This window comes from Bos mutus, chromosome 9 (assembly GCF_027580195.1).
Source record: "Bos mutus isolate GX-2022 chromosome 9, NWIPB_WYAK_1.1, whole genome shotgun sequence".
NCBI classification, from domain to species: Eukaryota; Metazoa; Chordata; class Mammalia; order Artiodactyla; family Bovidae; genus Bos; species Bos mutus.
The window spans coordinates 51394584-51466672 of record NC_091625.1 but is presented as its reverse complement, the minus strand read 5'-3'; positions in this window follow the sequence as shown (position 1 = coordinate 51466672).

The window sequence follows — 72089 nt, the reverse complement described above, 5'->3', positions numbered from 1 at the left end:
ATATAGTATATATGTATGTATATTGAGTATACATGCACAAAAAAAGGTGTGTATGTGTATATTGTATAATACTCTGTATGTATAACCCTGGACATCATGTGGAATATTTTATTATAATTGTTTAAGTAAATTATAAACTATTATAACTTGGCTTAATGTGCTACAGAGGTTGAATTAAAAGTAAAATAATTATAGAACCCCTAATGAGTTCAAATTTGCTACAAATACCATAAGGAATTATGTCACCTTTAGTCTTTATCCTCGAGAGGTATATGTGACATAAAAGTCCCAGTATGGAAAGATTCCTAATTCATGACCACTTCTGAACCCTGCCTCTCTATCTTCCAACCTTGATCACGTTTTCCCGGTTCACCTCCTCAGTTTAACTTGAACAGGAAGCTTGGAAAGGGTGAGGAGAGTAAAACAGTGCTGGCTGACAGGCTCACTGTCACGCTATTCTGATGTTCAATTACTGCCAATTCAGGCTAAACTGATATCACATTTGCTAAGACTGGCAAAATGTTACACTTGGTGATAATGAACATACACTTTTCTTAATAAACCAACTTATCTTAATAATAAATATCTTCCCAGATTGAGGTCTAGTGTTCAAAAAGCAATTGGAGATGTCAGATTGGAGGAAGTGACTTTAATCCCTCAAACTCCCCACTCACGCACCTACACAGACATGCCTCTTAACCTTAAGGGAGTAAAGGCAGTCCTAGCTGAAATTCCTCTTCACTTCAGCAGCTAAGATCACATGGCAAGTTAGGACTGTTCTCAAAGAATTTCTACTCAATGGCGTGCTGATTAACAGTGAGCTCTTTGGAAAACAAAAACAAAAAAGCAGTCACTCAGACTTGTAATGTGAGTCAATTGCAAGCTACCAGTGCATCTTGGGAACAAATACAAAGCATCACACCATTTCATACTGTTTCCATCAGATATCACATATATATAACCTCAAGAGCACAAAGCATAGTAAAATGTAGTACAATAAGCAGTTATACCTTTGGGGTATTATCTTTCCTCTTGATATAATGTATTGATTTTTAAGTTTTCATACTTTTCTATCAGTTTTTCATGACTGTGTGTCATAAAAAGCTTGCAAAATCCTGAAAATTGAACTGGCCTTTTTGAGTTAGTGCAAAGCAGTCTCTCACACTCCATCCCTTCTCAGCACAAAATGCCACACAATTAGCTCCCTGGTTCATGAACTCCAATCCAGAGATATGCTTCATCAAATGGGAAAATATTTGTGCTGGCAGTAGGCAAAATAACTCCTTGTTGATCAGTTATCCCTAATACAGATGTGTAGTACTGTCTCCACCTATATTTTCCGTGGTACATTCTTTTTTTCCTGTCATCAAAGAAAGTCCATCTTCATTGGATCTTTATTTTCTTCAACTGCATGGGGGATACGGCCAGTGTCTGCATTCCTTTGTCTAAGAAGAGTGATTCTGCACTCACACATAAAGAAGGGGAGAAAGAGAGCTACTATACAATGGTGTGGAGTGCTATGAAATTTTACTGACACGAGTCTGGGAAGACTGCCTGATCTGTATTTGGAACAATGCTATTTTGTTTAATTTGATATATGTGTGGGCTTTTTATTCAAATAGAGTTGAACAGTTTGTTCCAGCAGGGAAAAAAAGGGCTGCTTGTTACAGAAAGGTTATTTATCGTTCACTATAACACTTGGTATGCTGAAGAAAATGGTGAGGATTCTCCTTTGGGGGATCTGTCTGTGCTGTCCTAGCCTCTGTACAAAGAGATAAAGCAAAAGTTGAAGGAATGCTCCTCAGAGGCTGACTCGGGGCACTGTTTTAGATGCCCTCAAATGATGGTGCTTCTCAGCCTTTAAAAATCTTCAGTGACCCATCCCATCACTCATTTTTGGTGCTAATTGGACATTTTAAAATATGAATTCCCACTGCTTCAAAAGATTCAATGCCAACATCTATTAACTGCTTCTGGGGAAGAGTAGGTGGAAGAAGGGCCAAAGAAATCTTAGCAGTGTAAGCACAACTGAACTTTGCTATCCCAGGCAATATTTTTATTTAACATTGCTCTAAAATACTTGTTTTTGCACTGAAATTGCAGCTTTTTTCTCTTGTTTATTTCCTTGATCTCAACACAACCACTGTCCACTTGAACTCAATTCAACTTTAATTCATGTATCATCAGTTTCAAGAGAAAGTCTACAGACGACCATACAAGTGAACCTCATCTTAGGAGATCAAAATATCCTAAGCACTCAGATGCTACCAAAGCTTCTCAAATAAGGAAAAGTGGAAAAAAAAATCCAATTATATGGAAAGAGTGGAACAGCATCTCATTTACTTTTCTATTCATTCAGAAAGAGTTACTCACTGTATACTATCTGGGGACATGCCTAAACACTAAAAAATAATCTTGCTTATTTAAAAATTTTGCATGAATCCTAATGGCAAATCCAAAGTAGAGCCAAATCAAATTTTTTCAAGTTTCCACTGGTTGTCCATGAAGCCTTGACTACTATCAGGTACCACTGATGAAATATCTTATTCTTGTTAGCCTTATACTTTTTGTCCTCCTCTTCCCCCAGCTGTTCCCAGTGACTCTGAAACATAATTTCTTATGAGCTGAAGGCTGGACGCAACACCATGTTTTTCTGCCTGTGCCACTGGGATCAGTGGCTTTCTTCTGGGTCCCCAGTAAACATGAGTCAGATGGAACCTCCTGTTCCTTTCCTCCAGGGGCTCATCCCCTCCTCCTCCTCCACTCAGACAGATATGACATGTGCAGGTTCAATCGCCATATCTGATGATATGTCATTCTTGCCATTAGAAAAGTCAACCTTAAAAAACAGAGAATCTCTTCATTGAGGTCTGAAGACCACAGAGTAACTTACCTGGGGAAGGGGAGAAGGCATTGAAATTGGAGTCCAGAGGATCGTTAGAACTGTAAATGCATACACAGTTTAAACAAATTATTTAGCATAGTTAAGCCAAAGTTGTTATTCAACAGAATAACAACAATTATAACAACTTATAATTATAACAATTACAAAAAATTATAATCCTAAATTACATGAGCAACACAGAATAACCCTAAATGTAACCCTCACAGCCATGCTGGTGTCTATTAAATCTCTCTCCCTGGCAAGCAGACTCTGAAAGCGCTTGTGGGAGAGGTTTCTGGCAGGAAGAGACATTTGAGCCAAGTTGTATGGATGGAGAAGAATGCGAGAAAACATCTGAGTGTAGTGAAAAGCATGAGAAAACTAGGGAGGATGAAGCCATTTTCTAGGAACGAGGTGAGGATTAGCCTGGCCAAAGCAGAGGGGCCATTTGTCACAATAAGTAATGAGGTACTGTTTATTGAGCAACTATCATGTGCTAAGCACAGTGGTTAGTACTGTCAATGCCTAGTTCTGCCTTAAGAATAACCTGGCAAGGCAAATGTTTAGGAGAAAACAGGATCCAATAATATATACACAGTGTCAGATTGGTGGGTTTAGAAGGGTCAGAGAATGGAGAGCTCTAAATGGAATTATGAGGAATTTGAATTTAATTTTATAGACAACTCTCAGAAACAGCTTTTAGGAGGCCATGAAACAAAGGAAGCAGAGAAAGCCTCTGATGCCCTAGCTAGGAAGTCTCTAAGGTGGACTGGGTTTGAGTGAAAAATGCCTAATTGTTGGTGTTGGCTGTAGAATGGGAAAGCAGGAGTGAATCTAAGAGGAACTTGTGGGAAGGCATTAAAACTACTTGATAACAGTATTTTAGGGTTCACAGAATAATAAACACAAAAGGATAGGAATAAAAGGCTTATCATGTGTACATGATGTGAAATGTATTTTATTCTAACCATTAAATGTACTGGAAGTCTGGCACATTAAGTGATTATATTGAATTTGACCACTGTCAAGTTAAATATCGTTTCTCTTCTAACATTATTACTATTTTCAGTTATCTGGCAACTACCAGCCCTCTGACCCCATTTCTTGATTCTTATATCCCTAGAACTTATAACAAATAGTAAGTAAGACCAGCAATTATGATCTGAAAATAAAGGAAACAAACTGAACAGACTAATTTGGCAAGAACCCTTGCTATACGGCTTTGAAAGCCTGTGGAGTCTTCGGGACCTCTTTGGCCAAGAGGAAGGCCATATGCCAGACAAATGAGACTCTGTTCCAACTGTAACTCACACAAGAGGTCTGAAAAAAAGCAGACCAAGGAAGCTGGTGAGAAAAATGGAGGGAACGGCAGGCAGGGAGCATAAAGCTAGGGAAAGTCAGGGCATATGGAACCTGAGAGGAGGGGAGTGCAGGTGAGGTGATGAAAGAGAGCTCTGGAATTCTTGGAGAGACACAGAGAATATGATCTTAAAAATGCTTCATTTCTATGTTCCATGGGAGAATGTAGAATGAGCACAGTAAGATGGTGATCTACAAACAGTGCTGAACCATGGGCTTAGCCATGGTGACAGCCAGGTGCCTTCATCTATGTATGACAATGTCTTTCATACAACAACTCTTATCGAAAGGTCTTACCAAGAAATCACATACATTCCAACCAGCAGTCACCCTTAAAATATCCTTAAAGAGTAAGTGAGTAACAGAGCGACAACTATTTATGGTAGATGTACTTACTTACATCACAGGTGTTCTTGTAGCTCCAGGTGTCACCAGAAGGATTCCAGGTTCTGTTCCTTCTGTTTCAGAGCTCTGTTCACCAAATGTGAGTGTATTTTTTACAGGAAACAAATAGGCCCTAGAAAGATCCAAAGATCATTTAGGTGGTGATTGTAACATTATTCAGATCCTTCATCCTCCATCTAGGCACGAGTACATGTTGTCTATAACATCTATGGATATATGGAAAAGATGTATAAAGTTGAGAAAAATTGCACAGAGTAAGAGAGGAAGCAATCCTGGATTACAGGGCCCAGAGATTTTCCATCACCTTCATCTTAATGACATTAACTATGAGAAACATCATCTTTAAAATATGTTTTTGTAAAGTTAAATATGTGGACGTTTCTACTGATAGTTCTGCAGGACAGAGTTGATTAAAGGAACTGATTAAAATGTTAACCCTTCTGATTGATTCAAGAGTTGATGACACTGTGTCTACACAAATGAGTTTGAAATCATGTGACTAGTCCAATCCATATATTGGGTAACAGGACCTATTTGCTGAGTTCAGAGTGGAAAGACTATTGGTTTACATGAATTATCCACACCACTGTAGGAATTATACACTCTTTGTGGACACGCTTTCCTGAGACCAGCAATTTTTTTCTTTTCTTCTTTCTCCCTCCCTCCCTTACTTTGTTGTTGTTGTTGTTGTTGTTTTTTCCCTTTCTTTTGCGCTCTCTCTCCCTCCCACATCCCATTGTCTTTATCCTCTCTCTCTGAGATGATGAGTGAAGTTACATGGAGATTATAACAAAAATGTCTCCCCACCTTTGCAATTGGGGTACAGCACCTATTTCATGGGCTTCCAGCTGGCTCAGTGGTAAAGAATCCACCTGCCAATGCAGGAGTCACAGGAGACATGGGTTTGATCCCTGGGTAGGGAAGAACCCCTGAAGAAGAAATGGAAACTCACTCCAGTGTTCTTGCTGGGATAATTCTATGGACAAAAGCAGAGCTCACCCCTTCAATGTGCTTAAATTTCACAATAACCAGCGCCATGCCCACATGCCACTGGGCCACTGCCTGCCAAAGGAAGTAATTGCCAGTCAGTTTCCCCATAAATAAATCTTCTAAAACAATGAGTCATGCATGTAAATATTGCCCTTGCTGGGCATATTTATTGCATGTTGATGTTGATTGTTTAAAAAGGGGTTATGGTTCAATAAATTGAACACCTGAGCTGAGCACTTGTAGGATGAAATTGAGAGATGGGCAGATCAATTTAGACTCACTTCTACTTTTTGATCTGTTTAATAGATTTTTAAAACGACACTTAGAGCCCCACAGAGGCAGTGACGCTTCACATCCTTCTAGCACATCCTCCCTCGGAGGCACCTCATGCTGGTCCTCCCAGCCTCCCTGCACTTGGACAAGCTGATGAGCCTATGAGCAGGAATTCTTAGAGAATGCTCTTGGCCTCCTGTTCTCTGCTGAACCGGGCTCATTTATTCAGCTGGTATTGCGAGTTTGGGGGCATGACAGTACATCTGACCCCTTTGGGGTAAAATTTGATCTGGCATTTCATTTCAAGGGCTCAGCCACCGGTCTGTCAAATCTTCATTTTGCGGGTGCCCACTAGAACTGCTGACGCTTGCCTCTAACTCCCTCGGCTTTCATCTTTCACTGGCAATAAACATGTCATCCTGCTGAGGTGAAACACAATCTGGAATTAAATTTACTGCATATAAAATATAGTGCCCTCTTTATTGGTTCAAATACTTGTCACTCATAATTTATTTGCCAGTGTATGGCCTTCATGCAGCGAGAACACGGCTATAAGTGGGGAGGGGGTTTCAGTGTTCATATTTGTTGGGATCTTTTTCACTTTTCATTCTTTGCCATCCTTGGTCCTCAAATCCCACTTACCCACTTGGGCTAATCTGTTTTCCATGAAGCACCTCCGATAAAACTGGGGCCCTTCACCCAAGTGTGGCAAGCATGCCACTGAAAATATTGACGTCGGGGTTTCTTGGCTGAGTCTCCACGTGTTTGCTGGGAGGTGATGAGCATGGCACCTGGTAACGCTCTTCAGCAGCAAAACCGAAATATAAAAGTGTGGGGTCGGGGTGGGGGGATGGTTGGAGGGGACTGAGGAGGGTGGAATTTGCCCTCGTCAGTTTCAGTCTCCCACTTGCCATGCCTTCTCTTCTGGCACTCAACTTTTTCATGATTTATTCCAAATACTGTCGATCAGCTTTAACTAATACAGTTCTTGTATGAAGCACCTCTCTAATCTCTTCAAACACAGATGTGGAAGCACGGCTTAGAGCATGGAGGCCAACAAAAGCCCTCTGCCTGTACCAGTGATTAGCTTTGATTGACACAGAACCCTTCTGCTTTCCTAGGCATCCTCTAACATCCATAAATGATTGTTTTAAAAATGAGACACACAGGCTATGGTGGGCAATGCCTTTAGTAAATTTGCAGTATAACTATATTAGCAGATTGCTCATAAACTCAAAAAAATTAGAAACTAGATATTGGGTTCTCCCTCCCCGTTGCTAATTCTTATTATCTCTTTTAGGTCTGTCTCCCTGCTTAAAAAAATAAAAGAAAAACATTGTAGTAAACAAATTTCTCCTAGAGAATTGTTGAAACATACATAGATGCCTGTTTCATCTTAACAGCTATTTTCAACACTAGATTTTAAAAATTTACAACCATAGACATGTTGGGATTTTTATTTTAAAATTATTTTTTTTTACTTTAAAATATTATTTTTAAACATTTTGAATTTAACCCTCATTTAGTTTTAAGGATCACCAGAAATGAGAAGATGTCAGTGACACAAATCCAGATTTCCATAGACTTCACAGATTACTTATTATTTATCAGTTGCAGTGAAAGATACTATGTTTTCACTTTTATTAATTCTGTCATCTCTTCTGCTTCTGGGTAGTGAGGCCTGGGAAACTTCCCAGCTTGCCCTGGTTGTTTGAGCCTATTTCCCACGGTGACAGTGGGGGATTCATTCTTGGAAGGCTGTTCTTTGCAGGTAGATAAAAGCACTCTGGGTTCTTCTGGTAATCCCCAACTGCCTCAAGGACAGCTCTGGAAACGTGCTAATTCTCCAGCCTGCCCCAGATCATCTCAGACCTCAAATGTCTGGATGTAAAGTTTCCAGTTTTAAAGATGTCATTTCTGCCTTCCTACCCACCAGAAAGCATAGACACTTTATGACTAACCATGGATGCAAACTGCCTCTCTCTGCCTGCTTTTTCTGAGCAGCAGCATAAGTGAAGAGAGAGATTTAGAATAGGAATTCTTGCTCCAACCAGCTATGAAATGCCTAATTTTATTTGCATCTGCACACATATGCAGTTAGATGTTTTATTCATTACTTACACACTTACTTCCAAAAGCAACTTGTGAAAAGCAAAAGAAAACTCATACTATCTTTTAGTTTTCATTTTAGGATTTCAAAATAGTCTGTTAAATTTAATATTGACTTCCAAATGTTTTCCAAAACATTTTTTAAATTAGTTATATACGAAGAAGCAGAATAAATATTAAAAGACTATGCTTACTTTAATGTTTTAGAAAGTATCTTACCTCCTAAATGGTTTAGGGTTCTAGCATAAGGGTGGAAATTTTATCTCATCCATGTTTTTTATCTCATCCATACTTTTAAGGTTGAGGAAACTTAGAACCAGAGAGTTTAAGTGATTTGCCCGGGACCAACCAATTAGTTCATGGAAGAGTAAATAATAAAATTTAGTGTTCATCTCTATTTTCTTTCCATTAAGAATTTTTTTAAATTCTGAAGGCTCAATTATTATTTCAAGAAATTCAATAGACATTGAGAGTACTGTGCTTAACAGAGGGCTTCTGCTGCCATACACCTGGCCCACAACAACCGTGTGTGTGTACTTCCATCACAGATGGACGGAATGGACTTAGAGAAAACGATCAGAATTCACACAAAGTCCAAGTGGCAAAGGCTTCCCTGGTGGCTCAGTCAGTAAGGAATCTGCCTGCAATACTGGAGACCCACATTCCATCCCTGGGTCAGGAAGATCCCCTGGAGAAAGAAATGGTAACCCAGTCCAGTATTCTTGCCTGGGAAATCCCATGGACAGAGGAGCCTGGCAGGCTAAAGTCCGCGGGGATGGACTTTAATAGTTGAATACAACTAGTAATAGTTGAATACAACTTAGTGACTAAACCACCACCACCACCACCACCACCAACAACTGGCAGAGCCTAGTTTAAACCAGGTCCACTGTCTCAGAATCTAGGCCTCTGTGAATGGTACAAGCCCCTGAAAAGGAAGGCTACACCCATCTCAAACAAGAGCAATGTGAAGATGAATTACACCAAGTGGAAATCTAATGTCTTCATTCACTCTTTGTCTGTCTCACTGATATGTCAGGGCTTCCCTATAGTTCTTTGCTTCATATTAACCATTTGCCCGAGTGTCTGTAGATTATTATTTGAATTTTCTAATGACCTATTTGACATCCTTGAGAGCAGCAACAGCACACACACAAAAAATGAAAACTATTTTTTCTACTACTATTTATAAAATTTCAAATGATTTAGAATGTCAGATTATCCCTTACTGTGAGATTGAGACCAATAAAATAATCAGGTATTCATAGCATTTGTCATAACTCTATTTTCAAATGATATTGCAAATGTTCACTTTTATTTTGGAGTACTTTTATTGTGTGTATTGAATTTTATTTCTTTTGCTTTTACTTACAGTTTTACTTTACAGTTTTATTGAAATGTACAATCTACCACATAAGCAACAATAAAATCAAATGTGAAAATATACACTTTCTTTGAGTTTTTGTTATGTGATTGTATTTGAGTATATTATTCCCAGTTGGCTATAATGAGAACTATCCTATATGTACAAGTCCAACTTCTATTTGAAACATAAAACATACTATAGTGTAAAATCTATTAAATGTGTTCTTTAAAAGGACTATTATTTTGTTTACTACTGTACATCAAGTACATTTATGTCCCCTAAATTTGGAAACACTTTAGACCAGAGTAAGAAGTAGCGATTTCAGAATGGCCAGGAGATGTGCGTTGGTTAAATGCATTTGTGTGAAAGGAACAGCCCAAGGAAGGCAAAAAGAGGGCAAAACCCAGCAAACTGATGACCAAACCCTAGGGAATCCTAGCATTTAAGGAACAGAAGGAGAAAGATGTTCAGTTCAATCACTCAGTCATGTCCAACTCTTTGTGACCCCATGAATTGCAGCATGCCAGGCCTCCCTGTCCATCACCAACTCCCAGAGTTCACCCAGACTCACGTCCATCGAGTCAGTGATGCCATCCAGCCATCTCATCCTCTGTCGTCCCCTTTTCCTCCTGCCTGCAATCCCTCCCAGCATCAGAGTCTTTTCCAATGAGTCAGCTCTTCACATGAGGTGGCCAAAGTACTGGAGCTTCAGCTTCAGCATCAGTCCTTCCAATGAACACCCAGGACTGATCTCCTTCAGAATGGACTGGTTAGATCTCCTTGCAGTCCATGATGAAAATGAAACCAAAGGCTTTAGTGGAAATTGAGGGAGGAGGGTGTTTTAGGTGAAGGGAAATGGCAATAGAAGCAAATGCAGCATTGAGGTTCAGCATGACAAGAAGTGATAATCCTAGAGAAGGAGAAATATTGCATGACATCCCTTATATGCAGAATCTAAAAAGAAGTGATACAAATAAACTAATTTACTAAATAGAAACAGACTCACAGGCTTAGAAAAGGAACTTATGGTTTCCAGGAAGGAAAGTTGGGGGGAAGGGATAGAGTTTGGGATCCACATGTCCATACTGCTATATTTAAAATGGATAACCAACAAGGACCTACTGTGTAGCACAGGGAACTCTACTCAATGTTATGTAGCACCCTGAATTGGGGGGCACAGTTTGGGGGAGAATGGATACATGTACACGTATGGCTGAGTCCTTTGTTACCACCTGAAACTATCACAATATTGTTAATCAGCTATACTCCAATGTAAAATCAGTTTTAATATATATACTTTTTTTTAAAAAGAACTGAGAGTTTTTTGATTTGGTGATATTGAAAGTCATCTTGAAAATATGAGAGACTCTCAGTGAAACTAAGAAGGCAGAATTTTATGTCAATGGGTTAGGGAATGAGTGAAAACTGAAGAAATGGAATGAATGTAGAGATTTCCTTGCTGGATAAATATGGCATAAATAAAATAAAGCTAGGATGGGATATGGGATCAAAGGTTTGACTATAAGTCTTCAAAAGTGTATTTTTTCAAAAAAATATTTCTGTAAATACTAAAATAATATATGTTAACAGCAGAAAGTTTGGAGGCTATTAAAAAGGGTTAACAATAGAATCAAAGTAATCTTGAATCCCATGACTAAGAGATTATTACAGTAAAGCTTCGACTTATTTTCTTCCAGGATTTGTTCTATATTATTATTATGAAGTTGATTTCATTCTACCTATACAGATCTGTATCCTTTTTCACTTATCCTCATATATGTCCATGACTGTTCTTGAAGGTTTTTTTTTTTTTTTGAAGGTTTAAATTTAGTGTATATTTTTAGTTTTAGTGGAAAGAAGCCTCTAGTGAGGGATCATTGACTATACAAGAAAAGAGATAAAGCACTGGATTAGTGTCCCAGAGGTGGTCAAAGTACAGAATTAGGGACATGGAAAGAATAAAGGAGTAAGAAATGTAGCAATATAGGTACATTATGTACCTGTGTGGAGGGTGGGAATCAGAGACTGAGTGAGTTTGTGTACTTTTTAATGGCTGAGAGTGAAAACACCTCTGTTTACCTAAGGCTGTTGACTGTGAACAAGTGAGCACATTGTCGGAACACAGGGCCAAGTCTGGGAACAGTCACATGAGCAACTGTGGTGGTGGCGTTCCCTCCAGCTGCTCTCAGAAGACTGAGCAGAAGAGACTGAAGTACTGAAGAATCCTGCTTGACATACAAGCAGAATGATGAAGATGTAAAATATCAAAAGTTCTAAAAATAAATGATCAACAAAGATTTCAGGATACTTAGAGAAGCAATGGAAAGAAAATGGAGAACCCAAAGTCTGGGAAATGTCTACGATGTTGAAGAAGCCTTGCAGCGGGTATAGGAGATAAAGAATGAGGATTGCACTCAGAGTGAGATACTTGAGTGAAAGCTCTCAAATGAGAAATCAAAGTGGGTGGTAACAAGATCCAGGTATGACCATGTGGGTGGATTGCTCAAGAAAAAAGATCAAAAGATATTATAATACTGCACCAAGAGTGAGCCCTCATGTAAGCTATGAACTTTGGGTCATAATGATGTGTCAGTGTAAGTTAATCAACTGCAACACATCTACCATTCTGATGAGGAACGTTGATAACTGGGGGAGGCTCTACATATTAGCACAAAGGGTATATGAGTAATCTCTGAATCTTCCTCTCAATTGTGCTAAGAACATGAAATTGCTCTAGAAGCTTTTTTTTTTTTTTTTTTAAGATACTGGACAGAGGGAAATAAATGTTCTAATTTCTAGATATCAGAAGCCCTAGCCTGGACACTGAAATCGCCTAGGTTGTTGGCAAATCATGGAAAATAACGGAAGACTGTGAGCGGGGCTTCCAGTGAATATGAAGTAGTGACTAGGCATGGTTAGATGATACTGAAAAGAAGGTGGCACAGTGAAATGGTATGAATCTCAGGGAAAAAACATTTTGTATGACCTGGAAGCTGTTTTGGGCCTTGGGTGAAAGTATACCCAACTGCCTGATCCCAATGGAAGACTTTAATTGAAGTTCCTAGATAGGCAATAACCTAGATAAAAACTAAGGTTTAATTCCAGCCAGATAAAACAAAGTATTGGATGGAAAAGTTAATGTTAAGGATCGTTTGCTTTCCATGGAACAGAGATTCTAGCGGAAAAGCAAAAAGAAGTAGAGGAAGAGGAGAGAAGAGAAGCTGAGTCTGGAGATAGAAAGCACAGAGGAAATGGGAATAATGATCACCAGAAGGGTTATATTTTGGGTGGTAACCAAAGACAATTGAGATGTTGAACATGGGGGATGGGAACGGCCTCCAGAACCCAATACATAACTGAGCTGATACATTAGACACACAGGAGCTTCCATTTCCCTTTCCCAGCCTATAGCAAGTCACCAATAAATGTTAAGTGAATGAATGAATGAATGAATCAAATTAATTTTAAAGTGATAATTAAACAGCTAAGTGAAGATTATATACCAGAGGATATGGGAAATGCAAAATAAGAGTCCAGAGGAGTGACTCTCTGGGAGGAGAGGAAATCTTGTTCTTTTAAGAGTAAACGATTGAACAAATGATTATTTTATCCAATAATTTTAATTTTTGTCCCTTTACTATAAGTTATTTCAAATGCATCAAGCTCTCTTTCCTTAAACAGTTTCAATATGTATGCTAGACTCAGCCTCACTCTTTCCCTTTTAGTTATGTTATCAAATAACTTTTCCTTCCCCTCCCCCATTTTTTGGGACTCTGATGAAACAGACCTGAAATTGAGCACAAGGAACAGGAATTATTTTGTGCATAAAATCAGCCTGATAATAGAGATGAGATAAACCAAATTTAGGGCATTCCCTACAAAAGATCGGATCAGTTTCATTTTGTAACATCTTTGTAACAGATGTACCATCTCAGAAGGGTTGTTTTCTTTATGTACTCTGTGCAGCAATGGGAAAAAATGGCTCTTTATACAACTGTTAGATTTGAAAAAAAAAAAATCTGTTTGTTTATAATTAAAGTCTAGTGTAAAAAGATGTTGAAGTTTGAAAAGAATGCTTTTCCCAAAACTTTTCTGTTTAATTTGAACAGCAGTCTAGCATAATTTTGTGTCTTTTTCCACTATCTTGTTCTTTCTTATGTATGTGTTGAAACTCTCCATCCGTCTTTATAAGGAACAATTTTCCCTCTCTCTCTTTTTTTTCCAAGCAGCTCTCTATCAGCATGTTCACCCTCACATTCAAGCCTCTTAACCTGGATAGAGTATGTTTGACTCTAGGAACAAGTGCCAGTCCCAGATGATATGTCTTTCTCAGTGACTAGCCATACTATTTAATTAAAGATGATGCATTCAAACAGGGTTTAATATGCAGAAGATACCAAGTGAACACCAAAATTACAAGCTTTCCAATCTTCAAGTTTACCAATATTCCAAGAAAGAGTTGAGCTATTTGAAAGCATCTTCACTGTATTTGCAGCCAGTATACAGTAGATGGTACTAGACAGTTTATACTTAGGAGCATTTTCATCTATAAAGAATAAAACAATGTGTAGTCCATGTGTAGACTGTTCAAATGACAGACCATAAGCGTCCTTTTGCAGCCCTTTTAATATCTGTTGTCAGGCTCTTCTGAAAGACTTCTAATAGGGTCTTGGCAAGATGCCACAGGCAAGCACTTCCACTGCAGCTGATTCATAGATGCCTTTGGGGTTGCATTACAAATCCAGTAACCCCTGAGGTTTGGTGGGAAGGTCTGCCAAGGTTCAGCTGGGATTGCCTATTAGCCCGCTGAACTCCCCTGAGCCCTAGAGACTCAGGAGTGAATTTCATCCAAGCAACACAGGGAGGAGAGATGCAATATTATTGTCTTTGCTGTACAGGTAGCTTATATGCACTCCATCCCAGCAAGGATTTTTGAGGAAAGAAAGCATCATGATCATTTCTTTCTTCCTGTTGATGTAGTCCAGAAAGCTACAATTTCTAATTTTAGTGATAAATCCAATGATTAAAAGAAGCAACATATTTATGATGTGAATATATACATATATATTTATGCATGTGTGCTCAGTCACTCAGCCGTGTCCAATTCTTTTGCAACCGCATGGACTGCAGCCCACCAGGCCCCTCTGTCCGTGGCATTTCCCAGGCAAGAATACATTGCCAAGCCCTCCTCCGGGGATATTTCTGACCCAGGGATCGAACCCTCATCTCCTGTGGCTCCTGCATTGGCAGGTGGATTATTTACCATTGTGCCACCTGGGAAGCCCTGAAAAAAATATATATATGGCAAGTATGCCTTTGATCTATGTAGAATGAGTACTTGCTTTCTCTTTTCCCATTGTTCTTTGACTTTGATATGTGTGTATGTGTCTAAGGTTTACTTGTGAAGGAGCAATGCCTATTTTATTCATGTGATTGAAGACATATCAATGTGTCCCTAGAGACTAGAACAGGGACAGCCACTTACACAGTGTGTGTGCTTGCTAAGTCGCTTCAGTAATGTTCGACTCTTTGCGACCCTATAGACTATAGCCTTCCTGGCTCTTCTGTCCATGAGATTCTCCAGGCAAGAATACTGGAGCGGGTTGCTGTGCCCTTCTCCAATAATTGTGAAATGAATGGCTGTGTTAGCCATTATCTGAAAGCAGAAATAGATCTAAGGGGCAGGCTTCCGGGATGGTACTCAGATTGTCAATCTGTGGGGGTGCTGGGACATCACTGAGATGAGATGAATCAACTCCAATGATCAGAACACTTCTCAGAGTTAAGGTGGTGAAGGGCAGGCTGTCCCCTTCTAAAGGGGTAAGCTCAAAGAACAAAAGGAGGCCATCAAGGACGTGGGTTTGGTTACCTACAAGGCAACTTTAGGAAGTAGGAAATGAAACAGGAGACAAGAAGAGACTTACCCTGGACAGGGGTGGAATGGCTGACCCCTTCCACCAGCTGTCCTGCTGCATCAGAGTTCACTCTGTCTAAATCGGTGGGAAAACTTCAACCCTCTTGTGCTTAAGGTAAAAAAGAGGACAAACTGTTAGCTCTCATTTCTTCCCATAGCATTGAATTCTATCCTAAAGTTTCTCTTTTTCAAACAAGGTCAATACTCGTCTATTTTCTTTTCTACTTGTAAGATTTCTATTGAGTGTCATTGTATTTGCCCCCACGTCATAGGACACTTTTAAATTCTTTCATGGTCTTCCTTCCACCTTCCACTTTCCTAATTTGTGGTTGCCCTTGCATATTTCCCTTTAACTTCTCACCAGTTTATTTGCCACCCTTTACTGAAAACCAAGAAAAAATTATTTAACTCCTCTGAGCCCCAGTTTCCACAAATGTGACATTTGATTAATAACTATTTTGCTAGGTTGTGCTGATAATCTAATGATGTAGAAAAATAGCACAGTGCCAGTTTCCTATTAAGAACTCAGTGATTTTCATATGCAAGGTTCACAGGAGACACAGGTGATATGACAATCCAGAGACTGTGGAACCAGCCTGGGGATGTACTCGGTGTGATGAGCATGTCATGTGTTGCTGGATTCAGCAAAGCTATACAATGAGAAGCCACTCTCTAGGGAGAAAAAGCTAAGCCGGTTGCCCTTCCTGGGGCCACATTACCCCCACTGAGCCCTCTCATGTGCCAGGACACCTAAAGGACTATCTTTAAGACACTGCTGTTTGTTACTGCCTTGAGATCTTTTTGTTTTTAATTTTTTTGTGGTTGGAGAGAAATGAATATGTAAAAAATAAAATATGGATTGATTTCAAAAAGTCATTGCTCTGCGCACCATGCTGTATTCTTTTTCTGTGGAATTGTAGAACATTGATCAGATTTTACAATTTCATTAAAAACATGCCATCAGTTTTCACAACAAAAGAAATAAATCTTTAAAAGAGATGATTGCTTAATTAATCATAGGATAAAGAGAGATTGATGTTAAGAGCTGTTTTACAGATTAAGAAAAGTAGAACAAGGACTGGCTGGCTCAGAGAACTAGAGTTATTTACTTTCAAGTGAAGCATTTACGGAGATAAGTTAATTCTCCCTTTTGGTGATATTCCATATTGCATCTATCCATATCCAAAGGATATTAATACATTATCCATATTATATTAATAAGGTCCAGGGCTCAATTTCCCATGACTGTTTAGCAAGGTGAGTTACTGCTTTGTAAAGTTTCACATGCATGTTAAGTCTCTTCAGTCGTGTCTGACTCTTTGCAACCCTATGCTTGTAGCCTGCCAGCCTCCTCTGTCCATGCGATTCTCCAGAAGAATACTGGCGTGGATTGCCATGCCCTCCTCCAGGAGATCTTCCTGACCCAGGGCTTGAACCCATGTGTCTTGTGTCACCTGCATTGGCAGGCAGGTTATTTATCAACTGAGCCACCTGGGAAGCCTAAATTGAGGTATAAATATGGTCAGGCAAACCTCAGAGATATTTTGGGTTTGATTTCAGACCACTAAAATAAGGCAAATACTGCAATATAGGGAATCATATGAAATTTTTGGTTTCCCAGGGCACGTAAAAAGTATGTTTACACTACACAGTAGCATATAAAGTTTGCAATAACATTATATCTGAAAAAGTATGTACCTTAATTTAAAAGTAATTACTGATCACAGATTACCATGACAAAATGATAATGAAAAAGTTTGAAATACTGCAATTATCAAAATGTGACACAGAAACAGGAAGTGACAAATGCTACTGGGAATATGGTACCAGTAGACTTGCTTGAGAGAGAGTTCCCACAAACCTTCAATGTGTAAAAAGAAAAAAGAAAAATGCAATATTTGCAAAGGGCTATAAGGGTTAATTAAATAAAACAAGGTATGCCTTGTACATGCTTTACCTAAAATCATTCAGACATTTAAGGTAGTAGAAAAAAATATATAATTGTAGTGCTTGAGCTGTGATCCTTAACCTGGGATCTATGAAGTCCCAGACATCCCATGCATGCTAAGCCACTTCAGTCATGTCTGACTCTTTGTGACCCTATGGACCATAGCCTGCCAGGCTCCTCTGTCCATGGGATTCTCCAGGAAAGAATATTGGAGCGGGTTGCCATTCCCTTCTCTAAGACATTGCATGGATGGGCTTTAAGAACCGGAGTCCTTTAGTTATGGAAAACATTAAGTGACAGCGTGTATGGTCATTCAGGGAGGAGCAGAGTCACGGCTTTCATCAAAAACTCTAGCAGTCTGTGACATCCAAAAGGTTAAGAACCAAAAGAAAGCTCTCCAAGAGCTAGTCCAATTCCGAGTAGCATATACATCTGACCTGGGGAGGTATCTAATTTATATGGCTACAGATCAGAAATACTTTTCAGGATTCTGACACCAATATTGACAGAAGAGACAGATTTAACACTTGGTTCCTTGAGGTCAGCTTTGCGGCTGTTATTAATAAGATACACATCAAACTATTTCTCATTCATAGATTAACAAGGTCCAGGAGACTTGGACCTCCCCCCCCCCAAATTAAAGCTTCTACAAAAAAAAAAAAATATATATATATATATATATATATTTTAGAATCCTGTGGTTCAGCACCAATTATTTTGTAATGTTAATACAATAAAAATGTGAGCAAATATTTCTGGATCTCATACTGTGGACTATGCTTTAAAAGGTACAAAGGAAATGTACACTATACTCCTTTACTTTAAATACTGTACAGTTTGGTTGCAGATAAGCATATTAAAGGTTAAATAATAAAAACCATTATGTGTAACAGTGTGCAAAGAAAACTATTACACAAAGAATTGATAAATGAGTTGAGTCCTGAAAAATTTAAGATATAGAGAGTAGCAGAGGATTCTAAATTCAAAGACCAAGGTATATACACTTCTCAATGGGAATTAAGAAAATGAACAATCCATGGTGGGAGAAAGCAACTGAAGAAAGTCCTGACTTTCACAGAGTGAGATGGGAAGCCAGTGGAGACTTCTGAACAGAAGAGTGAAATGATCTGACACGTGCTTTAATAGATCACAATGACTGCTTTGATGATAATAGACTGAAAGGTGACAAGGATGTGTCAGGAAGATCAGTTAGGAAGTTATAGCAAACCAGCAAAAATGATAGTAACTTAGACCATGCTTGTAACTCAGATTTTAGATATATTTTGAAGGTAGGGTTGGCAGAACTTACTTGTGACTTTCATATGACGTAGAAGAGAAGGAGAGGCATCAAGAATGATTTGAATAGTATTTGGGGGTTTTTTTGGCTTGAATAATCAGAAATTAGAACTGGTCATGTCTTGATATGAGAAAGACCATGAGAGAGCTGGGATTTAAGAAGAAAGACCATCAGGAGTTTGTTTAGAGTATGTGAAGTCTGAGCTGCGTATTAGACATCTAAAAAATGAGCAGGTGTACAAAAGCATGTTAGAATGTGAAAGCATAGAGCTAACTAGTGGCTAGATCACAGAGGGTCTCATAGTTCAGTTCAGTCACTCAGTCGTGTCCAACTTTTTGAGACCCCATGGACTGCAGCACCCCATGCCTCCCTGTCCATCATCAACTCCCAGAGTTTACTCAACTCATGTCCATTGAGTCAGTGATGGTATCCAACCATCTCATCCTCTGTTATTCCCTCCTCCTCCTGCCTCAATCTTTCCCAGCATCAGGGTGTTTTTAAATGAGTCAGTTCTTCGCATCCGGTGGCCAAAGTATTGGAGTTTTAGCTTCAGCATCAGTCCTTCCAATGAATATTCAGGACTTGATTTCCTTTCGGATGGACTGGTTGGATCTCCTTGCTTTCCAAGGGACTCTCAAGAGTCTTCTCCAACACCATAGTTCAAAAGCATCAGTTCTTTGGTGCTCAGCTTTCTTTATAGTCCAACTCTCACATCCATACATGACTACTGGAAAAACCATAGCTTTGACTAGACAGACTTTCGTTAACAAAGTAATATCTCTGCTTTGTAATATGCTGTCTAGGTTGGTCATAACTTTTCTTCCAAGGAGTAAGCGTGTTTTAATTTCATGGCTGCAGTCACCATCTGCAGTGATTTTGGAGCCCAAGAAAATAAAGTTTGTTACTGTTTCCATTGTTTCCCCATCTATTTACCATGAAGTGATGGGGCCAGATGCCATGATCTTTTTTTTCTGAATGTTGAGCTTTAAGCCAACTTTTTCACTCTCCTCTTTCACTTTCATCAAGAGGCTTTTTGGTTCTTCTCCACTTTCTGCCATAAGTGTGGTGTCATCTGCATATCTGAGATTATTGGTATTTCTCCCAGTAATCTTGATTCCAGCTTGTGCTTCATCTAGCCCAGCATTTCTCATGATGTACTCTGCATATAAGTTAAATAAGCAGGGTGACAATATAAGCCTTGACGTACTCTTTTTCCAATTTGGAACCAGTCTGTTGTTCCATGTCCAGTTCTAACTCTTGCTTCCTGACCTGCATACAAGTTTCTCAAGAGGCAGGTCAGGTGGTCTGGTATTCCCATCTCTTTAAGAATTTTCCACAGTTTCTTGTGATCCACACAGTCAAAGGCTTTGGCATAGTCAATAAAGCAGAAATAGATGTTTTTCTGGAAATCTCTTGCTTTTCAATGATCCAACTGATGTTGGCAATTCGATCTCTGGTTCCTTTGCCTTTTCTAAATCCAGCTTGAACATCTGAAAGTTCATGGTTCACAAACTGTTGAAGCCTGGCTTGGAGAATTTTGAGCATTACTTTACTAGTGTGTGAGATGAGTGCAATTGTGCAGTAGTTTGAGCATTCTTTGGCATTGCCTTTCTTTGGGATTGGAATAAAAACTGACCTTTTCCAGTCCTGTGCCCACTGTTGAGTTTTCCACATTTGCTGGCATATTGAGTTCAGTGCTTTCACAGCATCATCATTTAGGATTTGAAATAGCTCAACTGGAATTCCATCACCTCCACTAGCTTTGTTCATAGTGATGCTTTCTAAGGCCCACTTGACTTCACATTCCAGGATGTCTGGCTCTAGGTGAGTGATCACACCATCATGACTATCTGGGTCATGAAGATCTTTTTTGTATAGTTCTTCTGTATATTCTTGCCATCTCTTCTTAATATCTTCTGCTTCTGTTAGGGTCGTATCATTTCTGTTCTTTATTGTACCCATCTTTGCATGAAATGTTCCCTCGGTATCTCTAATTTTCTTGAAGAGATCTCTAGTCTTTCCCATTTTATTGTTTTCCTCTATCTCTGAACTGATCACTGAAGAAGGCTTTCTTATCTCTCCTTGATATTCTCTGGAACTCTGCATTGAAATGGGTATATCTTTCCTTTTCTCCTTTGCTTTTCACTTCTCTTCTTTTCTCAGCTATTTGTAAGGTCTCCTCAGGCCCCCTTTTTGCTTTTTTGCATTTCTTTTTCTTATTTATAAGCTACATAAATAATACAAGAATTTACCCTGAAGATGATGGAAAGCCACTGCAGAATTCTAAAGAGGAAATTAATATGATCAAGTTTGTATTTTAGAAACTAGCAACAAGGTGGAGACTGATGAGAAGGGAATAGTTGCTGCCAAAGGAATCCCAAAGGAGAAAGTGTGTCGTTAATCTATAAAGAGATAGCAAGGATGTGGAGAGTGTCACCAACAAGGGAGAGACAGATTTGAGTGAAGTTTTCAAGGTGCATTGGTATAACTTAACCATTTGAATTTAAAAAGTGAGGGGAAAGAGGGAGTAAGAGAACTCACATTTCTCTCCTTGATGATCAACTGGATGACAGAATTGTTAACTGTGATGAGAATAAAAGACAAGGTAGAGAGAGGAGTTATAGAGGTGAAGGGTGAGGATAGAAACACTTTGAGCTGGATAACTCAGTGGTGATGCCCAGCAACGTGTTAAGCACAGAGATATGCAATTCAGAGCAAAGATCTCAACCAACAATAAAGGTTGATCTCAGCACACAGGGAGTAATGAGAAGAAAAGAGCGTTAAAGAGGAAACCTCGGTTTTGCGGAGGAGCATTCTGAAAAACCAGCCAGGGGGTCAAAGGACAATTAGGTGGGGTATGATGTGATGGGATTTAGGGTAGACATATAGGCCGAGGCCTTGGCTGGGTTGGAGGAGGGATAGAAGTAAAGTAAAATTGCAAGGTTTTGAAAAAAAATATATAAAGATGTAAAAGTAGCTAGAGGTAAAAGTGTACTTGGCTATTTTGAGGCATTAAACTGTGAAGGATAGGGAAGACTGGATGAAGTAAGGGAGGGCAAAAGAGAAGAAAGAACATTTACATTCTTTTGCATGGAATTCCCCAGGCAAGAATACTGGAGGGGGTTGCCATTTCCTTCTCCAGGGGATCTTCCTGACCCAAGGATCAAACCCAGGTCTCCTGCAATGCAGGTGGATTCTTTTCTGTCTTCGCCACCAAGGAAGCCCTTATACAAGATCTGCTGCTGCTGCTGCTGCTAAGTCACTTCAGTCATGCCCGACTCTATGCGAACACATAGACAGCTCTCCGGTCCCTGGGATTCTCCAGGCAAGAATACTGGAGTGGGTTGCCATTTCCTTCTCCAAGTATACAAGATCACCCTTGTCTAAATACAAACATTGGTATTGGAATTAAGACAAGCTTAACTCCCATGTAGGCCGGTCAATGGAGATCTATTCCCGGAACTGCAAAGTTCACCTCGAGTCCTGGCAGTTAAATGATTCGATTATGTGCTGTTTATAATCAGAAGAGAAAGAGAGAAAGAAATGTATAGCAATATTTTCCAACTGTGTATGAGAACTGTATAGTCCTTCGACTTGACTAAAATTCTACCCATCAACAAATGTTTATCAAGCATCTCTGTGTGCTAAGTTTTGTGCTTAGGTTTTTTGTATGTTTGTTTCCATATTAGCTACAGAATGTTTTTGTTAAAGGACTAAATCCCCAAATGTGTCATGACTGCATGTTTCCTACACCACTGTTGTGTTCACTTTTACAGTTTCAATTAGTACCCAGGAGAGTGAAAAGATGTACTAGAGAAAATATGTACCTGCACGAGTGTAGATGCATCGTGGCCTCAATCTACCTCCATCCTATGGGCATGTCAAGATCGCATTACAAATCAGGCAATGGTGTTTCCAGTTGTTCAGTAATTAAATGTTGTGCTACAAGAACTAAAATGAATCTGTTCATGCTCATTCCCACACTTATAGGCAGGTCCAGGGTTTCTGTTTTGTGTAGTAAAAGACCTTGGTGTCCTTATTTTTGTGTGGATGACAAGCTAGAAGAAAAAAGTTATCTTCTCTGCCAGGTTTTATTACTTGCAGTTATGGAAACTTGGAGACAATCACTCAACTTTTTGAGCCCTCACTTTCTTCATAAACACAACACTTTACCTAATATTTTATTTCTATTTGGCTGTGTTTGTCAATTCCTGATTAAAGTTTACTCCAGAATTATTAATATAAATGAGTGGGTATGGACTATCATCAGTCTATGAACTGTTCCTGGAAAGCTTTTATTCAGGGTAAATCTGTCCTTTCAGAAATTATATTAAAGAGGTTCTTTAGGGAAAAAAGGAATCTGGTATCACAATGGAATAGAGACGACTGTAGTAATGTTTTAACTTCAGAACTTTCACAGATTTTAAAGATGCTTTATAGTGGAAATATTAAAGGCATTGATGCATTGATTGTGTAAATTATACCAAGTGCAGGTGGCATTGTCTTGGCACAGAAAGCTTCTTCTAGCAAACCAGCATGAAAAATGAAGAAATGTGCAGAAACAAAAGTGGGGTTGCTTGCTCAGGGCCATGCTGATGGTTTACGATTGCAATTCCTTGAAAACTTCCAGTCATTTTCATAGCAGATAGTTTTGAACTCTTATTTTTATCCATCGCTGCCAAATTCTGACAGTCCAATAATGTTGTGCTCCTAATTAGTTTGGAAGGCTGTAATTGTTGAAGTCTGAACCAGCCTAGAAAGACTGCCAACTCATTTGAGCAGGATGGAGCAAGAGAATTGAAGAAATGGCTTACACATTATGACTTGCTCATTTTTTAAATTTATCAAATCATGACTCTAATATCAAAAAAAATTTAAAAATCACAACACAGAAGGGGATTCTTTTCAAACAGCCAGGAACTGGCTTTAAATCTTCGGACATAGTGATTTCATGTCTGAGCAGTCCTGTTGATGTTTAGAAATTGAGCACAGACTCCTTGGCATGACCCTGGGAGGTCAAGCATACTTTGGATAAAATCTGCAAGGTCAGTGATGAAAAACTGCATCATAAGAGAACCATTATAATACATTATTCATGGGGTTTGGCCTGTGAGGAACCCTCCTTATTGTTTAGGGGCACTTTTTTGTATGTCTTTAACAAAAATTTGAAAAAGAAACAAATGTGTATGCACCAGGATAGTTAGCAGTGTGTTCAGAATTTGTCAGTGTACTCAGGAGTTTATTAGGTAATAAGATCCTATGCACGTTTCCACTTGCAATATGAAAAATGTCCAGACTGATCACGTTTCATTAATTGTCTCTGTGCATTCTCTGTATAACAGGCTGTTTGACAGTTGTTTCCCCTACTCTAATCAGTTGCTTTTCCTACAAGTACAAAAAGGAAGGATGTATGCCAGACCACAGCAGAATCTTATAGGAAGTGACTTATATTGTCTATAGACATCATTTCCTAAAGGAATCAAAAGAGTGTTTATTTCTGAAATTTTTTTACCAGCTCTGCCTGAATCAAGAGACTTTACATAATTTTAGAGCAAAGCTGCTCAACTTTTTCCAGCATCACCAGAGTTTCTACTTCTTTGTGTGTCAGTTATCCTTTCCCTGGGGGCTTCAAGGAAAATACAAAATCAGGAGGCTAAGGTTTGACTCTACGCTAGACAAACAATGATTATGGGTTTTGTGACGTTCTCATCCTTTCTGTGAAAACCACCAGCTAGAGCCTGTGTTTCACAAGGATCATGTAGAGTGTGATCTTTCTTCGTTATCGTTGGAGGCTGTGTGGTAAGGAGCAGCACACACAAACCTTTGCAAGGTGTTTGTTGATTGTATCACGATCATAGACTGCAGGGTGGGTTGCATCAATTAGAAAACAAGACTAGGTCTTATTATACATGCTATTTTCAATCAAAAATAGGATATGGACTTCGAGTAGCCCCACCACCCAGAAGATTTCTTTTGTTGGAAAGGGTTCTTTATTCCCTCCCATTACACCCAGATTAACTCATGCACCATCCTCAATAATCCCTCCTCTGCCTGTGGGCTTAGTATGTCCCCCCACGACCAGCTCACTTAGTCACAAGTCAGTCCTTTTAGTCCTGCTCTGATTCCAACTTATCGCCACCTTCCTGGTAATGCAGGACTCAATTATATTGCCACTTTCCAGGACAGTCTGCCAGAGGTGACTGTCTCCTCTGTTCCATTCCAGGACCCCCTCTTTGATTGCCATCTCAATGTTAAAAGACATCATTTTGTGAACAGAAAGCCAAGAATTGACTCATAAGGGAGACTAACTCCCTTGTACCAACCTGCAGTGGGGCCCTGAAGGCTGTTCCATTTCTCTGAACCTCAGTTTCATCAAGATAATACATATTCCTCGGCTTCTCAACTCCCCTCACCTCCTCATCCCCTATCCAAATTATGTGCAAAGAACTAAGATGTGAATGGCCACCGTCCAGTTTCTGAGATTTCCCAGTACAAAACTGCTGGGCCTCTCAGTTCCCTGAAATGCCCTTTGCCCCAGACACTTTGCCTCAATGTCATTAAACACAAGATAAAGTCTCCAGCCGGCATGCTGGCCGCATCCCCCATGGCCACTATGTGGGCTACTCCAGACAAAAGGGAGCAGGGCTGAATGAGATAATACACACCCAAAGCGCTTTGAAATCCCCAAAGACAGATGCTTTATGAATACCAGACATTATTATTATCTCCTTGACTGCTCTCGGTCATGACAAAGTCTGCCCAGGTTGAACATCTGCAATGTTAGAGGACCCTCACAAATGTATTTGTACTCTTTCAAGCTGTTGCCCATTAACTTCTTGCTAATATTTCTGATTATTCTGGGCCTCTCTATTTTAACACTTGGTTAGTATTGGCACTTGTCACCCTTCTGTCTTTGCAGATGTCACTTCGCACTCTTTATCAATTAGCAACACAATTAAGCCACACTGAAGACCCAGTTTTGCCCTCTGTGTACCACCTCATTTTTGGATATGTTAGAATTTGCCCCCACTGTTTAAAAATCAGCTTTGTAAAGCCTTATGCCATGTTCGAGCCTGTCCAAGTTAATTTAGGCTAGACTGAAGGATACCTTTAAAGAATTTCCAAATGTGTTGCTAAAATCAAGCTGTAGTATATCCAATGGGCTTGTCATCAGTTATTCTTGTGTTCTCCTCTTCAACTACAAACTTTGGTCCAAAGTTTTATGCTTAAAGCCAGAAAGATCAACCTATGCTATTTTTCTGTCAGACTGGTTTTATAGTTGAATTTTGTACTCATTTTGTCCCATCTTGTTCCTAAGGGTTGAAGAACCTGACCTCAAAAGCAACAGAAAAAATTTTTTTTCAATAAAAATCCCTGAATGATTGTCAAAGGATTTGATACATTTTTAAACTAATTGCCTACATACCAGCAGGCCTTTCAAGGGCTCTTGTTTGGGCACAATTAAAAACAGGCCCTGGTTATTGTGTTTAATCTTTGTTTCACAATGAGCCAAAGACATACTATCAAAAAAGGAATAGGGGGCCGGGCTTTAGTCCCACCATCACTCTTGATCCACCCTGCTCAAGAATAGCAGTCTCCCAACTTCTCAGCATCGCACTCGTTTCCCGCTGGAGAAATCGTCCCTCCCACCCAGCAAGACTCTAAGGATCAGTGAGTTAATATTTCTAAACAATTGGGAGCCCTGCAATGAGATGCACTGTACCAAAATCAATAATCACTTTGTGTGCGACATCTAAACCTTTTCTTCTATCCTTCCCCTCAACAGAGTGATTATTCTAAGAACTACTTATTCCATTATTCAAATTCTCCCTGATAGTCAAATGCCTTAAGATTCAATAGACTAATATTTTGGTCATTGACAATAGAAATCTGTGTTTCCCATATGTTCCAGAACCAGATGGTTCAGGTTGGCCTTTTATTTGTCAGGCTCAATATAAAACACTGCCCGCTCGCTCTCAGGGTTTTAACAAAGGCCGGCCAGACTCCCCCACCGCCCGAAACCCCCACTCCGGGGTTTGACAACAGGCTGAACCAAGAGATGAGCAACTTCTCAGCTGCTGGCCTCCGAAGGCACTCAGCATGGCCAGCCCCGCTTCTGCTCCTGCAGGCTTTTTATGCAGGCCCTTGATTGAGAACTGTGCAGCTGGTCAGCCTGTTAACTCTTTTAACCCATTCCTACCCAGCCCACCTCCACTGGGCCAGGCCCTCCTCTTGATCAAAGCTACCATTCTAATGAGCCTACACTGAACATTTACCACCCCCCCAACTCCATCCCCATTTTGTACCTTAAGGGTCAATCTTGACACGCATCAAACTGAAAGGAGCTAGTAATTACTGTGCATCTACTGTGGTGAATGCAGAGCTAAATCCTTTTAATGCTCATTGTATCATTTAAGATGCAGAAAGACCCAGGAGGAGATGTGATCATACCCATTAGATAGAAAAGGAAACTGAGGCTCAGAGATATTGATAACTAGTCACACATCTAGTAAGTAGCAAAATAAGATTGCCACTCATATGTGTCTGACTCTAATGCCATGCACACAGCTCTCCTTAGACAAAGGCAGAAATACACACACACACACATCAAATTCCAAGCATCTTGAGCCTTGAGCTCAAGAATTTGAGCTCTTTCTTGAGCTATTTGTCTGCCATCTCCAAAATTTCCAATTTTGACAGAGAGGTTGTACATCTCTGGGCGAGACTCTTGGCTTTCAATGTGAAAGTCGCTCTGTCATGTCCAACTCTTTGCGACCCCATGGACTATATAGTCCATGAAATTCTTGAGGCCAGAATACTGGAGTGGGTAGCCTTTCCCTTCTCCAGGGGATCTTCCCAGACCAGGGATTGAACCCAGGTCTCCCGCATTGCAGGCAGATTCTTTACCAGCTGAACCACAAGGGAAGCCCAAGAACACTGGAGTGGGTAGCCTATCCCTTCTCCAGCAGATCTTCCTGACCCAGGAATCAAACCAGGGTCTCTTGCATTGCAGGCAGATTCTTGACCAACTGAGCTGTCAGGGAAGCTGTCAATAGTAAGGGTGAAAAAAAGCAAAAGCCAAGGAGGTTAGAGAAATAAGTCCTCAGAAGTTACTGAAAAGGAATTGTAAACATGGTGGCTTTTCCTCTTAATGAGATGTGAGGTGTTGGTGGATTTATACAGAGAAGTACAAATTATCTGATATGACTTTAACAGGATCATTCTGCTACTGAGCTGAGAACAGACTGAAATGAATCAAGGGTGGTTGCAGGCAGGTTAGCGAGGAGGCCAAGAGATGATGGAGGCTTGAACTAGCTAGTGGTGGTGATGATTGGTGGTTGGGTTCCAAATCATTTTGAAGATAGAAAAAACAGAATTGTGACATACTTAGATTCTGCCTTGTACTGTTTGTGGTGACCTTCCCAGCTAGACTATAAGTCTCTTAAGCATTGTGCATTGCAGTTTCTCTCAGCTATTTCATAAATCCTATATTGGACATGGTCTGAAGGAGGTATAAAGACCCTTTGATGGATGGATTAATTCATTCAAGATTTTTTTCCCTCCCGTATTCTCCCTTCTTCCATCTATGTGAGGCTCCTTGATTTCAAAGAAGACACTGTTAATGCTTTGGTATAAAACTATTATTACTGGCAGTAGTAAATAGAAAACATAACCTAAGTATTGATAGATTCATTGAGAAGCCTGAAATTTGACCTAATCCTAAAGAGAATTACCTCCCTAGCTAATGCTTTTCACTAAATTCTGTGCTGTGTGCTGTGCTTAGTTGCTCAATCAGGTCTAACTCTTTGTGAACCCATGGACTGTAGCCTGCCAGGCTCCTCTGTCCATGGGGATTCTCTAGGCAAGAACACTGGAATGTGTTGCCATCCCCTCCTCCCGGGGATCTTCCCAACCCAGGGATCGAACCCAGGTTTCCCATACTGCAGGAAGAGTCTTTACCATACTGGAGAGGACAGCCTACCCCTTCTCCGGGGGATCTTCCAAACCCAGGAATCAAATTGGGATCTCCTACATTGCAGATGGATTCTTTACCAGCTGAGCTACCAAGGATGCCCTCACTAGATTCTAGTGTTCCATTAAGTACTATCATGTATGAGATCCTACTAGGAGTTCAAAAACTTTAAATGTCAGAGTCTTAGACTTCAAAGGATAACAGGGAAACCAAAAGGTTATTAAATTGATCTCATATACAAAATGATAAGTTGTATATTAATGTGGGAATGTATAAATTGCCAGGGCAAATCCAGAAAAGGGAACATTCACACATTCCTTGGGGTAGGAGTAAGTGTCTTCAAATCTGATTTACTCTTCATTCACATTTCCCAATATTACACTTTTTCTTACAACATCTCAGAGATCTTAGGGAATCAAAAAGAGATTGCAACTTCAAAGCTGGAAAAGACATTGGGAATGTCTTCTCCAACACCACATTGTAAATAGAAGGCATTCAAGACACAGAGATGTTAAGTGACTTCCTCAAGGACACATAGCTAAATGGGTATGGCCCCAGGGTTAGAACTCAGATTTGAGACCCTTCATTTCAAATTTTTATATTATCTCATGAGATATGTCAAGTACACTCCATTTTTTTATCTTATTTTGAGCTTATTCTTTAATTTGATGTATCCTAATTCTTTCATTCATTTATTCTAAAAACATGTAGTCAATGATCCCGATATATTAGGCACTTTTCTAGGTGTGCTAGTTACTAGCTATTGACTCTCAGCTCCAAATACACTTTTCTGTACTCTGTTGTGTGCTATGTCTTTCCATGTTAAATTATCCCTGTCATAAAACAGAAACTGGTATAGTTTCTGTTTTCTTAAATGTCAGACCCTAGTGCATCTGCTCTGTGTCCATCACTTCTCTGGGTGCTAAAAATACAGAAGTAAGCAAAGCAGACACATTTCCTACCATCACAGAGCTTATGGTCTAGTCTGAGAGATGGACCCTAGTCAATTGGTTACAAAATGGTAGTGTAATTACAGACAGTGATAGTGACATTGAGGAAAAATGCATCTAGTAGCAGAAGCTCAGAGCTTTGGGGGGCTATGTGGTCATAGAAGGCTTCCCACTAGAGGATCCACCCCCAAAGAGACCCACCCCTGGAAGTGTGCAGGTCAATATTATGGAAGAAAGAAGGGAGGGACCATAACCCAAGGGAGGAGCTGACGTACAGCCAGTCTGAGAGTCAGAGAATAATTTAACTTCCTTTTCTTTAAGATGAAGAAATTTGTACTTAAGCTTCACAACTACAAGCTGAACTAAACTTTTCAATTTTATGAGATAATTTTCTGTCTCTGGCTGTCTGAGTTTGATGCTCAGAAGCTACACACCAGAAATGCACATTTTCATTTATTTTTTTTCAAGATCTTTTCCTGATATGAAGTCCCTTCAGGGATCTTTAATTATGCAGGTATAGATTCTGTAATCTATTCCAAAAGAAGCTTTGATATGAGAAAATATGTGTTGATTTCATTAAGATTTAGATAAGTTAGCATATATTTTGAAAAATTCCAATCATTCATTAAAATATGTAAAAAATGTATTCTTTTAGAGATGATTTGGGGGAAGTAATAGTCACTTCATATGAATAATTAAAGTGTTCTTTTTGCATTGAAAAAATATAAATATATCAAAAGCAATTTGAAAGACAACATTTAATTGAGTTTAGAGGAAGATGTAGAGGGAAAAAATACATATTCTTTTCTGTTTACTTCCTATTCCTATTGGAAAGGAAAGATTTTCTTTCCCTTGCATTTATTTCCCTATTTTAACCTCATTTCAGACCTTTATCACCTCCAGTTGCTCTGTTGTAAGAGTCTGATAAGTAGTTTTCTGCCTTCAGTCTGTATCTACACACATGCCCCCCCACACACACTCCTTCCACTCTATACCCCGTCATCAGCTTAATCTTAATTAAACCCTAGTTCAATATGGTCCTCCCCTTTGGCTACAAAGTCAAATCCTTCTACCATAGCATGAAAGAGTTTCATTTTCTTCTTTCTAAACTTACATCTAATAGTATCTTCAACCTGTGCATTCTAACACAGCTACACATTAGACTTCAAAAAATTCTGACATCCAAACCTTACTTCAAACCAATTACATCAGAATCTCTGGGTGGGGAACCCTAGCATCTATATTTTTTAAAACTCCCAGAAGGTTCTAACATGCAGCCAGAATTGGGAATTATGAAGTCTGATGTAACAGCAAAACTAGACTCAGCATTGTTCTTTCCCACATCCCATGGGCACTGTTCTTATTTTAATATTTCAACAACCCACTAATATCAGCATGAGTTTTGGTGGAGGTTGAGAGAGAGTATTAGTCGCTCAGTTATGTCTCTTTGAGACCCCATGGACTGTAGCCCGACAGCTCCACTATCCATGGGATGTACGAGCAAAAACAGTGTAGTGGGTAGCCATTCTCTTCTCCAAGGGATCTTTCTGACCCAGGGATCAAACCCAGATCTCCTGCATTGCAGGAGACTCTCTACTGCCTGAGCCACCAAGTGGAGGTAACACCTGAAGAAATGTCTTTTAAGTTTCATAACAATGTAAAAAGCTAACACAATTAAAGAGTACTTTCCTCTTAATTAAAGCAGTATAGGTACTTCTAAATTTCTCAATATGTCTTTCTACTTTGGATATTATTCAAACTTGGTCTTGCCTCCAGAGTACCGTTAGATGCTATGCTGTACTTGTTATGATAATCTACCTGTTGGATGATGTCATTGTGCAGAAAGAATAGTGATGTGAGCCCCCAAAAATTATGCTTATGAGCCTGGCTTTTCTTATGTCTACACCTAGAGCAGCAATAGAGCAAGCCAACATAAATGAGGATACAAGAACGCCTTGAGTTAACAGAAATGGTAAAGGGCACAGTTCAGCACAGGGCATGGTGGTTGGCATAAAACTGGTGATCGATTTATGTTTGTAGAGAGCATAGATGAGTAGACAAATAAAGGACCCACACTGCTTTTATGTTATGTCCCATGTAGACTCATCATCCTTACAAATTAGCAGTATGACTTTGAGCAAGGCCTTTAACCTTCCAACTTTTAATTTGCTCATCCATAAAGTTGGTATGAGAAAGGAGGATCCCTTCTAGCTCTAAGAGTTTTTCAGTTTAGAAAGAGTCTTGCTTAACTCTTTCTGTTCATATCAACAAATATTTTATGGGAGAGAAACATGTATACATTGCTTAACAAATTTGAGAATAACCTGCTCCAAGTTTAGTTTATGATATTGATCATTAATCTTTCTTCCTCTCTGCATTATTTCACTGTTGAGATTGTGCTCCATAATGAAATAGAACCACAGAAGCCAGTTGCCCCAAACTCTGCTCTGTGGGGAAACCAAGCTAAGGTACACTACCACATGATAAATTTACCTGGGTATTTAGCAACAAACCAGAATCATTTTTTGTCAGTCTTGTCTATTACATGTGTCCAGCAGAGACTTTTTTTTTAATTAAATAAAACTATCAGTTTATCCAAAAATCTAGGTCAGTTCTACAGAGGTGTATTGTGTACCATATACCTAAGAGTTTATATTAAAAGTAGGGAACACAAACCATATAAGGACACAAATAACTACTATTCAGTGTTAAAAAATCATATTTTAGAGAACTATTTACTGGCATAAAAACATATTCATGACATAGTGCTAAAAGAATAAAGCACCTCACATAAGGACTGCATTGACGTTTTCCTCTGCTGAGGAGGGAGAAAGTCACAAGAAAATGTTACTTCCATCATAAACACAACACAAAGCTGAATAATCTTCATAATCCATTGTTTTAGCCCATCTAAGATCTTGGGTGAAGAAGAAACCAGGTGAACTGAATTCCAAATGTTGACAAATTCATCCAAGAAGAAAAGGGACACAAAATCTGTTTCAACTTTGGCAGAACTTGGGAGGATGAGACGATCTTCATGAAAAGTGCACAAAGGGAGAGTAAACAGAATTATATTGTTGTAAGGTTTCATGTTTTTCTGACATTGTATGCCATTTGAGAAGACTGTGATAATTTAAAGATATATACTGTAATCTGTAGAGGAACCAGTGGAAAAAAATAATTGGAAATTAGTACATGAAGAAATCAATAAAATGATAAAACAGAAGAAGAAAAAATATGTGATTCTAGCAAAAGAAGACAAAGGAGGTAAACAGGAACTGATGTTGCAAATAGGAAAAAAATGTTAAGATACTATACTTACATCCAACTATATCAATAATCACAGGAAAATCTGAAAATCCCATGGACAGAGGATTCTGGTGGGCTACAGACCATGGGGTTACAAGAGCCAGACATGACTCAGCAACTAAACTACCACCACCACACCAGTAACCACAGTAAATATAAATGAGCTAAGCACAGAATTAAGAAGCTGAGCACAACTGAATGCAGATTTTAAGATTTATAGTGATCTATATGCATGTTTAAGTGTAAAGAAGCTGGCAAGTTGAGAGTAAAAAAGACATGAAAATACTTAAATATAAGAAAGCTAATATGGCTATATTAATGTCAAACAAAGTAGACTTTGAGCAGAGTTTTATAGAGTTAAAGAAGGATTACTTGTAATGATAAAAGAATCAGTTTCTTAAAAAGACATAAAAGTCCCAACACTTATGTATATAATACCTGAGCACTGGAATATTAAAATAAAATTGACAAAATTAAAAGAGCAATCATAAATTCACAATACAGCTAGATATTTTAAAAGTTATTTCTCAGTAACTGAGAGGGAACATAAAGAAAAAGCTCAGGAAAGATATAAAAGATATAAACAATTATCAATTAACTTGGCCCAAATGACATTTTAGAACACTCTCCCTACAACTGCAGGATACACATTTCTCGAAAAATTTACAAGGAATTTTCACCAGAATAGATATCATGTAGAACTATGAAACAAGTCTTATTAATAAAAAAAAGATCAAAATCATACAGACTGTGTTCTCCAAATGTTTGAAAATTAAACAGCACACCTGTAAAAAAACTCATGAGTGAAAGAAGAAATCATAGGGAAAATTGAAAATGTTTTGAACTGAATGATAATAAAAATACAACATATCAAAACTTGTGAGATACAGCTAAAGTGTTGCTTGAAGAGAAATTTGTAGTTTTAAATGCCTATATTTAAAATGAAAAAAATGTAAAATTAATTATCCAATATTTAAGAATCTAGAAAAGAAAAACAAAGTAAGTCACAGTGAAAGTGAGGTTGCTCAGTCATGTCCAACTCTTCGAGACCCCATGGACTGTAGCCTGCCAGTCTCCTCCGTTCATGGGATTTTCCAGGCAAGATACTGGAGTGAGTTGCCATTTCCTTCTCTAGAGGATCTTCCCGACCTGGGGATAGAACCTTGGTCTCCCTCATTGCAGGCAGCCATGTTCCATCTGAGCCACTAGGGAATCCCTAAGTTACAGTAAGTAAATAATAAAAAAGAACACAATAAAATTTTAAAATTGGCAAATCATAAAGTCAGTAATGTCAAAAGTTGGTTTCTAAAATGACTGATAAAATGATTGGTAATATTTATACCCCATAGAAGAAGAGAAAAAACACATATTACTGATGTGGGATGAAAGAGGGAACATTACAGCAAATTCTTTAGGCATAAAATGATAAAGAGATATTATGAATAACTATGTCAATAAATTTAACGACTGAGATGAAATGAACAAATTCCTGAAAAATATAACTTACCAAAGCTGGCACAACAAAAAATAGAAAATCTGAACAGTGCTAGATCAATTAAAGGAATTGAATTCATAATTAAAATCTTTCACTGAGAAAACTACAAGCCCAGATGGTTTCAGTGATAAATTCAATCCTACATTTAAGTCAAAAATAATACCATTCCAAAACAAATTATTCCAAAACTACAGGAGGTGGGAATATTTTCACACTCGTTTTATGTGGCTAGCAAAAATCTGATCCCAAAATACTATAAAGATACTACCAGAGAATTAAATTACAGATCAATATTTCTAATAACAAAATATCAGTAAGTAAAATCTAGCAATATATGTAAAGAATGATATATTCATGACAAAGTACAGTTTATCCCAGGAATTTAAGGTTGATTTAATATAGTAAAATCAATCAAGTAATTCACAGTAGTCGCAGAATAAAGGAGAAATAAATAGTGTATGAAATTATTTAAAAATAAGATATAAATTGAAGAAAACACTTGAAAGTCTTATGCTAAAATGTTATCAGTAATAATCATTGGATCATTGGGTGGTATAACTGTGAGAAATGTTTTAACCTTGGTTTCCTGAATCTTTCCAAGCTTACTGAAAGGAGTATGTGTTATACTTCAAAATTGTAAAAATATATGTACGGGTAGATGATGAGTAAGTTATTTGAATATGCCTTCAAAGGGGCTACAGCTAATTGAGACAGACATGTAGACTGGTGTTTTCAAATTGATGAAGGACCTTGAAATTTTCTGATGAGAGAAAGATTGTGTTAATCTGAGTTAGCTATTGATAGCTTTTTAATGTTTGTCTTCTAGCAGAGTGATGCTATTTAGGTGCAAATTGAATTCCTTTTCAAGATTTACTCTGCTTTTTCAGTAGAAAATTACTGAGGAATGCAAAGGACTTCCCAATTTGTGATAGTAAACTTTCTACTCTTTCATCAGAAGAATTTTACACGTGTACCTGGCATCATCTGGGTAGCATCAAATAATAACAAATATTAGCATTTGGTTCTTGTTTATTCTGAAATTATAGCACCTTGATTAAGTGAGCAAATCTACACCCAGAATAAAAACTGATGACCTGCTTGATATCAGTCCTTTTTTTCTATTGAAAATTAGGCATAATATAACACAACAGGGACATCAGTTAATAGCATAACAAGTCATTAATTCATCAGGGCTTTTATTCATGCCAGGCCAAGACTTTAAATCAGAAGATGAGTGTCGGATTTGGATACTATAGTGAAACAGGAGGAAAAAAATCACACAAATTTTAAAAACCAACGGCATTACATTGAGACGCATTTCGTGTAGCCTTTGATATGTAACTCTGACTGAAGCTCAGCAGGCAAGACATTAATCTCAACTTTCATGTAATAGACCACTGATGTTCCTGGAAAATAAAATTATAAGACTCTCATGTTCCTCTGAACAGATTGAGAAATGTGCCAAGAGGAATTATACCTTAAAATCTTCTATTTTGTTTTTCCATCACAGGGTCAAGAGGAAAGAAATATTGTGTTATTTGGCTATAAAATCATAATGAATATTTATTTAGCACATTTTTTTCTCTTAGAAATTATATGTGAATTGGACTAGAAAATGTTTCATTTTCCCACATCATATTGTTTGGTACTCAGGTTGTAAATGTGTGTGTGTGTGTGTGTGTTTGTATATGTCTTTGCATGTGCTGTCATAACCTATCTGGCCAAGCATGGGCTGTCTCCAAAGATTAAGTGCACCTATTTTGAACTGGAGGCTGCACGCCATAATTTTTAGCTAACCCGTTTCCTTTTTAGTGAAAACAGAAATAAAAATATATTGTGCACACTTCATTGCTGGAGCCTTTGACCTCAGCTGCCTGTCTAGCTGAGACTGTGATGAATGCTTTGTGTCCCTTCATTTTTAATTGCTCATAAATTGTTATCCCACGAAACACAAAACTAGCCTTGTCCTCATTTTAGTTGGGGTTGGAGGTCAGCCTAACAGTAATACAATTAAGAAGTGTCTTTGTGTGGGGGTGTGGGAGTGAGGAGGGCACCAGGATTGCAGAAGAGGGGTAAAGAAATGTAGTAGTCCTTTCTAAGGAAAACACAAAGAAAATTCCAACTTTTGAGCACAAACATCACAAATAGAGTAAATCATGCTTGTTTGACAATTGTGTCCAAAGTGCTTTGAAGGGCATTTCTGGACAGCAACAAAGAAGAGTGAATTATATTTCATGCCTGTGTTCAAGCAAAAATGTGTTTTTGTGATTCATGATGTTGAGGATAAATTAATTCTGTGAAAAAAAAAAAATACTGTCTGGTTTCAGAAGGGCCATTGAAACCCAGGTTGCTTTCAAAAGAGATTGTGTGTATGGGAATCTGAGGCAGAAGCTCGCCTTCAGCTTGGTGTCACTCTCTTGTCATCCCTGGCAGCAGCTCATGCCGAGGTCTCCAGCTCACATGTGACTCTGATGCACTGTGGATCTTTTCTGTGGGTTTTGCAGAGTCAGTCATTGTTTCCAATTATACTGCCTCTATTGCTCAGCAACCAAGGTGTGACCTTAAACAGTCATGTTTCAAATATCAATGAAACTAAAGCTTTGAATTTCTTTTCTCATTTGTGAAGACTGTCAAAAATAGAGATGATTAGGTGCTTTCTTTATTCAGCCTAAAATAGTGTTTAAAGCCCAGCTAGTGGCCTATTGACTGATTTTATTATTTTGCTTAAACCGAACCTGAAGCAGCATGGTCTAAATGCAACCGGAATTGGACTTATTGCGAGACCACGCCTTTCCTTTTCTCCCAGCAGTTCTGACTTCCTTTAATTTCAAGCAAGTGGCTTGACTCCCCTGGATTAGGCTGCTTTCAAAATGAAAATACACCTTCAGTACTTACCTTATAAAAATATTGTGTCAGCAAGGGAAGATTATCTAAGTGTTAACAGCCTTCTTTCTCAGAATAAACATGTAACATACATTTTGGCTGTTGCTATGATTCTTAGTCTCATTTCAATCACTAGTTTCTTGTTTTAATCTTATTTCACAGTACCTTTTGAACATTGTGTCAAGCTTGCTTGAGTTCTGAATAAATAAATGATATTCCCAATATTAACAACTCCCATTGTCTCTTTGTAGATATTCCCAGTATTAACAACTCCCATTGTCTCTTTGTAGATATTCCCAATATTAACAACTCCATTGTCATTTGTAGAAAGTTAACTTTTTTCCCCAGTAGAATTTACTTCTTTCTGGCTTAGCTTTGGCAAAATAGAGAGTAGTTTAACTGTAATATTACTCACCAATGCATCATTAAACCCATCTGTACGTGGGAAACACTTATTAAATGCCAGGCATTGTTTTATGTACTGGGGGTAGATTCATAAGCAAAATAGAAAACATTTCTGACTTTAATGGAGATAATATTTATTTGACCAGTTTGGTCACATGATGACTCCTAAACACATAAGCAAGATGATAACATAATACAGGAAGGGATAATAGGGAATTCGTTAATAAAATCACTGGTTTGAAAGTTAGGAACTTGGAACTAGAGACCAATTCAACCATTCCCTAGCTTTGGGATCTTATCAAATCATTGGATTACTTTTTCCTTACTTGTCAAATGAATTGGTTTTTTCCAATGCTACAATTATGAGATTGTCTATAAGGGAGAAATAATCTCCTGCTTCTGCTCCTCTAAGAGATGGGGTTGAGAAGAGGAGGAGGAGAGAAGAGATGATTTTGAGAGGGAGGGAGAGAGAGAATTATTTAGTGTATCAGTTATTTAGTATATCAAGAGTATCCCTATCTTTTGACTGGAAATTTTTACCAGAGAATTTCAAAGCTTTTAAAGCCTGAGGACAATGAAAGATTATCATTTTTTAGAGAAATTTTCTTTTCCCTTGTTTTATACTTGAAAAGTAAGCTCAGTGTAGTAGCAAATAATTCTGGTGCTTGGTTTTCTTGTTGACAGTATTGGCACTTTGTCATAAGAAGGAGGGCAGAACTGACTGGTTCATAAGGTTGCCAGTGGTCCGAATAGCAGAAAAATCTGTTCAAGTCATGATGAGTGAGTTGTTGGCTGAATTCAGCAACACACGAGTCTAAAAACCGATCATCTGTGCCCTTGCCAGTAACTGCTACTTGACTGCAATAAGAATCACTACAGCTTTACGTGCTAGCAAAAATGATAATAATGATGTTTCCCAGCCTTCATAGGGAGGAAGGTTTATTTTTAAGGCATTTCATAAAATCCTCAAAACTGAAAAAAACTCACTGAAAGTAATCAATATAAGAATCAGAAGTATATCAAAGTTTTCCCTAATGTGTTGCACAGAATGGAAGTTTTTTAAACACTGTAAATACTTTAGACACTAATTAAAGAGTACGTTAATTTAGTCTCCGGTAGCTTAGGTAATGCTTAAAATAAGATTAAAATATTTTTCTAGTTCCTGGAATTTAACTTTGTCTCTTTTTTCCTATTTGAGAAGTTCCTGATAGCTGTTGATGGAACTTTCTGGTTTATAACTTTCCTGAAGACCAAAACAATGAAATTCACATAAGAACATACTTAGCATTTTCCAATGAATAGTAGAATCACAATAGATTGATATGAATATTCATCACTCATTGACAAATGGATGCTTTGTTGTTGTTGTTTTTTTCATGTTATTGACTATCTCCCCACTATAATGTATAGTGCATGACAGCAAGGGATTTGGTCTGCTTCCCCTCTCCCCACCCGAACTCTGCTGTATCCCTAGGACCCAGAAGAGCAACTGGCCCATAGTAGGTGCTCAATAAACATTGGCTGAATTAATATGTTTATTACATCATGAAGTTTAATAAAACCACTAAGCTTCTGTAAATCAGTTCCCCAATCCAAGAGGTTCTAATACTAACTTTCTTAGGATGTCATTTGCTATGTTCTTTTTGAACTTGACAACCCTGCTGGGCTGAAATTTACCAAACTAGCTTTGTTGATAGTCTGACTGAGAATATTTGTTAGCACCTGGTTTGACATAACAACAAATATGGTTCAGTTTTAAATTTTTAATTCCTAGTATAATCAATAACCTTCCCTCAGGCCAGTGGTTAGTTTTTAACTTATTCTATAAAGAAATGCATAGAATCTAAAATAGTAAATTTCAATAAACATATTGTCTTTGAGGTTAGGTATTACAATAATGCTTTATAAGATTATTTGTACAGTATAATTTTTATCAATGTGTATTTTTTATCATTTACCAGAATTTATTTATATAACTGTTTAAACTAATCCTGAAAATAGTTTTCAAAAATCACTTGACTCACAGATTTTATCATTGTTATTCTGGAAAATTTACATTTGAGCAAAACAGTGTATTGTTAGAAAATCCCACAGTTATGTAACGACTCAAAGCAGAGACTTTAAAATTTTAAGCATAAAAATTGGGTATTCATACATGGCAAACTAGCAAAAGCTGTTGGAAAACATGTGAATGTGATATTTTTGAAGTTATCACTCAAGAATTTTTTGCAGTTGCATATGGAAATTCACATTTGAGTGTCTAATAATAACACTAACCAGACTACAAATGACAATCGAAAATTAAACAATATTTTATTTGTCACTTCTGATCATCTTCCTCATACTGGCCGTTTCATCAAAAAAGTATTGGTATAGTTGATGGCATTAGCCTAGTTAGAATCCCATGGTAATTCAGTACTCCACATGCATTCATCTTGTGTTGAACAATAAAAGAAAAAATGCTATCATGTTATAATATTAAATATTATATATCACATGTGTTGACACTAATGTCATCATGTCATTACTTTCTTACCCAAATGAAGATGATCATATCAATTTAGGTCCTATCAGAACACTGAGAAAAATACTGTTTTGTATCAATTGGTGAACATCTGACTTGCTAAAACAGGTACGGATCATGAGTACACTAATAACTATACACTTTACTATTACCATTCTGGCTCTCTAGACTGCTGTTTTCGGCCATCCAACTGGCTCATCTGTCTTCAGTATTTACCCGCTTAGAACACTCTGGTGGATGGAAGGCTCCCAGTATGTATCCCTTTGTTCCTCATAGTTAGCCAGGACTAAAGTTGTGCATGAAACTGTAAGGTTGGGTTTTGCTAAGGCAATAGCCAGGCCTATTGCTAAATTTCACATTGCAGCAATTTTTATATAGGGATTCCTAACTAACAAGTGCAAACTTAGGACTCAGTAACTCTCAGAAGTTTTCACAAAATTATCTTTGTGGTGTAGGAAGCAAAATGTGTAATCTTGGAATCTGGGAACTAGTCAAAATCTCATGCAATTAAGACAATACTTTGAAATACTTGAAATACTCCATTTTATCTGAAACATGTGAATATCTGAATTCTATACCCAAAACATATATACTTGTTTTAATATTAAATACTTTCTCCCAAGACTATCAACAAAATTGATGTTCCTGGGAGAAGAGCTCTTTTTCCATTAGCATTTTCTATTTCCAACACCTTAACCGGGAAGTCATCAGAGAGAAATCTAAGCCTACTCACACACAGAGGTGGACAAAACAAAAGGTTGTCTTCTTCTGACTTTCAGTCTTCTCCAGTCTCTTTTCCATGTAAAGGAAGAACTCAGACAATCTCTCTGGAACCCCACTGTTTTCTCTAGATCTAGTTTGTGGCTAGTATCAGTCACTTTCCATACACAAATCTATAAAATGTCTATGCAAAATAACAAGTGCTCTGGGGTTGTTAACCCTATGTTGCAGAAAAAAAGAGCTTCAGTTTTTTTTTTTTTGATCCTCTTCATTTCTCAGCCCCTATACGCTGGATGTCACTAATGTCACCTCTTGGTAAGATAGCCATAGCCAGCAGAAGGCCTGGAAATGCCAATTGTAATTAACTTTCTTTTCAAATATGTTTGACAGTTTCATGCTGAGAAGTGCTTCTTACCTTTTGAACTTCCAGATTGCTTGGCTGAGCAAAATGTGTATCATTTTCTTTTAAAATTACCTTACAAAGAGCTATGTACTATGATATTCTTGCACACGTCAGCCATTTATAAGAGATTTAGATTTTTAAGCAGATTATCCTTGTTCCGAATGAGAGACCTTGCTTTTGTCTGAGGCATGGGCTATGTTCAGGTGCATGGCAGAGCCCCAGGACAAGGACATTCATATATTCATAAATGTCAAAAACGATGACCCTTTTTCATGGGTCTACCATCCCAGCTGCTCTAGAAGATAATATTCCTGAGACCTGTGAATATAGAACCATGCTTTTTGGAAATAACTAAAGATAGGAAAGAAATGCTCCTTGGGTCCAGATTCCTACAATATGGTTATTCATCATGTTTAAAATGACATCAAAAATCAATAAAAGTGGAAGAACTCTGTAAATGCATCTTTTCCTAATTGAGAGGCTTAACCTGACTTTTGCAGCAAGAATAATATACCTTACTGTGACCTACTTAACAAATGTAAAAAGTCACTTTATGACTGCTGGTTTCAGTCTTTTATTTGGCCTTCCCACCCTTTTTTACATAGCGGAGTACTCGTGTAAGAAAAAGAAAAAAAAAGTATAGATCCTTACCAGCATTTTGATCAAGGAGAAAGGTTTCATACTTCAATAGTGCACGTAATGGAATCGGTCAGATTTGAAGCATGGGAGCACATTTTATCTAGGATCTTTAATTTTTTACAGTTCAGTTGATAGAAATTTAACTAAAATGTTGGTTATGTGACCAGTAAGCAGACTCCTCCAAATAACATTTGCCTTAATTTTACTGTAGGTTGTCAGAAAGAGTATAACATAAGTAGACTTTTATTAGTATTTTGGTTAATTAGAAGTGACTCAAAACCAGTTTTGTAAGAAGGTTTTCACACACAAGGATGAGGATGTGTCAGTTACTCATAATTTTCATGTAAGTTGAAAACACTGAAAATTACTGAGTAAAAATATACACAAAAGATAAATTTTTCAATTATTTTCCCTAGCTATCAAAGCCATAGCAGAGGCAGGTCATTGAAGATGGCAACATGATCTTTTTTTCTGAAAAATAAAACTGCTAATAAAAACTACATTCTCTATTCTCTCAAAGTGAAAAAAGCAAAAACCTCTCACCTATAGTATTAACAATTTTAATATAATTTTGAAATTATAAAAGCTCTTTGGTACAAACTCTAGGTAAAAATGTGGTTCAGCTTCTTATAAATACAGGAGCATTTGGTATTGAGTTTACTCATTTTAAAATTTTTATATAGGTTTCAGGCATACAACATTATAACTATATATCTGTAAACACTGCAGCGTGATCACCAGCACAAGTCTAGTTGCCATCCTTCACCCCAACAATCAACCCTCTTCACCCTTTTGCCCAATCCCCTATTCCCTTCCCTTCTTATAACCACTTTATTCTCTGTATCTATGACTTCGTTTTTGTTGCTTGTTCATTTATTTTGTTTTTATAGATTCCACATAGGAGTAAAATCATATGGTATTCGTCTTTCTCTGACTTATTTCCCTTGACATAATACTTTCAAAATCCATCCCTGTTGTTGAAAATGACAGGATTTTACTATTTTTCATGGCTGAGTAGAATTCCTTCAGATATGTACACCACATCTTCTTTATCCATTCATCCATTGATGGACATTTAGGTTTTTCCATATGTCGGCTATTGTAAATAATGCTGCAGTGAATATTCTTTTTGAACTAGTGTTTTTTGTTTTAATTCTTTGATAAATACCCAGAAGTGGAGTCATGCTAGTCTTACTTTTTTGAGAAATCTCCCTACTGTTTCCATAGTAGCTGGACTGATTTACGGCCTCACCAACAGTGTACATGCATTCCGTTTCCTCCACATCCTCTCCAACATTTATTATGTCTCACCTTTTTGATAATAGTCATTCTTACAGGTATGATAGTTATGACGTGATATCTCATGTGGTTTTGTCTTTCTGTAACAATCAGTGATATTGAACATCTTTCATGTGCCTAGTTGGCCAGCTGTATGTTTTCTTTGGAAAAACGTCTGTTCAGACCCTCTACCCACTTTTTATTTGAGTTATCTGCTTTTTTGCTGTTAAGTTATATTAGTTTTTAGAAAATATTTTGGATGTTAATTTTGATCAAATATATGATTTGCAAATATATTTTCCTCTGAAGAGGTTGCCTTTTTGTTTTGATTATGGTTTCCTTTGCTGTGTAGAAGCTTTTTGGTTTGATGCAGTCCCATTTGTTTATTTTTGTTTCCCTTGCCTTTGGAATCAGAGCCACAAAAACATCACTAAGATCAATGTCAGTAAAGTTACTGCCTCTGTTTTCTTCTAGAAATTTTATGATTTCATATTTCACATTTAAGTCTTAATCCATTTTGAGTGAATTTTTATGTATGGTATAAGGTCAAGTTTCTTTCTTTTGCATGTAGCTGTCCAGTTTTCCTAACACTATTTAAAGGCTGTCCTCTCTGCCGTATGTCCTGTGTATCTTCATCATAAATTGTTTATACTTGTTTAATTTTATTCCTGGGCTTTCTATTCTGTTCCACTGAACTGGTTGTGGTTTTGTGCCAGTATCATATCATTTTGATTACTACAGTTTTGAAATATAGTTTAAGATCAGAGAGTATGATACCTGTAGCTTTGTTCTTACTCAAAATTATTTTGGTTATGTGGGATCATTTGCTCTTCCATGCAAATTTTAGACTTATTTATTCTAGTTCTGTGAAATATGCCAATGGAGTTCTGATAGGGACTGGATTCAGTTTGTAGGTTGTTTTGAGTAGTATATATATTTTAACAACATTAATTCTTATAACCTATAAGCATATCCTTCCATTTATTTCTGTCTTTTCAATTTCTTCCATCAGAGTCTTGATTTGCAAATGTTAAACCATCCTTGTATCCCATTTGATCATAATGTATGATATTTTTTAAGTTGTTATATTAAATTTGTTAATATTTTTAAGTCTTTTGCATCTATGTTCATAAAGGATATTGGTCTGTAATTTTCTTTTCTGTGACAATCCCCTAGAAATTGATTGAATATGAAATTGGTCAAAAATATAATGGGATAAAAAAATAGTAAAAAATTATCTTACAGGCAGAATAAATGAACTGGATAAGGAAGAATGTACCTTAAGTAACCTTGCCTATAAATTTTCATGTGTACATCATTATTTTCGAGAATAACATTTATATTAATAGTATTGCCAGATGGCTAGATAGATAAACAGATACAGATAGATAGGAGCTTCTCAGGGGGCACTAGTGGTAAAGAACCCACTTGCCAATGCAAGAGATACAATCCCTGGGTCAGAAGATCCCTTGGAGGAGGGCATGACAATCCACTCCAGTATTTTTGCCTGGAGAATCCCATGGACAGAGGAGCTTGGCAGGCTACAGTCCATAGTGTCTCCAAGAGTTGGACATGACTTAAATGACTTAGCACACATTAATAGATAGACAGATTCTGACAACTCTTCAGTTCAGTCGCTCAGTCATGTCCAACTCTTTGAGACCCCATGAATTGCAGCACACCAGGCCTCCCTGTCCATCACCAACTCCCGGAGTTTACCCAGACTCACGTCCATCGAGTCAGTGATACCATCCAGCCATCTCATCCTCTGTCGTCCCTTCTCCTCCTGCCCCCAATCCCTCCCAGCATCAGAGTCTTTTCCAATGAGTCAACTCTTTGCATGAGGTGGCCAAAGTACTGGAGTTTCAGCTTTAGCATCATTCCTTCCAAAGAAATCCCAGGGCTAATCTCCTTCAGAATGGACTGGTTGGATCTCCTTGCAGTCCAAGGGACTCTCAAGAGTCTTCTCCAACACCACAGTTCAAAAGCATCAATTCTTCGGCATTCAGCCTTCTTCACAGTCCAACTCTTACATCCATGCATGACCACAGGAAAAACCATAGCCTTGACTAGACGAACCTTTGTTGGCAAAGTAATGTCTCTGCTTTTGAATATGCTATCTAGGTTGATCATAACTTTCCTTCCAAGGAATAAGCGTCTTTTATTTTCATGGCTGCAGTCACCATCAGCGGTGATTTTGGAGCCCAAAAAAATAAAGTCTGACACTGTTTCCGCTGTTTCCCCATCTATTTCCCATGAAGTGATGGGACCGGATGCCATGATCTTAGTTTTCTGAATGTTGAGCTTTAAGCCAACTTTTTCACTCTCCACTTTCACTTTCATCAAGAGGCTTTTTAGTTCCTTTTCACTTTCTGCCATAAGGGTGGTGTCATCTGCATATCTGAGGTTATTGATATTTCTCCTGGAAATCTTGATTCCAGTTTGTGCTTCTTCCAGTCCAGCATTTCTCATGATGTACTCTGCATATAAGTTAAATAAGCAGGGTGACAATATACAGCCTTGATGTACTCCTTTTCCTATTTGGAACCAGTCTGTTGTTCCATGTCCAATTCTAACTGTTGCTTCTTAAGTTGACTTAAATACACAGTTGAAGCAGTATCTCATATTTTTATTTCTAATAATGCAGACTATTTTTCATATCTTGATAAAATAAAAGTGCTTCACCCACCCTTCCTGCATTGCTACCCCTGGAATACACAACTGTTACATTAAATGTCACATGTAAGTCAATAGGGATTGGAAAAAATGAATTTAAAAAATCATTGTTTTTCAATATTTGTTACTATAAGGACATAACATTAGATGTTAAGCCTGGTGGAATAAATAACTGAATATACCCATATCCTGTAAGCATTTATTTCCTCACCAAATATGTCAGCCAAGATAGAAATATCCATTTATTTGAGTAAATGTGTCAATTATATTTTATTAGAAGAGGAAGAAGAAGAGGAGGAGGAGAACTCAAAAATAACTTATAAGCAGCCATTGTTACTTGTAAAATTACTACAGAGCTAAAAATACAAGATACAAAGCAAGATGGCCCAAATGTTGTGTCACTTCATTTTAAATTTAGGAAAAATTTAGTGACACCTACATGTGAAAGACATCATGTACGTAGCTATCTATGATCAATTTCTTTTAGCATCTTGGCTGTACAGTATGCCTTCTATATCCATGGCTTATGCATCTGCGGGTTCAACCAATTGTGGATTGAAAATATATTGTTTTAATTCCAGAATTTTCCAAGAAGCAAAATTTGAATTTGCCATGTACCAGAGGCTATTTACCTTGCATTTAAAATTATTTACAGAGCATTTATTTTGTATTAGGTATTTTAAGTAATCTAGAGTCAATTTAAAGTGTCCAGGAGGATATGCGTAGCTTATATGCAAATTCTATACCATTCTGTACAAAGGATTTGAGCATCTGCAGATTTTGGTATCTGCAGGGCTCCTAGAATCCATCGGCTGTTGATAGTGAAGGATGACCCTAACTCATTTGAAAATAAAAAGCCATCCTTATCATTTTTAAGAAAAAGACATTTTATATGCCATCCTTATTTTTTTTTCTTTATGCCTCAGCCTTCAGAAAGCTTATAGCTTAGAGCTTACAGTTAAAACTCTTACCTAGAGTTTTGGAGTGTGGACAACCCTTAATTACATGACTTTACAGTTTTATCCTTATTTTTAAGATTCTCTTAAGTTGTGTATTTTTTGTAATCTTCACGTTTTTTTCTAAATAGAGTAAATTTTGAATACAGAGTCTTGTCTTTGTCTCTAACTGTTACTCAAAAATTATTTAGTACCTAAACTCAAACTCTAATAAACCAGTTGGAGTATCCAAAGTTGTCTTTGCCTACACACACTTTTTATCACAGGACTTCCCAGGTGGCACTAGTGGTAAAGAATCCACCTGCCAGTGCAGGAGATATAAGAAATGCAGATTATGACCCCTGGGTTAGGAAGACCACCTGGAGCAGGGCTCCAGTATTCTTGCCTGGAGAATCCCATGGACAGAGGAGCCTGGTGGGCTACAGTTCATGAAGTCTCAAGGAGTTGGACACAACTGAAGTAACTTAGTATGTACACACTCTTTATCACATTAACTCTTCGACTATCCTTTAAAAGTCTGCCCAAGCAGAATCTGATTAATGCCCTTAAAGAAAGCCCTTGAATCCAGAATACATAAATGTGATGTGGAGAAGGAAATTATATTCCTGAAAAGAGCCCAACCAGGGGCCCTAGAAGCTATGTAAGATGAAACTTAAGATAGGTTATTAGGTACTGGCACTGGGGATGCCATGCAGAGTTCTACTCCAGCACCCTACTTGTGTGACTTCAAATTCTCTGTAGAAAGACCTCAGAGGAGAAAACACCATGAGGCTTCTCTTCCCATCGGGCCCTCTTTTCAGATAGAGGAGTCTGTTTTTATGTGGCTGCTGCTAAGTTGCTTCAGCCGTGTCCGACTCTGTGTGACCCCATAGACGGCAGCCCACCAGGCTTCCCCATCCCTGGGATTCTCCAGGCAAGAACACTGGAGTGGGTTGCCATTTCCTTCTCCAATTCATGAAAGTGAAAAGTGAAAGTGAAGTCGCTCAGTCGTGTCCGACTCTTCAAGACCCCATGGACTGCAGCCTACCAGGCTGCTCCATCAATGGGATTTTCCAGGCAAAAGTACTGGAGTGGGGTGCCATTGCCTTCTCCGCTGTTTTTATGGGGTACCCATGATTAGGAAAGGAATGGAAGTAGGACAAGATTAGGACAGTCTTCTAAGCCCTGAATTAACATTAATTTACTTAATCATCTTTTTTATTGGAGTATAATTGCTTTACAATGTTGTATTATAATAGTTTCTGCTTTATAATGAAATGAGTCAACTATATGTAAACATATATCTCCTCCCTCTTGGACTTCCCTCCCCACCCCCACCCCACCCATCTAGGTTACCACAGAGTACTGAGCTGAGCTTCCTGTGCTTTATAGCAGGTTCCCACTAGCTAGCTATTTTACAAGTGGTGGTGTACATACGTCAATCCTAATCTCCCAATTCATCCCACCCTCCCTGTCCCTGCCATGTCCATGTGTTCGTTATCTACATCTACGGCTCTATTCCTATTCTGGAAATAGATTTATCTACCATTTTTCTATATTCCATTTATACACATTAATATACAATATTCATTTTTCACTTTCTGACTTAGTTCACTCCATGTAACAGACTTTAGGCCCATCTACATCTCTCTACAAATGACCCAATTTAGTTCCTTTTTAAGGTTGAGTAATATTCTATGGTATACATGTAGCTCATCTTCTTTTATCCATTCATTCTTAATCCACTTACCACCTTATAAGGTAGGAACTAAGCCAAATCTTTTGGTTCTTCCATAGAACTTTCTGAACCTTCTGTCTTCATCTCTTATGTGTCTCAAGTTATCATCTGCTTCTGATGCCTAAAAGCTTCCAGTCTGGCACGTCCAGTAGTCACGTCCTTGCTACTTCACCCGCTGCAAAGGAATCATGTTTCAAAATCACCTTTTTCCTTATGTTTCTGTACCTTTTCAAAGCTCTCTCTAAATCCCACGCAGATAAAATAGGTTTAATCCAAGTAAATTCATCAATTGCCAACTTATAGGCAGTCTTAAAAAGTATCATCAACACTTTTAGACAGAAGCTCTGCTAGAAAACTGGTAACTGGAGAAGGAAATGGCAATCCACTCCAGTATTCTTGCCTGGAGAACCCCATGGACAGAGGAGCCTGACAGGCTACAGTCCATGGGGTCACAAGAGTCAGACATGACTTAGCGACTGAAGAGAGAGACAGAGAAAAGTGGTAAAGCAGGTTAACTGAGGGGCCAGGATTACAGAGAAGCAATGGGCTTCCCAGGTGGCACTAGTGGTAAAGAACCTGCCTGCCAATGCAGGAGGCATAAGAGATGCAGGTTCAACCCCTGGGTGGGAAGATCCCCTGAAGGAGAGAATGGCAACCCACTCTAGTATTCTTACCTGGAGAATCCTATGGACAGAGGAGCTTGGTGGGCTATGGTCCACAGGGTCACACAGAGTCGGAAACATCTGAAGTGACTGAACATAATCCCGGAAATATCAGTTCCTACTGCCACTCCAGTCTCAACTTGAGCAAAACCTGGCACAGTTCGTTTGCTTCTCTGAGTATTGGGCTGAAATCATCTTGGTCCCTAAAATGCCATCTCTGGACCTGCCCTCCATGGATTTAGAAAAAATGTTGTCCAAGAGAAATATTATGCAAGCCACAAATGCAGGTGCTGTAGGTCAGTTAAAACTATCTAGTTGTCACATTTTAAAAATACAAAGACAGATGTATTAGTTTGCTAGGGCAGCCGTAACGAAATACCACAGATTATGTGGCATAAACAACAGAAATTTACTTTCTCAAGTCTGGAGGCTGGAAGTATAAGGCCACAGTGTGAGCAGGACGGGTTTCTCTTGAGTTCTTTCTCCTTGGCTTGCAGGTAGCTGCTTTCTCACTCTACATATCCTTTTTTTTATGCTGAATCCTCAATATCAGGTGTGCATTTGAAACTTACACTACATCTTAATTGAAAATGACTCAAAATATTCTGTTGCCACATGGTTACCATACTGTACAGCACAGGTATATCAGGGCCAGAGTATTATTCCATTCCAATTCACTCAGGCCTCAGAGCTGAGGCCAGGGAAGATGACTCTAGTTACAATCATCTGTCAAGAGTAAAAGTGAATTTTTCCAGTGCACCTATCAATTTTTCATGCTCATCCTAACATCAGCCTGAAATGTCTCTTGCTTTTCTTGACTAAGTTATTCCATTTTGCTATAAGGTCACTCAGTGCTTTTATCTGAATAGAGGTACCCTTGAGATGTGTATACGAAATTGTGATCATTGAAAATGTTGCAGATCTACAGACCAAAGTGATAAGACAAACTTCTCTACAAAACCATGTTCATGGCTGCTATCCTAATGAGCTGGCCTTCCAAGGCAACTTAGAGCCTATTACAAGGTCCTATTGACTAATATACCAAAGCCAGACTCCCACTTGCACATATGTAGCACTGACTATTTTTACATGTGATATTTGTTGTGAGATATTTAAAGTGTTGCACTTTTTCTTATAGGATGTGGCATGAATCTAGAGACTTTGTGGAGAGTAATCGGGGATGAAATCTGATAATTTTGTATAAGAAAAAACAGGAAAGATAAGAAGTGAGGCCTGATTAAAAAAATATTTCAATGTTCTGAGTACAGTAAATGAAAATATCAACCACAATGAAAGGGAAGGTGATAATTCAGTGATTGATCAGAGGTAGGTAATAAAGTTAAGTAAGAGAAAAGTCAAGGTGATTTCATGGTTTTAAAAAATATTGACAATGCTCTATTCACAAGGTCTTTTCTGTCTTTACATTAAGATGCCCTGAGCAGTCCAAGAGGTGCCCCTTCAAATAGCACCTCTGTACACATAATCTTCAAATCTGCCTTTCCAACCAAAACCTTCTAAGCTCCCCTGCCACATTTATAGTAGCCTGGTAAATGATACTTAAAGGAATTTTGTGAAAAATTAAAAATTCATTTGTAAAAACTAAAATTGATCTCCTCCCTCTTATGACAAAACCTGAGTTTCTTTCTGGCATCTCTATTTTCCTTGATACATACAGAGCCTCCAATCTATTACCTAGTGCTGGGACCTCAAGGTAAGTTTCATTCTGAACATTCCATTCCAAGTTTGAGCAATTCTTTTTTTCTTTCAAAATTTTCTTGACCTTTTTTTTTTTTAAACCTTCTCAATAACACCATTTGAATTTTTTCTTGGTTACTTTGTCCCAAGTTCTTATACTAGCTTCTACCTATTCCTGTTGTCCATTCCTTCCCCAGTTTATGCTACATAAAGATGCCATGAAACCTTCCTAAATCAAAGCAAAAAATCTACTGACTTTCTCCTCAATAACCATATATCACTCTCTTCTGCCTACTTCATACGTAAACTTCTTATTCCTTATTTGGCTTTTGAGGTCAGGTCTAACCTGATTGATACTCCTACTGAAATCCTTATCCTATATCATCCTCTTACACAATCTATTAGCTTATCTGGATTAGTGCTCACTGCTACCTTTAAAAATTCACTGAAATTTCCCTGTGTCAAACTTTTTCCTCACAAAGTACCCCCTGCCTGAAATGAATGACATCACCTCTGGTCAGCCACTCAAGTTTCAGCTCAAATGACTTCACCATATGTTTTTCGGAATCAAACAGTTAGATTTTTGTTTTGGCACTTCAATTATATGCTAGAAATCAATGAACTGAAGATCAGTGAACCAGGATCCGTAACTGAAGAACCCCAAAATTTATTCCTGGAAACAATTTATTACTTACACAATTGTTTATTGAGCACCCATAATATGCCAAGGGTTGTTTTAGGCTCTAAGGATATAAAAATAAACAAGACAGACAGATGCTTATTCTCAAAAGAGCCTACATTCTAGTTGTGGTGTGGTGGGGAGGGGACAGCAAACACTCCAAATGAGTCAATGAGAACATAACTGAGAATAAGACATTTTATGCTGATAATTATGATAGAATGATGTGACAGAGAGTGACTGCATGACTCATTTGGCTGGGAAAGATAGTTACTACATACATGAATGACAAGAAGGCAACCATATAACTTTTGGATGAGTAAATAAATGAACAAGTGTAAATTTAAATATTAAAATTGTGATGGTAATATCACTGAAACAGAAGAGGGAAGGGAAAAAGTTGGTCTGGGAAAAGAGAGGTACAGGAGGACATGGGTTTATAAGTATTAAAGATGCAGTATTTAATAGGAAATGATCAATGGTAATATTAAATTATATTCTAGGATAATAAAGAAGTGTAGAAATTTACAAGCATCTTTTTCAGGCTTACAACTTGGTAAATTTTGGTAGAGTTATGTCCTGTTAAAATAATAACCACATGTTACTGTAAATATTAATAAAGTTCTTAGCAATAGTAATAATAGCACCTCCTCTACTCTAAACACGGTGGGTGCTCTATGGACATCTTATTTAATCCTAACCCAGTTCTGTAATGTAACTGTTTGTATCACCATTTTAGAGATGAGTGAGGGACCTGAGCCAGAGAGAAGTTGAATATTTTCCTGAGGTCACACAGCTTAAAGTTGAAGAATTGGGATTCATGCTCATTTTTGAACAGTTGCTGACTTTATCAATGTTTAACAGCATGCTGTGCTCTCCTTCTAATTCTATATGCTTCTATTTATTATTCAAGATTATTTATAAATAAATTCATTTTTTAATAGACCCTTGCAGAACTAATCTGTAATCCCCTACTGAATCGCTTCACATAATTTCTTAAGTTTAAATTCACCTTGATCTCATTTTTAATTGTACACATTTGAACTATATAAGCAATGTACATATGTTGATTACATCTATAAACTCACTTTGCAGTTTTATTTCTATGAGAGATCAACATTTATCACTTCGGTTAGTGGTATCCATTGTATTAGAATAGATCCACATTTCTCCTCTCACACCCAATATAGTGGTCCAAAGTCCTAGAAAAAGATAAGTGGAGACTAACTGCTATGGGTGACACCAGAGCAATGAAAATCCTTCTCTCAAATGCACAGATACTCTGTCCAAAAACAAAAGTAACCTTTAAACAATTAATTTCTTTTCAACAAACACTAGAGGCTTCTAAACATTATTTTTGCCTACATTTTCCTGGATCTTTTTAATCTGATTTGAAAATGGACCTCTATTTTCTAACAAAGGGATTTTGCCCTTGTTTGGGGAAAACTGGGAATCTTGGTACTTAGGAGGGAATGAGACCTATTACTGTATCTCATACTGTTAATCAACAATGTAGGAGAGGAAAATGACAACCTAGTTGAGCATACTATGTAGAATGAGCAAGAAACTGATGAGGCTTATTGCTTTTAGATGTCGACCCTATTTATAACAAACATTCAGAAAAACAGGACCAGATTCCATTTGCAAGCCACTGTGGCAAAGGTGCCCCTCTTGTTTTTCAAAATAAGGAGACTTTTAAATGAGGCATTCAGACGTGTTGGGAATCAAATGATTGAGACAAATGTGTGGAGTGGGCTTTGAAAGGCTTCTTGGGAAGGAGTGTCCTTAAACCCTCATGGATAAGAATCAACTCCATTCCAAATATCAGGAATAAAGGAGACTGACAACTGTTCTCTCAGATAATTAGTCAATCTGCTCTCTTTATTGGGCTTCCCCAATGGCTCAGTGGGCAAAGAATCCACCTGCAATGCAGGAGACTCAGGAGACTTAGACTTGGGTTCAATCCCTGCATCAGAAAGATCCCCTGGAGGAGGAAATAAAAATCCACTGCAGTATTCTTGCCTGGACTATCCCCTGGACAGTGGAGCCCTCTTTATTAAGGTAAGCTTTGAGGAAGAGATTGGGAGCATCCCCCCACCAGCATCTTCTTGGGCTGGTGGAAACCTTGTCAGACACTTTCATTAGTGCCCTTTTTCATTTCCCCCACATTAAGTTCAGTCTGCAGGCCCCAGATTCCCTACTCCTTTCTCTGGCTTATCGCCAGGAAAGCCTAATGGCTGGAGGGACAAGGTGTTTGGGTTCTGATACCACTTGCTGAGCTTGATTGCTCTGCAGTGTTACTGCAGTTAAACTGGTATACATTTCCTCATCAATGAGGAATTCTGATGCTTTACACTATAATTTGTATAATTAATCTTCTGAGCGTTTTTGAAATAGCATTTTTGTTGTCATTGCTGTTGTTAATAAATGCCACAGCACTATCAATCCACATTTAGTACCAAGAGGAAATCATAATACACAGAAAAGTGGAAATGCAAGCCTAGCTCCATGAAGATGTCACTAATGAATGATGGGCAAAATGCTGCCATCTTTTGGTTACTGACAAGAGTGAGTGGGTGTGGAGAAGTGGGAGTGGAGAACAGAGTTTGTTATTTTAAATGCAAATTCTCCAGGTTGCTGAGACCTTAAAAAATAGCTCAGAGAAATACCCTTTTGAATTTCCGTGTTCTTCCTTTCACTCACAGCAGTTTCCGGTTTCCATTACTGTGTAGATTATGCAACAAAAGGTTTGTTCCTCTAGCTGCAAGGACTTTGGTGTGGAGTCCAGTAAATAGAAGTGGATACAATAATACAACAGAGGGCTTGTTAGCTCTAGTAAAGAACAAGTGGAATCAGGTTGATGTAAACAGTCACTTCACCATGACTCTGGTTCACTCTTCCTGCCTCAGAAATACTTGAGAGCACCTTGCATTATGTGGCATTGAAATTGCGTTTCCCAGGGTAATGAATTATGTACCATTTGTACTCCAGCCTCTTCTGAGCACTCCGCTCTAAATGTCTGCATCAGTGCCAGCGAGTGTAAGGTGATCTCATTAGGGCGAGAGGTGGAATATGTATTAGTGGACACAGTATAATTCCCCACTAGCGTCATGTCATTTCTACAATTAAAATGCAACTACACACGCCATTTCTTGGGACAACTACAGAGCTACAATTTCATCACATAGTCCGAAGGGAAAAATGATCCCCAAGAACTGATCTGGCCTAACAACACCTTGCCACAAGGCCAGCACTCCTCACAAATATAGCTGCTATGAGGTAGGAAGTAACAAAGTCTTCTCAGGTGGCAGGAATCTTGCTGCCATACCTCTGCTGAGTTGATCAGACTTTTCATTTCCCTTCAGTGGCTATTTCTAAGCATCCAACCATTCGTATCTTGCATTTTCGGAAACTGTCATGGTGGGCATTTCCCAACTGAACGTTCTCTGTTTGGGAGTCACTTTTGAAACATTTATTAATTTATGACCTGTCTCATTTCTTAAAGAATTCCAAGAAGTTTGAAAATAGTTTTCCCATTTCTTGGGTGAAACTGCACTGAGCTGGCAGGACGTGGTGAAGGCAGGCTGCCTTCTTACCTAACATTGAGGTCTGCCTCTATGACATGATCTGATTGTGTGGGGATATGTGCTATTAGATGCATGGAGTTATAATTTTGTAAACTTCAAATGTACAAACTAGGTTGTATGTTGTTCTGTTAGACAATTATTTTGACTGTTTTAAGTACACCCTCTGAAAAGAAAAGTACAGTGTTCATCTTAAACATGTGAAATTGGGCAGCAACAAGAGACAGTGTTTAATTCTTGACCTATAGGTTCCATGTAATATGCATGTGCAGTCCATGGGGTTGGAAAGAGTCAGACACGACTTAGCGACTGAACAATAGCAACAATGTATGTGTGCATAAAATTATATATATATATATATATATATGGAGGGAGGTTTTAAATGATGGCGATGAAAGCGGCTTAGTAAGTTCATTGTGAACATATGTTTTGATAATACCACCAAAGAGATTCCTTCTTTGAGTGTTTATGTTTGGTTTGGATGATGTTGGAGACAATGTGTGAGAATGCTTGTTTCTGTACCTTTCTGCTTCTCAAAATGTTGCCTTGAATGAATGTTATTGGCCCCAAAGAAAGAACAAAGATTTTATAAGCATTTTACACATATTCTTTTTGAGTCTTTCAGTCAAATAGTAAACTAAACACAACACACAGCAAAAATAAAAATCCCACACAAAATCAAAAGGAGATATTTAAGATTAATGTACCTAATTAAGAGTAAATCTCAATCAAAAAGTCATGTGCCAAGGTGAGCTCATTTCAGGGCAGCCTCTTCTCCCCTTCATATATCTAATCCCATGCATCTGTTCATTCATTTGCCCCCCCTTTACTATGATATGGTTCCTTTAGGTTGCTTGGCAACCATTATAATGCTGTTGCACATGCGTACTAGATAATAAATCCTATCTTGCTTTATTTTTCTCCTTCTTTAAAACAAGGAATTACAAAGCAAGATATTTTCCTTCTTTTCTAATGGACAAAAAAAACATCTGTGGAAATTTCAAAAGCACATAAAATGCCTGCAAGGATGCAGATAAGTAATTACAATTCTTGACAAAGTGTAACTGATCATTGCCTAATGGCTCCACACACAGTTATTATTTGCAATGGCCTCCTCTTTTAAATATGTGTACATTAATGCACATATGTCGATATATGTTTGCAGGGAACTATAAAGAGACAGGGAGAGAAAGGGAAGAAAGTGACAGCTGCTATGTCCCAAACAAAGAAAATCAAGGAAATTCCTGGAAATAATCTTGTTTTATGTATCTTTTTAAACAGTGGAGGCAATAGTTAGGAGACAGGACCTGGACTAAATCCATCCACTTTTTTCTATAAGAAATCAGACAAAGCTGATGGCCTTCCCCTTCCCCTCCTTGGCAAATCCGAGTGTCCTGCTGCTTTCATTTGTTTTTGATCTGCCTCATTAAAAGACTATTGATGGCTTTAACTATTGTCCTTGTTTAGGTGCTGATTTACAAGCACTAATATCTGACTGTGCGAGATTAATGGGAGTCCAGGCAGTTTACGATTATCCTGAGGTCTCTGACCACACATGTAGGGGTTTGGGTAGGGGTCATGCACTCCTATGAAAAACTCCAAAGCAGGCTTAAACCTGGGAACGTTTTAATAGGATTGAATCTGTAATAGGATTTGGCAGCTTGGCCGAAACTGGATGGTATGGCTTGTTTGGGGTTTCTCTCTTCTCCCTTTATTTATTTATTTTTAATGGTAGACTCGTTATTATCTTGGAATGAAAGGGTAAAATTTTATGTTAAAGTCCAAATACTGTCACTGTACTTTAAAGGTGTCCTTAGTGGGGGAGGAGGGGGGAGTGGTGGGAAGAGCTATATAATATAGGGTATTAGAAGAAAAAAAATCCTGGCCATGAAATGCTGTTTCCATTGTGTAGCAAATTAGAAGGGAAAAGAAAAATGAAAGCTGGAGACAGAACCAAATTTCTGTTGTATTTTTAGCTAAAAAGGCTTTAAGGAGGCTAAAAGGCACTGGCAACGTAGGGTTATTTATAAAAGGGGATATTTTTCCCAGGCATTGCCCTTCCTGGCACTATGTTCTGCTAAAGAGTACAGGGCCCTGAAGCTGAATTCTCCCTTAAACAAATACCAAGGGCACCCTAAGTGACAGCAGGAGTGTGGTACATTTGATTTTTGAATAAAGCGGCAAACAAAAATAAAATTCAAAGTAAAGGTACCACATGCTCAAAATATCCCAGATGGAATTCTATCAATATTTTAGTTCCCATTTGAAAGCTGGCACAGGGGATTGTGAGTTTTGTCAACACTATCTTCTATGTCAATTCACTTGATTATAGTATCTAAATATGAGAAAAGTGGTGGTAAAATTATTTAACCTCTTGGACTCTGGTCATTGGAACATTATAAGGCAACTATCATTTAAGATGCCCTCATTAATTTTGGTAGCCCAGGAATGGAAAGGCAAGATATACGGCTCTGGCCTAGAGGGTCATACAAGTGCCCTTTTGCAGGACCTAACCTGTAAATCTCTAAGCACAAAAGAAGTTACGGTGGCTATAAGACCTCATAAAAAGGTAATAGGAAAATAAATTACAGATTTTCTTTTGGATGGCTTTAAAAGTCCAGTTGTAGCAGAACTTTTAAGAAATCTAAACTTTAACTAAAAATCCAGAACATGTTTATGACTTCAAAGAAATTCACTTTCACACCCAAATATGGAGCTCAGTCAAATCATTCTACTGTATTATTTGCTGTCATTCTCCTCAGAAAGTCTCACATTTTCCAAGTAGAATTATAGAGATGAAATGAATGAATTATTTCAGTGTTCTTTCACAGAATCATTTTATTCTTTATTTTTATTTCCAAAAACTATTTTTCAAACTCCATATTTTATTATCATTGGTCCTTCAGCCCAAGATCTGAGGGATTGTTATTATTATTATCACTACTATTACTGCTATCTAAGTACTTAATACATCCTTCTTATAATAGCCACATCTGTAAATACTATAAAATTAAGCATTCCTTATACTTGTGACTATTTTCTCATTATATGAAAGAAAGGAAGTTATTCAAATCTCCCTGTCATGAATGAAATCATTTAGAGTGATGATCTTATGGTTTATACAACATGGACAGTATCAGAACCACAGGAGTGTTGATAAACAATGCCAAGACGTCTCTTGGACACAATGCTTTGACCGCTGGCCAAAGGTGAGGTGATCCCACCACCCTGTAAGAACAAATCCACAAGAAAGTTGACAGCCACTATAAATGCTCTGGATTCACATCAAATAGAGTTTTAAAAATACTCTATCTCTAATATTCTCAAAAAAATTTTCCCAAATGTAGGTCCAGTTTCATCATCATGATCATCAATTTTTAATATTTAAGACCACATTCTAACAATATTCCTCACTATTCACATCTAAAAAGGAAGAAAAATTTAATATTTAATCCAATAACCTGATATTTTCTTCTCTAAATCCAAACTGCATTATATACAACTTAACTAACTGCTCCCCCATTGCATGCATGCTCAGTCGTGTCCAACTCTTTGCCACCCCATGCACAGTAGCCCACAGGCTCCTCTGTCCATGGGATTCTCCAGGCAAGAATACTGGAGTGGGTTGTCATTTCCTCCTCCAGGGGATCTTCCCAACCCAGGGACTGAACCCACATCTCTTGAGCCTCCTGTATTGGCAGGTAGATTCTTTACCATTGGGCCACCTGGGAAGTCTTGTTCACTGGTCACTATAAGCAAATATACTCCAAGGAGTCATGACCCTCTGTTTTGCAAACCAAGAAATTGATGAGGAGAGCTGAAGTACCTTAGCAAGGGCCACTAAAAAAACATCTCACCTAAGAATTCTACCTGAGTTCAGCTCGGAACTAATTCAAAACTTTTAACTTTGAAATGCCTTAGAAGTGAGTTATGAAGCAATGGTCCTGCTCCCCATATGCTAATATACTAATCAATTAGCTCTTTGACACTTCCATGAGCTTTAAAAAAATAATTTGGCAAAATTTATCTTGAACCCTGTAAACAAAGTGATTAATATCATTGCCATAAAAAAAAAATGTTTGACACAAAAGAGAAAAAATTTCATTTTACTGAAGTACTACCGCACAATTGCACTCATCTCACACACTAGTAAAATAATGCTCAAAAGTCTCCAAGCCAGGCTTCAGCAGCATGTGAACTGTGAACTTTCAGATGTTCGAGCTGGTTTTAGAAAAGGCAGAGGAACCAGAGATCAAATTGCCAACATCCGCTGGATCATTGAAAAAGCAAGAGAGTTCCAGAAAAGCATCTATTTCTGCTTTATTGACTATGCCAAAGCCTTTGACTGTGTGGATCACAAGAAACTGTGGAAAATTCTGAAAGAGATGGGAATACCAGACCACCTGACGTGCCTCTTGAGAAACCTATACGCAGGTCAGAAAGCAACAGGTAGAACTGGACATGGAACAACAGACTGCTTCCAAATAGGAAAAGGAGTACATCAAGGCTGTATATTGTCACCCTGCTTATTTAACTTACATGCAGAGTACATCATGAGAAACGCTGGGCTGGAAGAAGCACAAGCTGGAATCAAGATTGCCGGGAGAAATATCAATAACCTCAGATATGCAGATGACACCACCCTTATGGCAGAAAGTGAAGAGGAACCAAAAAGCCTCTTGATGAAAGTGAAAGTAGAGAGTGAAAAAGTTGGCTTAAAGCTCAACATTCAGAAAATAAAGATCATGGCATCTGGTCCCATCACTTCATGGGAAATAGATGGGGAAACAGTGGAAACAGTGTCAGACTTTATACTTTGGGGCTCCAAAATCACCACAGATGGTGATTGCAGCCATGAAATTAAAAGATGCTTATTCCTTGGAAGGAAAGTTATGACCAACCTAGACAGCATATTCAAAAGCAGAGACGTTACTTTGCCAACAAAGGTCCATCTAGTCGAGGCTATGGTTTTTCCTGTGGTCATGTATGGATGTAAGAGTTGGACTGTGAAGAAAGCTGAGCGCTGAAGAATTGATGCTTTTGAACTGTGGTGTTGGAGAAGACTCTTGAGAGTCCCTTGGACTGCAAGGAGATCCAACCAGTCCATCCTAAAGGAGGTCAGTTTTGGGTGTTCATTGGAAGGAATGATACTGAAGCTGAAACTCCAATACTTTGGCCACGTCATGGGAAGAGTTGACTCATTGGAAAAGACTCTGATGCTGGGAAAGATTGAGGGCAGGAGGAGAAGGGGATGACAGAGGATGAGATGGCTGGATGGCATCACTGACTCAATGGACGTGAGTCTGGGTGAACTCCGGGAGTTGGTGATGGACAGGGAGGCCTGGTGTGCTGCCATTCATGGGGTCGCAAAGAGTCGGACACAACTGAGCAACTGAACTGAACTGAACTGAAAGTATATGATCCTGATATTCAGAAATATTAATTGAAACTAAAAAAACATTTAAACTTTTTCAGAAGTTTTTTTAAATTTAGAAGACAGATATGATGCAAAGATGATACATAGTGTATGTATGCACAAAAAGAAAGATAAGGAAAGAAAAAAGATTACAGTTTTTCAATTACAACATTTATGAAACTAAAATTACAACAATTATGGGTAAACATCTTACTTGTAAAGGTTCAGAAGAATGAAACTAATACCCATGAAATAACTTAATTTTCTGTGTTTCTTCAATAATATTCTTTCATGACAGTTCACTGAGTCCAGCACACTAAGCACCACCATAGGAGAGATGGCAATTTTCATTGGATCAGATTTCTTTCAAAGAGGAACACCCAGCCTATCTATTTGAGAGTGAGGGCTGGATTTATTTTTTTTTATTTTTTGGTTTTGGTTTTGTTTTGGTAAAGCTGTATCATTACACTTTACTTTCTAATTTTTAAATGCAATTTGTGCTTAGAACCATGATCAGAATTATTTCTGTTTATGTTTAATTATGGTGTTCATGACTGCATGGAACAAATGTAAACATTCATCAGTGGGTATGGAAACTGCTCATGGCTACAGTGTCAGCTGTTCTTTTCCTGAGCCCAGTAGTAAGTGAGTCTTGGAAAAAATGGAGGATAAAGCTATAAAATGAGCCCAATTCAAAAGTAGTGTTACATCAGTAGCACATGTGCATACTCTTCTCCATCTAATTTAGAATAGAAAGTCTGGCTAATAGCTGATTCCATGTAAGATGTCCATTCTTTGGCTTTCCAAGGCATGTCTTCCAGGCAAGAAAGAGCAATACTTCTCACAACAGCAGACCAAACCACTGGTTTCAGAGTCTGCCCAAGAGTGAGATGTTCCATGCAGGAACAACTCCATCTTGGGAAGGATTTGGTGATTCCTTGGTCAAATACATTTGATGTACTATTTGACCAGACAAAAATTCACCACATTTCTTTAGTACACCTCTAGAGCCTTTAATGCTAGCACACATTTCAAATGTTCCAGAGAGTGACAGGATAAAGAGATTTCACACACGTATTGGACCACAGGGAGAAGGAAATGGCAACCCACTCCAGTATTCTTGCCTAGAGAATCCTGTGGACAGAGGAGCCTGGTGGGCTGCCGTCTATGGGGTCGCACAGAGTCGGACACGACTGCAGCGACTTAGCGGCGGCGGCAGCAGCAGCATTGGACCACAGAGCCTCTTTCCACAGAACGTGGTGTGACAATGGTTGCTTTGTTTTCCAGTCCCAGGAAGGCTGTAAGCTGGTCAGAGAACTCTACTGGGTGGTCAGGTCGGGGGCTGCCGTTGCCATGCAGCCTGGCCTGAGCACACCATGATCCAGCAGGCATTACACACTGTCTGCTGTAGGGCTGTGCCAAGGCCCTCTGGAAACCATCATTTGAAAGGAAGAGCACAGTGTCCAGAAAAGAAATAGGTAAGGTGCTAGAAACTGGGTCTTGGGATTGTCCTCAAGCCTTTCATCCTTCTTTGCTTCCCCTGTGGTCTTGCTTGAAAGCAGACGAGTTGCTGGAAAGAAACAACCCAACTTAACCTTTCTCACCTCCCTAACTAAGAGTTTGCAGAACCTTTGAAGAGCTGGTGATGAAGTGGGAGAATCATAACATAGCTGCCTCCATTGTGCAGACCCCAGCAGGCACAGGTATGGGGCATGGGGCAAAAGGGGGTTCTGCCTACAGCCTTTGAGGAAATGCCTGCATTCATCAGATAGAAGTTCAATGAGTGTGATGCTGCTATCAGCAATAGTGGCCATTTATGAGGACTTGCAATGGGCTGGACACCCCACTAAGGAATTCATACATATTATTTCATTTAACCTTCACAACAGTGACCCTAAGAAATAAAATCCCCATTTTGTAGATGAAGAAATTAAGGCTTAGAGATGATCACAGAAGTTAGCTAGCCAGTGAATAGCAGAATTAGCATTTGACAGAAATCTTTCTAATTCCAAGGTATATGGAATTAACTATTTTGCTATACAGCTTGGGTCAGCACCTTATGTCTCACTCAACTAAGACACAGCACAAATGAGGCACTTGCATAAAAGCCTTGTCATCACTCAATTCTTCCTGCATGGAATTATCCAGAATAAATCCCACTGAAGGAAATAAGTTAGTGTATATTTTGATTTTAATTAATAAGGAAAAAGCAATTTTGCAGCACCTTTTCCTTTAAATAGTCTCCTTTTATTATAAGTTTATCAGAAAAGAAAGAAAAGACGGAGAGATATGAAATGTAAAGTGGCCAAAAAAATTGAATATGAATATTAATTAATAAATGGTATTATAGGAAGTAATTTAAAATGCAACCAGTTTCAAAATTATTGAGACTGTTATTTTTAGGTTGTTAAATAAAATCTATAGCATTGCCACCGTACATCATGACCCCACTAAGGATAACTCAACCTAAATAGCAAACATCTGAAATCTTGTACTTCCACACTTAGGTAAATTTGTATGAAATAATGTCAATAGTTCCATTTCCTCTTGCACTTTGCAGTGACCTGAAATACTGCCCAGCAGCTTATTCAATGACCAGCATCAATCTGGGGCATGATTGTCCATCATTACATAGGTCATTATGGGTGAGTGTCATGCCATCAATCAGATGGCTCCATAGCTCCTATGCATTTCTGAGCTCATCCTTCCAGAGGGAAGTTGAGTTCTCCAGAAAGTATGCTCTGAATATTTTTGCTTCTAATCTTCACTAGCCAAACATAAAACTAGATAACTAGAAACATAAGACAGTTAAGTGGGCGTATATGTTCCAACTTAACAATTAGGGTAATTTTGTGGTTGACCAAGATATCCTACAAAGGAGAGTCTGAATTTTATTTTGATTATTTGGATGTGTCCTTCTGCCTAAGGTATCTGCTCACTTAAAGGAATTCTCCTTAATAATAGTAAGAAGATAAATCTGACTTCACCATATTGTTTTATCCTGTATGTATTTATGAACATGATATATGAGGAAAGATAAAAAGTGTCTGGGTCACAGGTGTGTTGCCTGAGGAAAAAATGCCTCCAGGCCTAGGAAAGGAGCTGCGACACACTTTCAGGGCATCAGGGCTGCTTTCTGGGACTTCTCCAAGTTGGAGAATTCTAGCGCACTATCTCATCCAGAAGACAGAAGACGCCAAAACACTGTGAGATGGCCTCAGTTTCTTGCAACTATGTCAAGCTGAGAGGGCCCAGCTCAAACTCTCTCAGATGTGTTCAAATCCAAAGCCTGCTATTGGAAACATTCCTTCCATCAGCATCCCCAACAGCCTCCATCACTTTCACTTCCCCCAAGTCCCTCAGGCCTTAGCTCTTTGGTTACAGAAGACTTGGATAAAACACCCAGATACATGCTCCCGCTTCTCACTCATCTCCATTTCCCAAATGTGACCAGTTCCAGGGATCTTCATCAGCCTCATAGCTGAGGTTGAGGTCCTGAAATCATAGCAAGCTTGTGGAGGTCTAAAGGACCAATCCAGTCATGTGACATATAAATTGTTTACTTTCCAAATCACAGTTGCTGTGGCCCATGAGAAAACTTGTCAAGCCTGTGGGGTGCACGGAGACAATGGAGGTTGGCTCTGATATTGTAATGCTTGCCTTTGTGTTGCACTAATTGCTTGGCCCCAGTGCTTATTTGGCTCAGCAGTTGGAGGAGGGGCCTTGCTTTTGCTCTCTGGTGTTTGTGTCATCTTAGATAAACTGACAAGACTCCCTTGTCTTAAAAGGTTGCACCTCAGAACCAAATAGCTTACATGGTCACTTAAGTATAAGAAGCCTGCTCATACTGAGCCAGAGATGAAAGTTTTCAATGATCAGTACTTGCCTATAATGAGATGGTTGTTCAAGCAGCAAAGTAAGACACAATAGCTTAGCATCGCATTAACGATTTCAGTCATTCTTGACTTTTAGGACTTCAGTACAAAATAAATTAATTATATAAGCAATATATTTGTCTCCAATAATATAGAGAATATCCCACTGTGCTTCTTTTAACCATTTGTCAGGTAGTATCGATGTAACAGAGGGATCGTGAACTTTATTTCTAACAGCCACTTGCAAAATTCAACCTCATGACTTCCGTGTGTTCACACAGAGTAAAGAAGGGGGGCTGACAAGTGTCAGGACTCGACCTGGATAATGGGCCTCAATCCAATAAACTGTGTTCAATGATTGCTTCAGCCAAGTTGGCCGGGCTCTCGCCAGACGCGCTAAGCTCTTCCTTACAGCCCTACAGGGACAGTGCTGACTTCTTCATTAATACCACAAGGTTAGCAGTAGTGATTCAGTTGCCTATAAAAATACACTCGATTGACAAGGATTATTTACAGAGAAGGAAGATTTAAACATGTAGACAGTGAAAAATATCTGAGAACTTGTCAAAAAGCAAAAATAGGCAGTTACCCCATAAAACCAGGGTAACCCTTCTCTTTCCTAGATGGCATTCTCACTTAGGGGTGCACTGGGGTTCGCAGATGTGGCTATAAGGACCCAAACACATGAAATCAATAAAGTTCTCTGAAATACACCCTGGGAAAAAAATTGCCATATACAGTTTGAAGACTTTATAGTTTCTAGTTTGCTCTTCTATTTGTTTTCATGTGAATCTCTAAGGGCAGAAAGGATGACAACAGATAAAGATAACTTTGTCTTTTTGAATTGTGGTTTTCTCAGGGTGTATTCCCAGTAGTGGAATTGCTGGGTCATATGGTAGTTCTATTTTTAGCTTTTTAAGGAACCTCCACACTGTCCTCCATAGTGGCTATATTAAGCAACATGCCCCATGTTAAAAACAGATCGCTAGTGGGAACCTGCCATATAGCACAGGGAGTTCAGCTTGGTGCTCTGTGCTGACATAGATGGATGGGATGTGGCGGTGGGTGGGAGGGAGGGGGCATATGTACACATATAGCTGATTTGCTTCATTGTACAGCAGAAACAAACACAAAATTGTAAAGCAACTCCCAATTTTTTAAAGAACCATAACTTTACCTTACTAGCTGTCAGGTCTAAACTAGACACTTACCTAGTGGAGTTTTTCAGTAGGAGAGAGAGAAAGTTACATCTTTTAATTTCTAATATAGCAAAAAAACTTATCTACTTCCCAGATCATCCTGGAAGGTGACTGTAAGATATTCCATGTGACACTACAGTGTCAGTGTTAGTTGCTCAGTTATATCCAACTCTTTGTGACCCCCATGGACTATAGCCCACCAGGCTCCTCTGTCCATAGGCAGAACACTGGAATGGATACCCATTCCCTTCTCCAGGAGATCTTTCTGACCCAAGGATCAAACCTGGGTCTCCTGCATTGCAGGCAGATTCTTTACAGTCTGGGCCACCAGGGAAGCCCTGCCACTGTGTTAATTTTCTAATACTGCATAACAAATGACTACAAACTAAGCAGCTTAAAATAACGCTCATTTATTTACTCATTGTTTCTGTTTGTCAAAGTCTGGGAGTGATGCGACTGTGTTCTCAGCTCCAAGTCTCAGATCAGATTAGTAGCTCAGTCGTGTCCGACTCTTTGCGACCACATGAATCACAGCACGCCAGGCCTCCCTGTCCATCACCAACTCCCAGAGTTCACCCAGACTCACGTCCATCGAGTCAGTGATGCCATCCAGCCATCTCATCCTCTGTCGTCCCCTTCTCCTCCTGCCCCTAATCCCTCCCAGCATCAGAGTCTTTTCCAATGAGTCAACTCTTCACATGAGGTGGCCAAAGTACTGGAGTTTCAACTTTAGCATCATTCCTTCCAAAGAAATCCCAGGGCTGATCTCCTTCAGAATGGACTGGTTGGATCTCCTTGCAGTCCAAGGCTAAACTCAAGGTGTCAGCCATAATCATCCAGCATGTACTATCTTCCAGACTGATGTAGTTGTGGCAGAATTTGATTCCTTGTGGTCTTAGGATAGAGGTCCCTGTCCCCTTTCTTCTTATCTGCCAGGGGTCAGTTTCAACTCCCAGAGGAAAGCCTCATTTCTTATCACATGGTCCCTCCACCTTCAAAGACAGAAAGAGAAATCTCTGTGGCATGGAATCCTTCTCACATTTTGAATCTTTTTTGTTTGTTTGTTTTTTGTTTTTTCACGAAAAGCTCTGTCCCTTTTATGCACTTGCCTGATTAGGTCAGGCCCACCTGGAGGCAGTCTCTTTCTTAAGGTCAGCTAATTTGGTACCTTAATTGCATCTGCAATATCTCTTCACCCCTGGAACACTGTTTGACTGTATACCTGGGAGAAGATGTGCTGTGTACACTGTGGGGTGGGGAGCTTAGAGACCATTTAGAATTCTGTCTTGCATGAGAGAATGAAAGAATGAGAGCCTTGTAATGAAATCTGAACATGACCATCACTGTCGGTACATCTTCCAGGACTCTGCCCTGCTCCAGTTAAGGATATGGAAGGTTGCCTCTGGGGCTCAGGAGGAGTGATGGCAGCTGCCGGGCCCACTCAGTTCCAGTGTCTTCTATGGTGACAACAAATGCCTCTCTGACAAGGGGGAATATGTGACCCAGACAGAGTCTGGGTTTGTCACTCCAGAGGAAAGAGAAACTTCAAAAACAAGAGACAGCATCAATCCCTTTGTTTGATGCTTTATAAGAGGAGCCAAACTTCTCTCTCTCAAGGCACCAAGAGAACCAATCTGGATCTTCTCTTGAAACTTGCCCAGAACTAACTAGAACAAAAGACCAGTAGACCAGTGATCTGCTGTCTCTAAAAACTGGCTGCTTATATGTCCAAGTTATGTGTGTGAATGACTGAAAAGATCTCCACTTCACTCTTGACTCCATATAGTGACACTTTAGGAAGAGGACTTTAGTGGGCTAGCTCCAAGGCATAGACTCAGAGGGAATGGGTTAAAAAAGTTTTCTTCTCAAGACTCAGAAGTAACTTCTAGAGGAAAAGTGAAACTGAAAGTTGTCTTTTATATTATGGTAGGTTTTTATTTTGTTCTGTTTTTCTTCATTAAAGTGAAAAAAAGCTAACCAGGCTTTTGGAGAGCTGAATTTTTTAAGTTTTTGTAAGTCCTAATCCTATCTTCAAGATAGTGTGGTCTAAACATTCTCTCTGAGATAGATAATTTTTCTTCCTTATGAATTTTTAAATGGACATTTTAACAGATTAGCACTTCTTCCCCAGGAGAAGACATCATTAATATGCAAAATCCTATGACAAGAACAACCCCTCAGCACACTAGCCAGCCATTTGCCATCTGCCTGCCACCCAAATTCCTTGCCTTATCTCCCACCCTCTGCCACTAGCAAAGAGGGGACCCAGTGCTTGACTTTGTTCCAGAAAACTCAGTTTGTGATCAGAGAAGGAGGAACTAGGGAGGCCTGAGAGGCATAGATTAAAACTGGGGATAATTTGGGGGCACATGAGTGGAAGAGGATGGAAAATTGAGTAGGATGAATGCAATATGTCTTCTTCATGTCAAATAAACAATGCACACAGATATCAAACTGAATGCCTTTCTCTCTGGCATGATAAGGCTTATTTTTCATCATTAAATTAAACTTGGTAGTTGGACGTGAATCAGAGCACCTACAAAATGGGATGTTTCACAGCACTGCGTGATAAGCACCACTAGTGACCAAGAGTTCTGGGTCCCATTCTCTCATTTAGCCATGAAAAGTAAGTCAGTTATTGCTTGGAAACCACCTTCTATGTCTATAAAGTGGACATGAGTAATACCCCACTTATTTTGTATTAGTAAGTTTTTTAAAAAGTGAACTGAAGATAGATGTGTATTTATTTGAAAATGAATAAAATTCTCTGGGGGAAAAAAAGAAGTTCCTGAAAAAAAAAAAATTCTGAGAATCTGTAAGAGTTTACAAAGTCACTTGCATTCATACAAGAGAAAGAGAAGAAAGTTCATGGTAAAAATGGTTCCGGACCCCATTTCCCCACACAAAGAGAGCTGGGGTCATGGAGACCCACCCAGTTCACACTAGTGATATCCATTCACACATGAACTGAAACAGGTAGAGTGCATATTACTGAGAGCAGAGAGAATCATTATGCTTCTGTCTAGGAACAAAATGAAACCCCAGACAGGCTTCATCTGAAATATCAAGAAATTGAAAGGAAAAGGAAAATGACTAAACATTGGCTTTTGAAGCTATTTACCAGCCATGCATGCATAAAGACACTGAACAGGGGACAGGAAATTGTAGTGCATGTATTCTCAACTGCTACATCCTTCTAGAGTCAACAGCAGGGGAAAGGTATACTTAAATTAATCACATTTTAAAGATAAAAATTTTCAATCATCCTAATTATCTTTTACATGTACAGATATTACCTTTTTCCTGTGAGAGTCAAAGTTATTTACAAATTACAAAATGTATTTCCTAATTTTCCCTGTGTTTCCAACCTGTCAAAAATACAAAGACAATACAAAAACCCCTAGCAATGCAACGTTCCTATCAGCAGAGGGAAAAAAAATCAAAAAGTACATTCAATTAATCAAATGTTTTTGGAGCTAAGTGAGTAGATTAGTGCCCAGTATGATGAATATTGGATTCCCAGGTGGCTCAGTGGTAGAGAATCCACCTGCCAATGCAGGAGGCGCAGGAGACATGGGTTTGATCCCTGGGTTGGGAAGATCGCCCAGAGGAGGAAATGGCAACCTACTCTAGTATTCTTGCTGTGAAAATCCTGTGGATAGAGGAGCCTGGTGGTGTCACAGAGTCAGACATGACTGAGCAACTGAGCACACACATCATCAGCCAGTAGCCCTGAAGCTGGATTCTGTCCATAAGACAGTAAAAGAGAGACCTAGCCTGGAAATTTCTGCTCCATTCTGAGTCCCCTTTTCTTCCAATGATGGATATTATGGGGAATAATTGAAAACAGTCTACAAAGACACAATCCAAACAGGATACTAAAACAGATGTGAAAGTAAAAAAAAAAATGGTACAAAACAATTTTGCTGCAAGAAAATTATGTAAGATAGCTTTGGGGATAAATAAGGCATTTGATCTTAGCCTTAAGGTAGACATTTTACTGGGAATAGGTTTGTGTGGCAAACTTCAAGGACAGGGGTACATTGTGAGCAAAAGTCTGAGAATAGGATTGGGTAGGACTTTTACAGGGAACAAATGTATAGCATAAAATGGATGGAGGCAAAAGTAGGAGTATAAACATAAAGACAAGGTTGGTAAAAAATTTTGAAAGCTAAGCTAACAATTTTGACAAGATGCTTTAGCCAAACCATTGAAGGATTTTGAAAACAGCTGTGATGTCAATGGAGCTATGCTTCAGAAATACTAATTTCACATCACTGTGGGTTGACTCTGAACAGAGAAAGGCTGGAGATCTTGATGAGTTAAAGACTATAGCACTAAGATGCCCAGGAGGTATTGCAAATTGGGGTTGAGTTGTAGGAATAAGACCTGAAACAGTGCTAGAGAGGAATAGGCAGAATTTTCTTCTGCAAACATACAATATCTAAGTCGTAACAATGTGAATGGTGCTTTTTTGTTTTCATCTTATAATTAACTGTTAAACAAATTATGGAAAATTATCTGTTACAAGAGAAGAGATGGTCAACACTATTGACTATCACAATATCAAAATAATGAACTTGTTGGCAGAGATGAGGCAGTAGAAAGGGGAAGAGGTGGTGGAAAATTGTGAGTACCAATGTCTTTATCTCTCAATATGGACAATAGAAAATACTGTCCATGTTTGATGAAACAAAAGGTGGGAGTTGAAACAGGGTGACTGAGGTTCTAGAATTAACCAGTGAAGGAAGTGAAGCTAGGGTGGGGAAAGACAGAGAAGAGGTGGTGTTAGCAATATCAATTCTCATTTATTATCGAAAAAGTCAACAGACAACATCTGAAGTTAATACATCAAGAAATAGTATCATAAGGTTATTGCTCGCACTATGAATATTATCACAGAAAAAAGGAAAAAAAAATTGGCGGGCAAGACTTGGATGAACAAGAGGCTATTGCTTTTGTCACAAATTCTGCTGTAGTCATTTGATATTTACCCATGTGCATGCATTACTTTGATTAAAAATGTAAATTAAAAATCAAAATCTAATTGATGAGATTTGGCAACAGTTTCAACAGAAAAGGAAGAGTGAGAGGTTGACTGATTTTCCACATCTAATTGACTGAGAGTTTGGTGAGTGAAACATGAACATTTACCGGGGCAGTCAGGAGGAGAGATGGAAAGCAAGGTGAGATATGGAGTTTGCCTCCTCACATAAATTTAAAAGTTAAAATGAGTTTTAAGGCAGTCATGGCAGATGTTACACAGGATTGCAGTCAAACATTTGGATTGGGTCAATGCATAGATTCATTGCTTGGAGTGAGTTAATTCAGAGCTTAAGCAAAAGTACAGTGGAGCAAATATCAGCTTGCTGTGTTTGTTTTTGGTCCAGCAAAACTCAACCTGACATAGAAAAAAGGCACCAAATGATCCCATAATAGCTGACCTAAAGACGAATATGCAACACTCACCTCGTGTCCTTCCTTTAGCTGATTTCAATGAGGTTAGACTAATTTAAGCTAACGGAGGACAAAAGAGCAGTGATAGGAAGGAGAAAAAGGATTGTGCATTTTAACTAAAGATATAAAAATTACAGCATTGCCTGTTAAGCAGCACCTATTATTTTCAGTCATTTTGAAATGATGTTAAAAACAACTGTAAAAATTATCAAAGAAGAAGAAAAGCATCACAGTGATCTCAGCTGACATTTGGCATATTGTAAAATTATATTAGAAACTGTATCCCTAATGGGATATATTGTTCACATCACTTTTGTTAATCAATCCATATGACCAAGAACTGAATGAACGTGAACCCAGCCACAGTCCAGCTGACAAAATGATTTGACAAGTCAACAAAATCCACTTGTTGTCTTGAAAGTAAAAAAAAAAAAAAAAGGCTCTCATTTTTGGAAGAAAGTATGAAAGATAAGCAACATTGTTCAGGCGAGGTAAATCCTTGCAGCCAAATCAATCTTCTTGACCAAGTCACCTCCCTTCTTAAAAATCCTTTGGTGGTAGAACTGGAGTCTGATTTTGTTTTTGATGCTGGATCACTGACAGCTTTTGATTCCCGTCTCTCCTCTTTCCTCTCTTTTGCCTCAGATCTGAGTAAGCTGCTAACAAAACCTGAGCATGCTCTCCTTTGGTGCCAGTGAAGATGTTCAAACCACACATATAGGTGGGAATCCCCAGCCCAGCCCCACTCTTTATATTTACAATGAAAACCAGAGCCCCTGGCCTCTCCTTTCACTCAGGCCATTTTGGAGTGGCCCTGGAGCCTGTTCTGCTCTTCACAGGAAGCCTTATTACGTGTACAATAACTTTCTCACACTTTCTTGGTTGATTCATTTGTGGCGTCATCAGCTTCAACATCCAAAACCAATTTGGGGAGAAGGACTGATACCCGTATCCATGGGGCAACCACAAAACAAGTGGATTTCCATCACCCTTCAGATAAAGGACAAAATAATAATAATGGCTGACACTTACATAGTGCTTGCTGGGTG